A 72,089-nucleotide genomic window follows, 5' to 3' on the forward strand; every position below is an offset into this window, starting at 1 on the left:
TCTACTTCCTCCTCCCTCCTTCTATTTCTTCTTCTTTACTTTAAGTTTTGTTCCAGCTTTTCTAACTCTTTAATATCAGATTCTTTCTAGAGTTAAAATAACACATTCTTTTAATCAATAAGAAAATATATCACATTCTGAGAAAAAAAGGTGGGTGATGGGAAGACCGGAAGTCTCACTCTATCAACTGTAAATATGGGAGACATACAAAAGTAAAAATTCAACATATAATTAAGACACAGAGGAGCAAATCTTGATCCTGCCTTCCAGGTGTATAGTTGTGTTACTCAGTTCTCTAACAGACTCAAAAAAAGCAGTGATAACTGGTTCAAATATTTTTCTTTATGAAGATTTCTTGTTAAAATTTTGTAATACTACTTTTGTGCAACCACTGCACCAAAAATTTTCTCTCCAGTTGGACTTTCTGATTCTTGTTCTCTTGTGATCTCATTTCTTTTCATTGCTTTTACCTGTTACTCAGCTTTAAAATTGCTTTTTTCTTCCCTGTGTTCCACTATGAGTATCAATTTTTCTTGAGCCATTTTCAAAATATTCATTCATCTTATTTTGCTGACAATCTCTATTGATGAGCTTCGATAAAATCTACATGTGATTTAGCAAAGTACTGGCCTCCACCACCATAAGGGCCAGAGCTTCTGCCTCCAAAGTTTCCTCCTTTCATTGGTCCAAAATTTGAAGACTGATTGTTGTAATTACCAAAATCATTGTAGCTTCCACCACCTCCAAAATTGCTTCCATCATTACCGAATCCATTATAGCCATCCCCACTGCCACCGTATCCACTACCACCACGGCTGCCACCGAAGCCACCACGACCACTGAAGTTTCCCCCTCGACCAAAATTGTCATTGGCGCCAAAACCACCTCCACGACCACCACCAAATTTTCCAGAACCACTTTGACCTCTTTGGCTGGACGAAGCACTAGCCATCTCCTGCTTGGATAGGGCTTTTCTTACTTCACAGTTGTGCCCGTTCACAGTATGGTATTTCTGAATAACAATCTTGTCCACAGTCATGGTCATCAAAGGTGACAAAAGCAAAATCTCTCTTTTTCCCACTGCCTCTGTCAGACATGAGTTCAGTCACTTCAATCTTCCCATACTGCTCTGGTGGTTCCAGCAGCAGCAGCAGCAGCAGCAGCTATGGCAGGGGCAGGAGGTTCTAATTACAGCCAGGAAACAAAGCTTAGCAGGAGAGGAGAGCCAGAGAAGTGACAGGGAAGCTACAGGTGACAACAGATTTGTGAACTCAGCCAAGCACAGTGGTGGCAGGGCCTAGCTGCTACAAAGAAGACATGTTTCAGACAATACTCATGTGTATGCGCAAAAAAAAAAACTCGAGGACTGTATTTGTGACTAATTGTATAACAGGTTATTTTAGTTTCTGTTCTGTGGAAAGTGTAAAGCATTCCAACAAAGGGTTTTACTGTAGACCTCTTCTCGCCTATGCTGTTGATTGCTAAATGTAATAGTCTGATCATGACACTGAATAAATGTCTTTAAAAAAAACCCTACATGTGATTCTTACCTAATTTCATTTAAATTGCTTTACACTCAAGCTAGGGGTGTTCGCTGGTTACTGCTGCATCCCCATTATACTGTTTTCTTTTTAGCATTCCTATTTTATACATTCTCTTTTTATCTAAAACTTTGTGGCTTGGGTACACATTCCTTTAAAAATTCCCTGCCACTTCAGTCAGGAATTTTGTAAAAAAAAGAAAAAAGGATTAACCAAAACTTTAGTTGAAACTCTAAGAGTAATTGGTAGATAGATAACGAGTGTAGATGTAATTCCAGAAGCTCCCAGCTGATTTGGTGTCTGTGTTCCTGACAAATCTATGATTGTCATGACTCTGTTCTTTTTTTTGAAAATGACACCGTCTATTCTCCTTACAGCTGATTGTGCAGATTAAATTTGATGTCCTGTCTTAACTACTCATCCTTTGATTATTATCTTTGACATGTACTTGAATTGTTACTATCTGAATTTCTAAATTACTAAGAGCAACCTCAGAATATCTCCATTATACGGCACATTGCTTTTTACTATGCCAGAAATGTTTTAGTGGGTCACTAGCTAAATAATAGGCAAACAACATGGGTTCAAGATGTCAATGTAAAAGGAAGTGAAAACTGAGGGGAGCTTAGTAATGAGCATATCTAAAAGCTATAGGATGAAAGGAGCCTGAAATATAGCCAACTCTGATTGCAGAGAACTAAAGCACCTGAATGTGAGTCCTGTTCTTGGTTATTTTCCTATTCTGTGCTTCTTGACTAACCATTCAACCTCAGCTTATTGTATAAATATCATAAGCCTACTGTTTTTGTTCAGTATTTTCTTATTTTGATAGGATGACAATTTAGAAAGTAAGAATCAGGAATTTGAAATAGTGTTTATTTCCCTTGTAATCTTAATTCTACATTATTTTAAAGGAAACCTTTGTTTAGAAAATATCTTCTAGGATTTTCTGTAACAGGATGTCAAACACACCCTCGAAACTTGTGCCTGTAAACAGAGTTTAAATATTAAGAAGTTCCAAACAAAGAAACCTAAAAAACAGGCTGGGATAACCATTCTAATATCTGATAAAGTAGGACTTCAACCCAAAACTTATCAGAAGAAACAGAAAAGGAAACTACATATTCATCAAAGGGAAAACCCAGTAAGAATTCATTGGAATTCCTAACATCTGTGCCACAAACCCAAAAGAAACCAAGTTCATAAAAGAAATACTACTACAGATAAATCACATATTGACCCTTGCAATGCTGTTAGTGGTTGCCTTCAATATTCTGCTTTCACCAATAGACAGGTCATTTAGACAGAAGCTAGACAGAGAAATGCTAGAGCTAGCTGACACTATATTATAAAACAAAGAGACCTAGTAGATAATTACAAAACATTTTATCCAAATAATACACTGTCTTCTTACTACCTCATGGAACTTTCTCTAAAACTGAACAAATAATGAGACACAAAGCAAGTCTTAACAGATTCAAGAAGACTAAATACCATTCTACTTTCTGTCTGACCACTGCTGATTAAAACTAGATATCAACAACAACAAAAACAAAGCTTGAAAACTGAACAGTTTCCTACTGAAGAAACAAAAGACAAAAGAAAAAGAAAAAAATGAGTCAAGACTCAACTTAAGGAAGAAATGACTTTCTATAATTTGATGGAAGTTAATGCACACCATACACAAACTTCAGTGGCACAATTAAGGTGCTTTTGTTTCTTCCTTGACCCAGCTGTGGTTCAGTAGTTGACTGTTCAGTTTCCATGAGTTTGTAGGCTTTCTGGGGGTAGCATTGTTGTTGAATTCTAATTTTAATCCATGGTGATCCAATAAGACACAGGTAGTTACTAATATTTTTTTGTAACTGTGGAAGTTTTCTTTGTTACCAAGTATGTGGTCAATTTTCAAAAAGGTTCCATGAGCCGCAGAGAAGAAGGTATATTCTTTCCTATTTGGGTGGAATGTTCTCTAGATGTCTGTTAAGACCATTTGGTTCATTACCTCCATTAAGTCTTTCAATTCTCTGTTATATTTCTGTCTGATTGACCTGTCCATTGGTGAAAGAGGAGTGTTGAAGTCTCCAACTATTAGTGTGTGTGACTTGATGGCTGCCTTGAGTTTTAGTAATGTTTCTTTTATATAAGTGGGTGCTTTTATATTAGGGGCATAGATATTCAGGATTGAGACTTCATTCTGATGGATTTTTCCTGTTATGAGTATAAAATGTCCCTTTCCATCTCTTCTGATTGATTTCAGTTTGAAGTCAACCTTGTTGGAAATTAGTATGGCTATACCCACTTGTTTCTTAGGTCCATTTGCTTGAAAAACCTTTTCCCAACCCTTTACTCTGAGTCTTTGTCTGTCTTTGTGGTTGAGGTGTGTTTCTTGTAAACAGCAGAATGTTTAATCCTGTTTTCATATCCAATCTCTTAGCCTGTGCCTTTTTATAGGTGAATTGAGTCCATTCATATTAAGTGATATTAATGACCAGTGGCTGTTAACTTCAGTTGTCATTGTTTTTTGGTAGTAGAGATTGCGTGTCTCCCTTCTTTGAGATGTGCTGTTGAAGGGTCGTTAGATGTCTGAGTTATTGTGAGCATTGTTGGACTCCTTTGTTTGTGATTTTCCTTCTATTACTTTCTGTAAGGCTGGGTTTGTGGCTACATATTGTTTAAATTTTTTTTATCCTGGAAAATTTTGTTTTCTCCATTTATAGTGAACGAAAGCTTGGTTGGGTATAGTAGTCTGGGCTTGCATCCATGGTCTCTTAGTTTCTGCAAAACATCTATCTAGGACCTTCTGGCTTTCATGGTTTCCATAGAGAAGTCGGGTGTAAGTCTGATAGGTTTACCTTTAAAAGTTACTTGACCTTTTTCCTTTGCAGCTCTTAATATTCTTTCTTTATTCTGTATGTTTTGTGTTTTGATTATTATTATTTTTTGATCCAGTCTATTCAGTGTTCTGTATGCTTCTTGAACCTTCATAAGAATATCTTTCTTTAGATTGGGAAAGTTTTCTTCTATAATTTTATTAAATATATTTTCTGGACCATTGAGCTGTACTTCTCCTTCTTCTACCCCTATTATTCTTAGGTTTGGTCTTTTTATTGCGTCCCAGATTTCCTGACTGTTTTGTGATGAGAATTTGTTTGATTTGCTGATTTCTTTGATCAGTGCATTTATTTTCTGTATGGTATCTTCAGAATCTGAGATTCTTTCTTCTATCTCTTGTATTCTGTTGGTTATGCTTGTTACTGTAGTCTCTATTCATTTATCTAGATTTTCCATATCCAGCTGGCCCTCGGTTTGTGTTTTTTTCCTTGCCTCCATTTCAGTTTTCAAATCTTGAACTGTTTCCATTATCTGATTGTTTTTCCTTGGTTTCCTAGGATATCATTTATGAATTTACTCAATTCTTCAGACTTTTTGTTATTCTTCTCATCCATTTCTTTAAGGGAGTTTTTCACCTCCTGTTTAAGAGCCTCTATCACTTTCAAAAAGTCAAGGTTTTCTACTTCTTCTTGATTGAGGTGTTCAAATCCTCCTGTTGTAAGATTGCTAGTTTCTGGTGATTTCATGTTGCTTTTCAGATTGTTGGAGGGGAATTCTTGCATTGGCACCTGCCCATCTCTTCTTCCAAATGCTCCTCTATGGATCTTCTTTTACAGGATCAGATGTCCTTGCTTGCCAAAGAGTTCGCAGACAAAGGGCCTACCTTGCTGCAGGCAGACTATTGAAACAAAGAAACTCCTGCCTGCCAGTTGCACTCCCTACCCAGTCCCAGCGCCCGGATCTGGCTGAGCTGGAGGTGTTATGAACCCGAAGAGGGAAGAAGATGGGAGGGTTTTTCTGGATGCAAGCTGGGTGGGGTAGGAAGAGAGAGGTAGTAGCCAGGGAGGGTAGCCCGAGCCAGAAGACCAGGAAGTGTAGGGTGTTGAGGAGAGGCTGTGCTCTGTCTCCCAGGCTGCTACGGAGGGGAGGGGTCAGGAACTCACTCACCTCCCAGATGTATCTTCTGGTGCTGAGATCAGGTGTCCTTGCTTGCCAAGGAGCTCGCAGACAAAGGGCCTACCTTGTTGTAGGCAGACTATTGAAACAAAGAAACAAAGAGAAGTTCATAGCACTTTTTAAAAGCCTACATTAAAACAAACAAAAAACCTTGGAAATATCGCATTTTAGTAACTTAATAGCCTACATAAATACTCTAGAACAAAAAGAAGAAATCACATCCAAAAGGAGCAAGTAGATAGAAAGAAATAAACAAACTCAAGGCTGAAATCAATAAAAATAACCGCAACCAAAAATAATAAAAATAATCAATGAACCAAAGAAATAGCTGTTTAGAAAACCAACTAGATTAACAATTGCTATCCAAATTAATTAAAAGGTAGAGAAATAGTATGCAAATTAGCAAAAAATAGAAATGAACAGGAGTATATACCAAGAGACACTGAGGAAATCCAGGGAATCATAGGATATACATTAAAAGCTTGTATTCGACCAAATTTGAAAATCCAAAAGAAACAGACAATTTTGTTGATGCATATCACTTACCAAAATTAAATCAAAATCAGACAAGCAATTTGAATAGACATATAAGTGCTAGTGAAATAGAAGTAGTCATTAAAAGCCTCCTCATCAAAACAAAAGTCACGCCCACGTGGCTTCAGGAAAGAATACTACCAGACTTTCAATGAAGAGTTAATGCCAGTACTCATCAAGTTTTTCTACAAAATGGAAACACAAGGAACACTGCTGAAATCATTTTATGAGACCACAGTCACCCTGATATCCAAAGCACATAAATATTCAACAAAGAAGAACTAAACCACAGACTAATTTCCCTTGTGAATATAGGCACAAAAAAACTCTCAACAAAATACTTCCAAATGAAATCTGAAAACACATCCAAAAATCATTCACTGTTACCCAGTAGGCTTCATCATAAAGATTCAGAGATGGGTCAACAAATACAAGTCAGTATATGCAATGAACCATATAAACAGACTGAGAAACAAAACCACATCATCATCTTATTAGACTCAGAAAGAGCCATTGACAAAATTCAGCACTCCTTCATAATAAAATTCCTAGAAAGATTAGGGAAACAAGGGTCATACCTCAATATAAGAAAGGCAGTTTGCAGCAAGCTCACGGCCTGTATCAACTTAACTGGACAGAAATTCAAAGCATTTCAACCAAAATCAGGAGCAAGACAAAGGTTGTCTACTTTCACCATACTTACTTAATATTGAACTTGAAGCCCTCGCTAAAGTGAGCAGAAAACTGAAAATAACAAAGAGGATAAAATGGGGGAAGGGCAAAACTTTATCAACAGATTATATGATATAATACTTTAGTGACCCTAAATATTGCATTGGAAACTCTAACAGCTGACAAACACTTTCAGCAAAAGCACAATATTAACACAAAAAAACAGGAGTCTACCTATATACAAATGACAAAGAGACTGGAAGAGAAATCAGGGAAACAACACCTTCCACGTTAATCTCAAATAATATAAAATATCTTAAGGTAACTCTAATATACAAAATGGGAAAGACTTACACACACTGTACATCTAATAGAGGACTAAGTTACGAAGTATAGAAAGAACTCAAAACAACCTAGATATCCAGAAAACCATACCCAATTTTAAAAAACAAGATATAGATCTAAACAGAATTCTTTTTTTTTTTTTTTTTTTTTTTTTTTTTTTTTTTTTTTTTTTTTTTTTTTTTTTTTTTTTTTTGGTTTTTCGAGACAGGGTTTCCCTGTAGTTTCTAGAGCCTGTCCTGCATCTAGCTCTTGTAGACCAGGCTGGCCTCGAACTCAGAGATCCGCCTGCCTCTGCCTCCCAAGTGCTGGGATTAAAGGCATGCACCACCACCGCCCGGCCTAAACAGAATTCTTAAAAGAAGAAACTGAAATGGCTAAGAAACACTTAAATGTTGAACATACTTTTTAAAATTGAAAATAGTTTCTTCTCTCATACAATACATTATAAACACAGTTTCACTTCCCTCTCCTTCCACAGCTTTCTTTTTCTCCTCTCCCCTCAGTTCCCTTATATTCCTTCTCCGCAGATCCACCCCCCTTCCCAATTTCCTCTTCAGAAAAGAGCAGGTAGGTCTACATAAAATAACAACCAAACAGGACAAAACAGGATACAATAAGACTAACCAACAGTCCTCATATAGAGACTAGACAAGGCAAACCAACAGGAGGAAACAATTCCCAAGTGCAAGCAAAAGAGTCAGAGAAACAACTGTTCCCATTGTTAGGAATCCCATTAAGACACCAAGCAAACAGCCACAACACATATAGAGAGGATGAAATGTAGACCCTTGTCAGTACCATGCTTGCCAGTTCAGTCTCTGTGAGCCCATATGAGCTCTGCTTAACAGACTCAGTTGGCCATGTTACCATGTTTCCCATATTCTCTGACTCTTATAATATACCCCCCCCCAATCTTTCTAGGGGTTCTCCAGTCTCTGAGGGGTGGAATCTGGTGATCACCTCTATTTCAGACTCTCTTTCCGCATAATGTCTGGCTGTGGGTCTCTGCATCCATTCCCACCTGCCGTCAGAGGAAACCTCTCTGATGACAAGCGGACAAAGCAGTTACCTATGACTATAGTAGAATATCATTCGGAATAGTTTCATTGATTTTCTTTCTTCGTCGTGTTTGAGTCTGCCCTATGTCTCTGGGCATCCAGTATCAGGTTCCTGGATGTCCATTCAGTATAGGGCATGGACTCCTTCTTGAGGCATGGGCCTCAAATTAAATGAAATGTTAGTGGCCATTCTCACAAGTTCTCAGCCACCATTGTCCTAGCACATCTTGCAGGCAAGGGAGATTGTAAATCAAGAGTTTTGTATCCAGGTGTGTTTCTAGATGTCTCTTTCTATAGCTTGCAGAATACCTTCCTACACCAAAGAGACTAGAACACAAGAGTGAAGGCTCTCTATAGGCACCAGCTCGACCTTTCTAATGTTCAGTAAGCTTTGTGTATGTTGTCCTTGGCAATAAAGGCCCACTGTCAGTTTTTGGAGATGAACCATCTGTCCTGGTATCAGTTTGGGTTGCTTAGGGCTCTCCACAAATCCAAACCTTTAGACAAACAACTCTATCGAATATAACCCAATCCCGTCAATGGAAGCCTTGCCTGACTACAAAAGATGGCCAGTTAAGAGTCTGTATTCTCCATCACTAGCATCTTCACTGGGGTCATGCTCATAGATTTCAGAAGTTTTCACTGTAGTTAGTTTTCACACACCTCCAAATACCCGCAATTCCAGTTGTCGTTCCCTATACTCTCTCTATCAACCCCAGCACCTTATCCTTCCTGCTCCCAACCCTATGCCCCTACAGTTCTCTCCCAAAATCTAATCTATTTCTCCTTCCCAGGGAGATCCATGCATGCTCTCTAGAATCCTCTTCTTTGTTTAACCTCTGTGGGCCTGTGAATTGTAGGCTGATTATCATTTACTTAACAGCTAATATCCACATAAGTAAATACAAATCATATTTGTCTTTCTGTGTCTGGGTTAGCTCACTCAAGATGATTTTTTCCAGTTGAATTTATTTGCCTGAAATTTTCGTGCCATCTTCATAGCAACTGAGTAATATTCCATTGTATAAATGTATCATGTGTTCTTTATCCAGCATCCATAGTCATCAGGGATATGCAAATCAAAATAATTTGAAATTACATCTGACTTCCCTCATAATGGATGAGGTAAGGGGAGATGGGGAGAGAAAAGTGTGAAGGGGAGGAAGGGGAGAGCGTAGGTGAATGGGATGGTTGGGATATAGGAAGGGTGGATATGGGAGCAGGGAAGTATATATCTAATTAAGGGAGCCATTTTAGGGTTGGCAAGAGACTTGACTCTAGAGGGGTTCCCAGGTATCCAGGGAGATGCCCCCAGCTAGTTCCTTGGGCAGCTGAGGAGAGGGAGCTGGAAAAGGCCAGATCCTATAGTCATACTGATGAATATCTTGCATATCACCATAAAACCTTCTTCTGGCGATGGATGGAATTAGAAACAGAGCCACATATTGGTGCACCAGACTGAGCACCCAAGGTCCAAATGATGAGCAGAAGGAGGGAGAACATGAGCAAGGAAGTCAGGAATGTGAGGGGTGTGCCCACCCACCGAGATGGTGGGGCTGATCTAATTGGAGCTCACCAAGGCCAGTTGGACTGGAACTGAAAAAGCATGGAATAAAACCGGACTCCCTGAATATGGCAGACAATGAGAAGCCAAGGACAATGACACTGGATTTGGATCCTAATACACATACTGGCTTTGGGGGTCCTAGCCTGTTTGTATGCTCACTTTCCTAGACCTGGAAGGATGGGGGAGGAACTTGGACTTCCCACAGAGCAGGGAACTTTTACTGCTCTTCAGACAGGAGAAGGAAGGGGAGTGGAGGGGGGAGGGGAAGGTAAATGGGAGGCAGGGAGGAGGCAGAAATTTTTAATAAACTAACTAAATAAATAAATAAATAATAAATAAATAAGTAAATAAATAAATAGAAAAAAAGAAGAAAAATAATTTCATGCATATTTAAATGTATTTCATCACATCTCATTTCAAACCTTAACCCCTCCACACATTCACCATTTATTTTCTTATTTCCTCCAACTTTCTTTGCTCCAGTTTCTTAGAATTCACTCAGTGCAATCTGAACTGCCCCTTATTCACACATGAAGTTACAGTACGGTTGCCCTATCAGGGGCCATACTTTTAAACAGAATCCCCCTCCCAAAAGCTATCAACTGTTAATAGTCTCCAGAAAGCTGGAGCCCATCCCCAGAAGCCCATCCCCACTACATGCCGGAATGTTGACTGGTTTGATCTTGTGCTAACAGTCACAGTTGCTGTGGGGTCGTGCACGCAATGGCTCTATCCCAGTTAGAAGACTCCGTTCATAGTTGTCGTCCCTCACCTCTGTCTGTTACACCCCAGCCACCCTCTCTTCTAGGGTGTACCGTGAGTTTGGGCACAAAGAATGTGATATGGATGTCCTATCTGTAGTGAAGGACTCCATAGGCACCTCTTCTCTGCACTTTGACCAGTTATGAGTTTCATAACTGCGGTACACCAGACAGAGAAACTTCTCTGGTGGGTACTGTCTGAGGGCTGCACTATTAGAGACAGGAATTCAGAGAGTGGCTTGATCCTTGTTAATTTAGCAAAACCATAGTCATAGTTTCATCTCTTGGGCCCAGGGACACATTTCAACTCTGCTGAGATCACTAGTGTCTGCAGAACGTCCCACTCCAGCACAAACACGCAAGCTGCTCTGCTCTCAGTCATGCTGGATCACCTGGCATTTCACTCAGCCTTGGTTCTTATTCATTCTCAAAGTTCTATGGCCAATGCCATTCCCATGCTGTGTTTCCTCTTATCTAAGCACTCAGAATTCAATTTTCTTGTTATATTTTCTTCACACTTTAACAAACCCAGGTTGTAAAACATACACTATTTTAACATTTTTCATAGACTATATTTTATTGAGACAGAATCCACAGCCAGTAAAATGAACAGATGAATGTTTGTATTTAATGAATTTTGACAAATATGTTGCTTGAACCTGGTCTTCTGACCAAGGCATAAAACATTTCAATAGCGCAGAAAGTTTTGGGGCCTTTTCCAGAGGAAATTGAACCTCTAGGGAAAGCTATATTTTAATTTATCTTGTGAATTTTTTTGCCTGTATTTGTACTTATATCAATGGGGAATACTTTGCTGATTTTTGGCAGTCTTGCTATGTATCCCAAACTGGAATCATGGCCTTAGTGCTCAGCCACCTGAGTGCTGAAAGAGAGCATATGGAACTATGCCCAGATTGAATTAATATTTGCAAGTTCATAGAGATAGGAACTTTAATTTAGTGAATATGGAATAATTTAGTCCTAGACCTTATCAGTCAATTTTAACAGTTCCAATTCTTGAAGAGCTCTCTATTTCATTGCATTTCTTTTACGGCTTATGATTTAGAGACTCCTTTTGTAATCTATTATGATTATTTTAGAAAATGTCTTTCAGTCTACCCAGATTATAAATGGGTTATTTTCTATTGTTATTTCACTTCTTTATAGAGGAAATACATATATTAGAATATAGCTTCTCAGGCTAGAATTTGTCATTTAATTTTCTGATTGTAGTTCTTTAATAAACTAAAGATTTAATCGAATATATTCCTGCTTACTAATTTATAACATTTTATACAGTTGTCTAAAAAAAATCTTTACGTGCTATGAAATGCTATTATTTTTCTTTTAAATATATTTTAAATTTATTTCTAAAATTTAAGAATATTATTTATGCTGAATTAATTTTGTGCATTCCAGGAGATAAGGCTTGAGGCTGAGTTCTCCCATTGATATTTTCAATTTTTCTGGCATTTCTTTCTTTCTTTCTGTCTTTCTTTCTTTCTTTCTTTCTTTCTTTCTTTCTTTCTTTCTTCCTTCCTTTTTTTGAGAGAAATATAACTACATGTCTCCCTTCACTTTCGTGCCTCCAAATTCTTCCATATTCACCTCTGCATTTTTCTTCAAGTTCAGGACATCTTTATTCATTATTTGTTATTGCATAAATGTATGTATCTATGTATATGTACCATCTTATTTCTCATTTTTCTCTATACATCTGTGTATAGAATTCATATTTTTTTTTCTTGAAATATAATCTGCTCAATCAGTAGAATGTTGCTTGTACATTTGTTTGCAGGACTGACTGTTTGGAAATGAACAACCAATTGGTGTGCTCTTCCTTAGGGAAGGCCACCTCTCCTGCTCCCAGTATTATCTTAGTTGTGGGGGACTGAGGTCTTTTCCCCTTTTTACATTGGCAATGTTGTTGTCCTTTTTCAACTCGTTTTGGGCTTGAGAAGACTTTTTTCTCATTGTTGAAAAGCCTAGAGAACTATCCAAGGCAGTTCACTGCTGAGAGATACTTATGGAACTCCTTCTTTCACTGCACTGGTACACTGTCTTGATTACTTGGCCTTCATGATATCTCTTAGAATCCAGTAGGAAAGAGTCCTCTGCTGTCGTTTGAATGTGAGATGTCTATCACCCATAGGTTCGTGTATTTGAATATTTGGTCCCCAGCTGATGACAATGTTGGGAAAGTTGAGAAGTTTTAGGAGGTGGGGTCTTGATGGAAGTAGTGAGTGTCTGAGAGAGGCTGAGGTTTTAGAGCCAAGCTCTACTTCCTGATTCTCTATGAACAGTGAGTTGCAATGTAAGCAACCACTCCTTATTATTGCAACCATGCTTACCCTGTCATGATAGCCTGCATTCACTCAAGCCAAATGTTCATTTTCTTCCTTAGGATGTTTGATGAAGTATTTTGTCACAGCAAAAAGGAGATAACATTTCCTGAACCTTTTATAATTTTTAGAGATGTATCTTCCATACTACATTAGAATATTTGATGATGATGATGATGATGATGATGATTTTCTGTCATCACTGAACTGAAGAAATATTGGTGGCACTCTGTATCTCATATTTGTTGTCTGTATGTTAATTATAATTTCAAAACATATATTTGCTATGGCTAAAGCAAACTAAAAAGAATAAGTTTGACAAAGATGGGCTGTTCGTGGAATATTCTTAGCACAAAGAAACTTTGTGAAGCAAATTGAATACCATTGATAAATAAATACTTATATTCAAAGAAATTGTTTAGGAAAGAATTTTAAACTTTTTAACATACATTATAGAAGACAATCATGCAAGGCTCCATTTGAAGTTGGGACTATATAAAACAGATTTGATGACCTGTTGATAGAGTTAGAACAGGTGATGCTATTTCTCTAAGAGGCCATTCTCTCTACTGAGCACCTTATATTCTGGGCACTGCAGACCTGTAGACAGAAAGGCAGCAATTGTAATAAAAAATCCTACCTCTTGAATAATTGCCTTAGTTTTTTAAGGAACAAGAGATCCAGTTGATTGGTAGTCTGCAACTCATCGCTTATGATCTATTCAATGTTACATAATGTTTCTGCAGATTGGTAGACAGCTCTAAGCATGTTTTGAAGTTTGTAGCTTGTCATACAGTTCCCAGGGAGGTAGCAACATAGAGAGCTGTCAGAATTTTTCTTGGGAAGTTTACTTTAAAATCATACACTATTAAGTTTTGAGGTAATGCATTTATTTTTATTTTAGTGTAAAATTTTTTCAGCAACGTATCCGTATAATTGAAAATCATTTTTCCTCCGATAATGAATTCTACTTTGCCTTTCCCCTGCCCTTCAGGTCACATATTTCCTTCTAACAATCTCCACTAAGTGTTCAGTTGCACCTCACACTACATTAATGAAATAGCATGAATTTTACTAACAGATTTTTAAGCCTCTTTCCTAAGATATCTCTTATTTTTCCATAGAGGGGAAGGAACACTTTTATCTAAAAAGTGAGAATTCTCTTTGAAATCTTAACAGCCCTCCATCAAGTTCTGCTAAGACACAGACACCTCTGAAAAACACTATGAAATCTGAAGAGTTAAGAGATATACATGCCATAGCCATACTTGTAACCTTTGACTTTTAAAATTTGTAATAAGGGCATTCCTCCAGCCATAAATGTCCTTTTCTACAAAACTAGAGGAGAAAATATATTTTTCCATATGTTTAATAACATTAACCATAATTACCATCACCACCTACGTTCTCCAATTCAATTCATAACTATTTCAAGAAGGAAGCAAAGAAAAAAAGCATTTTTATTTTTGTGTGTATATGATCTATGTAATGTGTATACATACATGTGTCTGTGTGTGCAGATTTGTGAGTGTGAATGTGGGCATGTGTATCTCAGAGTGTGTGATAAGGCCAGCCTCAGGTACCAGTTCTTGCTACGCATTTCACTGGACACTGAGTGACTTTGTTGTTGACTGCTCTGTAGCCAAGTTTGGCTGGCCCACTGACATTGGAGCCACAGGACCACTGAGATGGCAGATACCTGTGACACTATCTGACTTTTAAATGAGGTCTCAGCATTTGGATTCAGGTCCTCAGGTTTGTACAGCATATGTTTTTCCCACTGAGCATTCTCCATATCACGCCATAATTTTGTCTAAAGAGTGATTCCATAATTCTATCATGCTCTCCATTTTTGATTACATCTGTTTGAAAAGAAGTTCAATGTTTACAGGCAAATTAATTCTCAGGCTATTCTTTTGATTTATACAAATACATGTCCTATAAGAGTCATTTTTTTTCTAATGGGAACAAAATAGAATTGGATTAGCAGCAATCTTTTATATTTTCTCTTGGGGAACTCTAGAAAATCACTAGAGATAGTGTAAGAGTCCCTTACCTTATTGACAGATCATTAGATCTGTCCCTTTAACTTCTGTAAAAAGCTTAGCTTGAGTGTCATGGTATAATTCTTTGTTCTGGTCTTCTTCATTCCTGATGTCTACTTCTTATAATTTAGTGATGACATACAATTCTTTTGAAATTTTTTCCTCATCAACTCTTTCATTATGAAACTTGATAATTGCAATTCAATGTACATTAGATAATACTGAATTGTGAGATTATTTTCTTAATCTAATTTGCAATAAGTATCCCCCTCCTTTTCCTCAGCTACATATTCTAATTCATCCTATGTCTTTTTGTTTGTTTGTTTTGTTCTTATGTATGTACATGTTTGGTTATGTTTATGTTTGGGCAGAACATGCATACCTGGTGTCTATGAAGGCAAGAAGAGAATATTGGATTTCCTGGAACTGAAGTTATATGGTTTGGAGTCACCAAGTTGGTTCAGGAAACCAAATCTGGGTACATAGTAAGTAAACCACAGAGCCATCTGTCCAGTACATTTAAGTATTTTTATATGCAATATTTATTCTGCCACAAATCATAGTTTTTCAGGTATTCCTGTCGTTGAATTTAGACACAATTATCTTTTCCTGGTACTTTCAATTCTTTTATCTAACTCATTAAATTTCAATGAATTGAGATTATTAGCTTTCTTCATCACTTTGTTATATCTTCTTTCCTTAGAATCAGATCATAAGATGATGACAATAGCTTCTCAGAATATCCTATAATTGTTTGGGTTCTTTTGCCTTTCTTAAAAAATCTTTAGAGCTAATTAAATGAAAGTTACTATCAGAGTACAGCATACAGGTAGAAAAATGCAAAAACCAAAAGGTGACTATAGGTACAAAGTTCAAATGTACTCCAAGTGTATCTCAACATTCACATGACGTGTTCATAATCAGTTTTAACTACCTGTTTGCTACCTTTCCTATTCCTTATCTTATATGCATTTGCTTGGACATTCCATCTTCCCTGTTTCCACCTGAGGTTCTTCCTTACCAATAAGAAACACAAAGCTACATGAGTCATTAAGGTATATCTACGGACTCCAGCTTGTAGGTTATGTTGTAATTGTCCATCTTGCCTTTTTTTTTACACTACAAAATGTACTTCAAAGGCCCCATTCAGTAATTCTTTGTGATTGGTTTTGTCCCCCATAATCTATTTAAGACTTTATCTTATTCTTTCGGTATATCGAAATACATGTAAGAGTCAGTTTTTTTTTTTCTAATAGGGACAAAATAGAATTGGATTAGCAGCCATCTTTTATAGATTTCTCTTGGGGAACTCTAGCAAATCACTAGAAATAGTGCAAGAGTCCCTTACCTTGTTGCTCTCATTAGGCAATGAGACTTTATCTTTCACTTGTTTCCCTACTCATTGACCAGCATCCCCTCTCACTTTTTTGATTCACTTCTGTCACTTTGCAAACACAGTTTGTGCTTATTGTCTATGCGGTTTGTACCTCTCCCCCAAACTCACACCTTAAGACAGGGTTGTCTGTGTGGTGATTTTAGTGGACAGGGACTTTGGGAGTTGATGACGTCATGACAATGAAGCCTGTTGGTAATTGTTTGGTGGTCAAGAGAACATGTTTGCCACTTTCTCTCCCCACTAAGATCACTAATGAATCACAACTCTTTATGAGATACTAAATCTATTGCCATCTTGACTGTGGACTCAAATTACCACTCAGGGACTCTCATTTTATTCATATAAGCTTTTCCTTTCACTGCTCTCCCATAGAGTAAAGCTTTTAGACAAAGTTGCTTGTATTCACCTATTTCCACTCCTCTTCCCTAAGTTGTATTTAAACATTCTGAGTAGCACCTCTATTCCACTACTTTTATGAATTTATTCTTATTGAAGTCTGTGATGATTTTGTTAATAAATTCTGTGAACAATAATCAGTTTCCTAATTTTTTTTCTGTCTGCCTTATTTGAAACTCAAGATTCCAGTTTTATTTTTAATATATCTTTACAGTAAATTTTAGGGAATTTTTGCCTAAATTAATATTTTTTCCACTTTATTTTTCTAACATAACTTAACCATCTGTTCTGAAATTTTAGCACAGTCACTGTCTTAAGCTGGAGTTCCTGCTCTTCGATCTGACCACTCATGCTAATGCATTCTATTTATTGATTTGGCTTTAAATTCTAACTGCTATATTGGCTTTCAGGACACAGTTTCAGTCCCAAACTCTCTCTCAATTATTATGACCACATTTATCATCAATGTCTTTGCTTTCCTGCCTAACACGTACCCAAATCTCAACCATCTAAAATTATGCTTTTTTCTTTAATTCCTTTCCTGAATTTTGCTTACTATACATTCAATTTTCTTAGGCGGAAATGTAAAGTCACCTTAGATTCAAAAACTTTGTTTAGATATTCCATATAGCCTATTAAGTAATTCTGTAATCACTATCTTTAAAATGCATACTATATCCATAGCTTATTAATTTCTAGATTTTTCAGTGAAAATACTAACAACAAAAATTTATCTTGAAATTTAAACACCAGTCTGATGACACATGCAATTTTAATTTACACGTATGCTTCCTCTTAATTGTGAAATCAAGTTAAATGGGCCTAATTGTTGCCACTTAAACTACAGTGTTAATATCATTCAAATGAAAAAAACCTCCCATGGATCCATGTTTGAATACCTGACTCCCACTTGATGGCATTCTCTAGGAAAATCATGGAACAAACGTTGGGAGCACGTGCTGTAGGATAATGCTCTTGTATACTGTAAAGATTTGTCACTTGTATTGGTATAACAAAATGCTGATTGGCCAATAGCAAGGCAGGAAGTATAGGCAGGGTGACCAGACCAAAAAAATCTGGGAAGAAGAAAGCAGAGATACAGTCACCAGCCAGATTAAAAGAGAGAAAGTTGAAAATGCCTCAGTGATAGAAGGTAACAAGCTATATGGCTAAACATAGATAAGTATTAAAGGATTAAAGATTAATTTAAGTTTTAAGAGCTAGTTAATAATAAGCCTGGGTTAATAGTTCCAACAGTTTATATTTAATATAAGCCTCTGTGTGTTTCTTTGGGACTGAATGGCCGAGGGATGGAGCAGGACAGAAGCTTCTGTCTACAAGCAAGGCCAGTTGCTAAAGCAGAAGCTAAATCCAAAATTTAAAATTTTCAGTGAGTTGAATCTGTTGTCTATGGCATATATTGAAAGGTACAATAAAATTCTTGGTTACCTGGACCATGTCATCAGAATTTTATGAGAAATATATAGATAAGGGCTTACTTTCTAAGAAAACTGCATGTCGTGGGAAATGGAGAATTATGGATCTTTGAGCTTTTGAAAGCAATTTTGTCACAAAAATAATGCATAATTCCAATGTTCTTCTAAGAAGAATTTTATAGTCTCAGATAAATTATCTGTCTGTATATTTATGGCAAAATTTGTTGTCAAGGTAGCAACTCTCCAAGACCATGTCCAGCATGCGTGACTAATCTACTTATAGTGTATTCTTTGGTATCCAGTCTATTAGTAAATAATCAATGGCCTCATGAACAAAGTTTCTGTTTCAGTTTCAGTCAATTGCCCACCAATCCACTTTTATAAAGAATGGAGATGTTACAAAGAGTGTTAAGTTCGGTTGAAAAACTCATCTTAAATAAATAATTTTTACAGGGAAAATTCTAGATAAAATTGTGGTCCAGATGCCTTGAAAACAAATCTCCAAGTATAAGTACTCCTAAATGTGCAATCAATAGAAATTATCAAAAAAATCCATTTCCACATCAAAATTGAATTTATTTGTCTCATTTAGGCAAAGAACATTTCTTTTGTATATAAGCCAAACTGGGCTTAAATACAATTATTTATTTTGATCATTTTATAATCTCCCTTGTTTTTGAACACTGCAAAGGACAATTCTCTCTTTTTAAGGTTGAAAAAGATTCTCTAATGGCATCATTTAATGGAAGCTTCACAGAATTCTCTGACCCATTACTAACATGTAGTTAAAGAAACTGGTTAACTAATGGATACAAAGAAAAGTTATTTAGCATTGATTCTGAGTATTTCTGACTGAGAAATCTGAACTTGTCTTTTTCACATTTATTATTTTCTAGTGCCAGAAACAAATAGCCATTGAGAGTTTTGTATCTTACCAACAAAGTTAACAAAATGTTCAAAAGTTTTATGATACAATACATCCACTCTTATAGTGCATTGCAATGCAATCTGAAAATTAAATTATATTTCATTTTATAAAAGACACCTTTGAACATTCTGTTTTGGCTTATTCAAAGTAATAACATTACATTGTCTATAGGACGGGCTTTACTTTCTTTGTGTGTATCTATATAGATAGATGATAGATAGATGATAGATAGATAGATAGATAGATAGATAGATAGATAGATAGATAGAGATATAAAGATAGATTATATATATAGATATAGATGTATAGATACTTTCTCTCTCTCCCTCTCTCTGTCATTCTCTCTCTCCACATATATATGAATATGTATATATATGAATATGAATATATATATGTGACTATATATAAGAGATAGATAGAGCATAGATACTATAAATAAATCATATATAATGAATATAATAAATCTCCATATATGTGGTATTTATTTGAATGACTTATATGCTGCATTCCAGTAAACATAAAGTCCAATAATCTAGTAATTGCTCAGTTCCATAATGCTTAGTGCCTCAGCTAGTCTTATGTATTTACTGAAATCCCAAAGAAGTAGACTCCAATACCACTGAAAGGATAAATATATCATCAAAGCAAGGGTAAGTTGGCAAAGAGAAAAAGTTTCCATTTTCTATGTCCTTATATAGACTTCCAGCAGAAGGTATTTCCCATATTAAAGATATGTCTTCTTGCCTCAAGATCCGAGTCAAAAATTTGTGTCTTCTTGCTCCAAAGGTCTACTAGAATTGGATTCACAGCCTTTAAACCAATTTTTGGATTGTCCTCCATTTTTAGTTCATTTCAGACATAGTCAAGTCAACAACCAATAGTAGTCATAACAACTTCCCTCATTTTGCATATCAATCAACAAATATTTGTAGTCAAGAATTACTGGGAAATAGCATAGATATTTGCATCATGGCTGTAAATACATGAACCTTTACCCTGAACTAATTAGCATCTCTGTAGGGCAAGTGTGGTAACTTGTGTTGTCTGGTAACTGAAAGAATCTTCATGTTATTAAAAGCCAGTAGTGATGTAAAGGATAAATAAAGAGCAAATATAACTATATTGTGATTGAAAAGTCATTATTTCTACAGTTACAAAATCATAGATGCTGTTAATACTGCTTTGTGCTGGGCTTACATTAACACTTGAATAAAATGCTAAATCTCAATAGAGGTTTATGTAAATGGAAAATGTCAGTAATTCCCAGTTAGGGAGCATATATTTCCTGGAGTTCTTGTCTGAACCTCAGGTAAAGAGCCAATGATTTATAAGGTTTGACACATCAATAGGAAGATATCACAGCTGATAAAGAGTTTTATTTCAGGAGTACAGCCAGTGATGTTTATTTTGGAACAGATGACTGAACAGTCCCACTCTGGTTGGTTGCCCCAGTTAGCAGAGCCAAGGAGAGAAATCAAAGTCTTTGCCACTAAGGAGTTTGCAAAGGAACACTGATGCCTCCCACCCTGACACTGCCTAATGTTATTAACTGGTATGAGTTTATACTTGGGGGAAACGGAAGACATTCAAAGCATGTGCAAAGTGTCAGCCTGAAGAAGAGACGGTGTGACTTTCACTCTCCTGTGAGTGCATAGTTTTAATACCACAGCATATATAAAGGCAGGCATTAAGGTCTGCCTGTGACTATAGATACATACTCTCAAGAGCTCTTCTAATGCTTAATTCTGCTACCAGTTTTCAAAATATAAGTATTCTTTGCAAAGTAACTTTTCAACATTTTAACTGGTTGTCATTTATTATTTTTGAAACACAAACAGGGTTACTTCTCATATATTCAACTAGAAATAGAAGTCTTTTAATTTATATTTGTATAATTATTTCAATTGTAGTGTGTGTGTGTGCACGCACATACACATGCGCACGTGCACATGCATGTGCTTTTCTAGGTCTAGGAAAGGCGAGAGCAATGTGCACTGCTGGCTCAGCCATTTCTCCCAACTGAGTACGACATTTCTAGTTATCTAACTTGGATTTATATTGACAAAGCTGTATTCACTGTCACATAACATCAGCCACACAACCCTTCCTCCTCTCCACCCCCAGATGACTATTATCATGAGAAAGTTTAACACAATTTTCCAAAGATGTCTAATTTATAATCAGGATGTAGCTCAGCCAAAGCCTTGAGGAATGTGGCTCCGTGATTTAGTGAGACAGAAATGGATGAGGAACAGCTGCGGAACAGTGAAATCCTGTAATAAAAAATGTAACTTATTACTGGTACTGAATCCAGAATCATCAGCAAACATTCATCAGGAACCTACTACAAGCTGCCGTGGTGTCTGCCATTACAGATTTGGTCACAAGGCCAGACACGTACACCGTAATGCCAGCCAGTGACCTTTAAGAGGGAGTTCAGGATCAAAGCTCCTCCACATAATTCAAAGGTTTAGTCTGAACGTCATACCAGAGAGGAAAAGTAAATAAGTTGTTCCCACGAATAATCATGAGACTATAACAAACAGGAGGTCAGTAAGGCAGGAGCGGCTGATGTGGAATGCCTTAAAAGGTGGAGTTGCAGAGTCTGTGTTCTGCAATCTTCATCACTTACACAGTTACGTCCTCTTCTGGTTATTGCTCTTTTAACTGAGGCTGAAATGAATGGCCAGTTCCAAAGCTTGTAGGACGGGTGACCTCGCCTGTGATACTCTGCCTGGCTGCTTTTGTTCTAGTTAAGAAGAGATTTGTTTTGCTGTGGAAATATCAGCCTGCAAGGCCAACAAAAGCAACAAATGGCTATCTGATTATTGACCTGATGAGGAGGTGCATTAGAACTGCAAAAATGATTTAGGCTTATAAGGACTTAATTCAACTCCAAGACAAGTGTTAGTGTATCCAGGTTAAATAGTGCCTTACGTACATGAGGAAATATCCACACAGCTCTCCCCTTCCTACACCCACAATATTTCCCTATGATCCTAAAGACTCTAGATCAACATATCACAGAGATACCTGCATATAAATGTTGATTTCAGCACTTTTCACAATACCCAAGGTATGGAACCAGCTGAAGTGTCTATCCACAGAAGGGTAGATGGAGAAAATCTGGTTTATATACACAATGGCATGCAAGACGAGAACTGCCATTTAAAAACACAGTAATGTATGCCATTGAGAGGACAATGATACAACTGAAGAAAATAATATTATGAGAATTAAATCAATTGCTGGATAATGCCATGTTTTTCTCTTTTATGAGTTCTATATTTTATGGAGAAACATAAATTAATCTGTGGATAAGTGGCATTAAGGTAGAAGTAAATATCTCTAGTGGAACAAAGGGGATTTTAATGACGTCGAGAAAAAGGGGGTTGGCAGGGTAGATGAAAGGATACACAGAAATTAGATTATATATTAGCATGAAAACATCCTATTGTAACCAAGAACACTAAAATAATACAAATGAAAATTATAAGAACAAAGTATATTTCTTATACAGTTTATCAGAGAACTATGCAAGGCCTGGAGGGACATAAGCATTTTTATAGGCAACAGCGATCTTTTTTTTTTTTTTTTTGAGTGACTTTGATCTATATGAATATTTTCTGTAGCTCCATCAAGACTTGCTTTTGATTTTTGTTTGCCTAAATAAAGAGATTTGAAATATAAGTATGATAAAAAAAATTCATGAGGAATGAGTGAGTATTCATTTCATATAAAACAGTAGAAAAGCTGATTTACCAGGATCTCTTTTTGTTTGCACCTAATCCAGATACGTTCCAGATGAGAAATCTTAGCAATTGGAGGGACAGTTGGATTTACTAGGTCTAAAAGAACCCAAGCGTCGGCATAATCATGTGACTCAGCATCATCTGAAAGGCAGCGGTTTTCCGAGAAGTCTGGGCTGGAATGATCAGACTGACAAAATCTCATCTATGTTGTGATGAATTCCACCATTTCCAAACACAGGGGCTTCTGGGCAGTTTATAGGGCACGCCACGGTATCAACAGTGATAACAATGACTCCTACCCACTCGGCTCTCCTATTCCTGAAACAGCATGCCCTTTGACTGCGAAAGGATCCCTGAAGCAGTCATTTAAAGGTGCTTGTAGAAGCGTCTCACTGGGCGGATATTTTCTTCTCATATTTCCTCCCTTAGTTGTAGCACTATTTAAACTGGCTTAAAAGCTCCACATAATGACTGTAAGAGTGTAGTTCTGAGAACATTTAAAAATGTTCATATTAACAAGAGGACTTGAGAAATACAAAGATGACATATTTTAGTAGATTACCTATGCTATCTGCTAGGAGAGAAAAAGATGCTCTATTCAGCAGTAACTGCCAAATATCCTATCCCGCATACTATTAAGACACAGAGGCTTATAGCTTCAAATAAAATGTTGGACTGGGAATGTAGCTTACTGAAAAAATTACTTTGTGAACACTATGACCATGATTTTTCAATTCCCAGTACTAAAAATAAGTTAAATGTTGAATGCCTTACATAGTATAACCTAATATATATATTATTTGAATGGAAACATATATTTAAAGAAAGTTTTCTTTTTATCTAAAATTCAATGTTTTTCCAAACAAGTGTTTTTGAGGAACACAGTGATGTACTCCATACAACATAGCTTTCTATGCCTTATCCTTAGATAAAACTGAAAGCTCGGAAAGTCAATAGTTAAACAAAAAGTTACACCTAAGGTTGGTTTCTCTAACTAATAAAACAAGAAAGGGACAACTGACTGTAAAATAAAGTAACACAGGACAATAATCTTGTTACTTAGCCAAAACACTACAGAAAAGATTAAACTTCTATCTGCACTAACAAAGTTAATACCCAAACTTCCTAATGATGTGGTTTTGCAGCAAGTGACAAGGGTCTCAGATCTTTATCTTCTGCAGTGCCGTGAAGCCCTAACTCAAGCCCAGTAGATACTAATAGGGAGTCTGGCCTTCCATCAGCAACAGCACTAGACAGGTATTTAATTTGCTCCTAAGTATGTGGTTTCAGCATGACTGAGAACACAGACTCTTATCACTGTCTAGAAATAACAAACCATCTCAAACTGGCTTCATTGGAATATATGTGAAATGAGCATATGAGCAGAAATGAGGCTCTCTTAACCGAAGGAGAATCCGATGAGGATCCCTAATATCCATCTCCACCAAAGAATAGGAGTGGAGGACCTTCTCCCACATTATCAATGGAATGTTATCAAAAACCTTTAAAACAAAACCCCAGGCCAAGGTATTCTTATCTGTAAACAGTAACAACTATTTAAAGAACCATGGTGGCATTTTATAAAGCAATTTTCTGATTAAATTGTAAGTATGTTTTTATATAATCTCATAAAATGACCAGATTTGGAATAAAGTCCTGTACATGTACACACAAAATGATATAACACTGTTTATGACAAACAAAAACTCATCAGTGTGATATGCAAATCTCCATAGAAATCTCTGAAAATCTTACCTAGACATTATGCTGTATATTATGTGCTGAATGCCTTTTTCTTTAGGATGAGTGGAAGGGTAGGGATCCTGGCTTTCATTCGTTACCAGTGACAATGTTTTGAAGACTGTAAAATAAAGCATGAATAATAATAAGAGGAAAAGGTTTCATCTATAAAGGAAGAGTTCACAAATGAGCCAGTGATATCTATAGCAAAATCTAAGATATTAATGAAACCTCAACTTACATGAATTAATGATGTTAGTAGGGTCTGAGTATACAAAGGCAATATAAGTCAACTATGTCTTTTCTACACTAGCAGCTAAGGATTAAGAAATTAACTTTATAGTTTTCTATTTATGACATAACACAACTTAAAGGACATGAACCTAGATTTGTGAAGCTACAGTAAAAACTGAAAATGATTACTGAATGCATTTTTGTCTAATTTAATCTACAGAAGCATGTACATGCTGGAAAAACCAACATGATTAACATACCAAGTTAACTGAAAATAAATTTAGTTTGAGCCTAATCAAACATTTCTGAAAATGTGCAGTATTAGACATGGTAAAAAATAATAACCTGAAAACCAAAGATTCGAGAGTAGGTGTAGTATATGAGTCAAAGATCACATACATTGTGTGATGACTGAGGATAGGCTGTAGGTGCACCAGAGAATTCAAACACAGATTTCCCTTAGAAGATCAATTTATTTTTCCACCTAAGTGGAAAAAGCAATAAAAAACAAGAATTGTTTTATAGATATATGTGAAAGCATATTAATAAAAAGTAACACACAAAATCTATTATATTAGCTCTTTAAATAAAACTGATCTATAAAATCAGTGGAATTAAATATATGTGATTGCAAAATTTCTATAAAAATAAAATTAACCAAAATAAAGGATGATACCCTTGTAGAAAAGAGAGAGGCAATATATAATAGCATTCATCTAAGAAGCCCCAGGGATTAAAGAACCACAAGCCTCATACTAACAAAAATATGAAAAGAAGTCAAAAGTCATATGTATTTAGATAATAGATTTAAATAGTATTAGTATTCAGGAAAAGTAAACAAAGGAGTTTTTTTCCAATTAATAGAGCTATGATAATTGAATATCCACAAGGGATCATAAAATAGATCTTATATCCTGCTACATACAATTAATAAAATTTAGTGTAATATTGGTAATGCATCTCAGTGGGAACCAGAGAACAGAGGTTTCTATGCCAATGTTCCCCAATAGAATCATTTGGGTTTTGTGCAGAGTGTCCTTCTACAGTATGATCCTGCCACTCTTAACCCAGGATGTTAAGTGACCATTTGAAGAGGCATGTATATGTCACTATAACCTTGTAGCTCCAAAATAAATAGGCTGCAAATATAAAGATTGTAGTACTTCTATATGTACACATATATTGAATTAGTAGGTTACTATAATGTAATAAAATTAATATACCTATAGCTTAGTCACATTTACTAAGAATTTTAAAAACAGTATATTTAGAGTAACTTATATAAATTAACTTTCTGACACCAAGACATAATATATGATACAAACCTTCTATGATATGAAAAGGTTCTTTTGACTCAAAGTTTAGGAGACCCCATTGAATAAAACTAATGTTTCATTTACAAGTGTTTATTATTTTGATATAGCTGCTTGATTAGGGGTTGGATCTTGATTATGAGTTGACTTCCTCTCTCAGTGCAAAGACCCCCATCTGGCCCAGAACTGCGCAGCTTCTCTACAGGTTCTGTGAGTTCATATGTGCCTTTGTCTTGCTGTTTTTAATGACATTCCAGAATATCATAAATTATTAACAAAAAGCACAGGTCCTAAATACATTACTATAAAAATATTGGAGAAAAGTGTACCAGACTTTGCAAAGTATGCTTTCAATATGAAAGCATTTAGCATGGTTTTATCTTCTCCTTGATGCTTTTCAAGTAGTTGCATGTTTTCTCAAGGAAACTTGGTCAACAATTACAATAATTATTTTATATGGGAAACACAACACTCAAAAGTTAGATAATCAGAAAAGGTGAGTGGGAAGAATTGTGGAGGAAAGGTGATTATAATCAAAACATACTGTACAGTTTTCAAAGAAGTAAAAAACTATGAAATTTCTTAGAAAAATATAAATTTTTAAAAATTTGAGATTTTAATATAATTACAACAGTTCTTCCTCCATTTTTTCTCTTTAAACATTTCCATATACTCTTCCTTACCTTCATTCTCCTTAAAATCCATGCTTCTTTTTTCTATTGTTATTGCATACATATATATGTGTGTATGTATGTATGTATGTGTGTATAATTGTATGTACACACACATATATATGCATGTGCACACACTTGTGTATATTTAGGTTATATTCAGTAATATATTATATATAATAGTAATAGTTATTAAATATAACCTCTTTTGCCTGTATAATGTTGTTTTTGTATGTTCTCAGGATGGATCATTTGTTACTAGATAATCAATTAATATGATTTTTTCTAGATAAGTCAATATCTTCAGCTCCCTCCTTTTCTCAATTGCCTAACTTCTTTGTGTAGGGATAGTGCTTGCTGAGTTTATTTCCATTTGCTTTGCATGTTTGTTGGTGTCCTCCTTCCTTGGCTCACCTTTGGGCAGTCATGTAGGTGTGACATTATGATTATGTTTTCTAATATTGCTAAAAGATGTCATCTCACAACAATCTCCCTGTTCTTCTGTATCTTACAATCTTTCGGTCCCCTTTTCTGCATTGTCTGTGAGTCTCATGTTCAGTAGTTGTGTTATAGATGTGTCTAGTGGGTCTGGGCTCCAAAACAAGTCTGAAGTTTCATTGACTGTGGTCTTTGGTAGGGGTCCTAATCAAAGAGAAGTTTCCTTGAAGAGGAGTGGAGACTTCACTTATTTGTGGGTATAAGGACAAATGTTACTTCACTGTTAGGGCTTATGCTGCTTTAGTATTAGTACTTGTAGATTCTCCTCCAATAACTGACTTCACTATTGCCAAGTAATTAGGTAGGATGCAAATACTGAGACTCTTTTCCCCCTATTTAGAAAGTTTTAAAATCAACTAGAGTGGTGGTTATTGATGTGGTTTTTAGACATCAAAGTTAAGTGGGAGTCTTGGTTACTGCTTTTCCCCCCAAAAGTAAAATAGTTATTTTACTGTTAATCCATTTAAAAGAAAATCATTCAAGGAGACAAGCATTGTGAACACAAAATTCTTGATAAGAACTATGTGCCTCCTTGTCATGGAATGGAATGAAATTAAGAAATAGAACATCCTTGAATATTTTTCTCATGTCAACTTTGCCTCTAACCTCATGTTACAAGAAACAACTCATGTGCTTTTGAGGTCTCTAAAAGTCTAACCTGTGGGACACAGTTGGTTTCCTTTTCTAAGTATCAGTTATAGTTACAGAATCTTCAGTACCCTTTTGTTCTTAAAACTGAACAGGTTTCCAAGGGAAACAATATAAATAGAAATTGATATTTGAAGGAAGGGTTATGAAAATATCTAAAAGTTTTCAAGAAAATGTTACTTTAACCAAATGTTAGCAAGTGGAATTTAAATGATATTTCTTAAAATGTATCATATAGACATTAGACTGATGAGCATTTTGTGTGGGTATAAGAATATGGATATAAATAAGATTTTATAAAATGGAATGACCAGGTTGTAGAGTATACTTGATACCTGCTTTAAAAATCTAACTACTGGGGTTGGGAATAAGATATAGGGGCCCAGCCTTTTACAGCATCTGATTAAAAATTTGTTCATTGGTTCTACAAAAAAAAAAACATAATGGAATATCATGGTAGGTTAAAATTAACTCTATTTTAATATTTTTTAATATTTTAAAATATTTTGCCAAATTTACTCATGCTAAGTAATTTTTAATATTATGTGATTGAATTTGGAATTTTTATAAACTGTAATCTATATATACATAAATTATTCAAAACACATACTCCCTTAAAAATTATATATTGTGTAATTCATTGATAAATAATGGAACCTTCTATTAGGAAAGTCTTTATAAAGAATGATTAAATCAATGACAACTAATTGGTTGATTTTTTTCTTATGCAGTAGTTAAGTTTGATGAATAAATAACTGAATGTTCTAAAAATTCTAATTTCTGCAGAAAACTTAGTATCAATATATGACAGCATGTGGGAGGGAGTGCAGTCTAGCTGTCATCTGTTCAGAAACAGAGCCATTCTGTTTAATTGCTTATTTTTTTATTCTGAAGAAACTAATTATTAATTTTTAGAATGAAAGCATCCTGGTAATTTTTTTGCAACAAATACTAAAGACATTTAGAAAACACATTATACCATTATTTTAATATGGGTAAAAACTTTTGGTTTGTTGTTATTGCTACTGTTGTTTTGAGACAGGATCTGTCTGTGTATGTCCCTTGCTGTCCTGTAACTCACTCTGTGAACCAGACAGGCCTTGAACTCAGAGATCTGCCTGCCTCTGCCTCCAGAATGCTGGGATTAAAGACATGCACCACTACCACCTAAGTAGTAAAAGATTTTGATGGAGATTACCCTAAGTATTGGCTTTTGATTTACATTAATTAACAGAAAAAAATATATTACTAACAGAATATGAAAATAGAAATGTAGGTTTTCTAATCTCAAATTTGTTAGCAAAATGTTTTTCAAGATAATTTGGAACTAATATTGGGGGTGATGCCATTTTTTGTCAAATAAAAATAATTCTTTAGAACTAAGGTGAAAATATTTCTGCAAATGAATATGAAAATTAATATTATATAAATAAGTTTGTTCAGTTGCTTTTCCCATCCAACATGCTATCTGTCTTAGGTTTTCTATTGCTCTGAGGAGATGCCATAACCACAGAAACTCGTTTAAAGTAAAAACATGTAATTGCTTATGGCTTACAATTAATTAGGTGTATTCTATTATCATCATGTTGTCTCATAACGTCATGGTGCTTCAGATGAAGCTGTGATTTCTACATCTTCACCTGCAGGCATCAGGATGTGTTTTCTCTCACTAAAGATGGCTTGAACATATGTAAGACCTCAAAGGCAACCTCCATAATAACACACTTCCTCCAACCAGAACACTCCTGCTCCAACAAGACAGTACCTCTTAATAATACAATGCCCTTTGGAGACCATTTTGTTTCAAACCCCACACTATCTTTGCTGTAATGATAATTGTTTGTAATGACTTTTTCAGCTTTCTCAACTGTCAGTGAGCATGGTATTCTACACTATAAGATAAGAGGTCATTGATGCTTCATAAATAATTATTTATTAATAATATTACAGTCAAAACTGATTGCAGATTATACAGTTTGAAAGGCTTTACAAGTTAAAGCAAATTATTTTCTTTGTTAATTCAGTGATTAAAGGATATTATAGTAGTTTTATATCTCACTATAGTGGAATTTTTGAGAGAGTTTTAAAAGATGATGTGGCTTGATTTTTGTTGTATACAAATAACATATTATTTGGTACCTTAAGTTTAAACTACTTAAAATATAGACATCTGAAATATAGCTTTGACATGGTTGTCTTCTTCCCCATACAGTTCATTGGACTACATACCAGAATCTACTCAAGAACTAGACAAAGAGCTTTTATATGGGACTGGTATCCAATCATTGTAATCATCAATACTTACATATGACATTGTCAGTCCTTCTGACAATGTCTGTCTGCCAAGTTTCTCATGGTCTGGTGAGACTAATGTTGGAGAGTGCCTGGGGTTTTCAGAGCTGCCATAAAGAGAACCATCCACTATAAACCTTAAAACTATAAAAATATAAGTTTCACATAAGAACAGGAAAGAAGTCTACAATTCTTTAGAAATGGTAAGGAAATTTTCTTACCCTGGGTGCTGTCTTCTTGTGGCTTATGACCAACCTCTAGCATTCCAGATATGAGTGACAAACACACATCATGAATCTATTCCTTCATGATCACATGGTATCACTCCTGTGACTACATTTTCACTTGTTTTTTTATAAGAACCCCAGTCATACTGGATATGAAGAGTCCTTCCTATTCCAGAATAGCACCATCTTGACCAATTGCATCCTAGGTACGTCCTAGAAAAAAAAAACATGTTTTGATGTGTTCATACAAAAGTTTAGGACTTCACTGATCTTTTTAGAAGGATGTTCTTGAACACATAACAGCAACCACGATGCTCTAAACCAGAAGTCTCACAAAGGACGTTTATCTATATAAAAATAGTGTAAATCAAACAAATGCTTTAGAGACATACTGTATACACTATTACAAATACATTGTCTATATTACTATTTAATTTTTAATATTTATGTCATATAATTATATGTATTATTCCAATTTGCAGAGGAGAATGAGGTTAAAGTAGTTATCTAAGATACAAAATTTAGAGTATACTTGAATTTGAGTCTATAGATCTAGGTCTTTCTAATTGCAAGGATTTCTAATTTTCAATACCAGAATGTTATAATTGGTAATATAATCAAGATTCATGTATGGGGCAAACGAAAAATTAAATGAAATACTCAAAATAATATATCTGGGATGTGTAGAGTGCAAATTAAGAAAACCAGGGTATTCATGTTGTAAACATGGTTCTCCTTCAGCTGAACTGACATATCTACTCAGTGCATATTTGGGAAATAGTAATAAGGCCATCCCGAGCCAAATGACAGTTTCATCCTTCTTCTAAGTCTAGAATTTCCCTACCAGATTATATACAGCAAAGTGTATGACTAACAATACCTTATAAAAATCATACAAAGTTCAAAGAAGTTATTAGTAGAGAGGAGGAGTTAGCAAAGAGTTTCTGTGAAAACAAATATTTTGAGCTTTGAGCGTTTAGGGAAATGGCTCATTTAGGAAAGTGCTTGCTGGGCAAGTAAGGGGAGCTGGATTTGACCCTCACCATAAATGTGAAAGGCTGTTAGAGCAGTGTGCCTATAATATAACACGGACGAGATGGACATAAAAGACCCCCCAGTAGATTCAGTGAATTCCAGGTTCAGTGAGAGAGGATCTCAGAAAAATTAGATGGAAATGAGCATGCTAATATGGATGGAGAAAAATTTCATAAGACTCTGCCTATCTTAGAGCTCCTATTGCTGTGAAGAGACATCATGGCCATGCCAAGTCTTATTAAGGAAAACATTTAATTGAAGTGGCTGCTTAAAGTTTCAGGTGTTCAGTTTATTATAATTATGTCACGGAGTATGGTGGTGCATAGACAGACATGGTACTGACTGCATCTTGATCATAAGGTGACAGGAAGTAGTCTCAATGTCACACCAAGGGAAGATTGAACAAAAAAGACCCCCAAACCTGCACCCACAGTGAGACACTTCCTCCAACAAGACTGCATCTACTCTATCAAAGCCACACTTCCTAATATTGCCATTCCATCTGGGGGCCAAAAACCTTTAAATATCAAGCTATAGAAAAGCAATAGCTGCAAAGAGATAAAGAACAAGTTTTCATTCTCTTTTCTCTCTTTCTTTTCTTCTTTCCTACAGGGTCATCCCTAAACATATGTAAGTACAGGAAATGAGAACTTGACTCAGAAGCTTGTACTTTATATAAAATTATATATAAACAAATACATATAGAAGATGACAACATGAAATTTAGAATGATGGTTGGAGAGACAGGAATATAGGAGGAGATATATAAAATTCAAATACAGTGTATGTACATAAATTTTCAAATAAAACAAGCAGATTTAAAAGTAAAGATAAGTGTTACTAGTCATAGAAAAAATGAGACAAATTGTGAAACATTTTGAAAATTCCAAGAGAGGTAATCATATCTAGGAACCACATTTTATTCACTTTGTAATTTCTTAAAAATATCCACTAATATTTAACTTTCTCTGTGGTAGTTTGATAGACACTTCGATTGTGTATAAGTACCTGCCTCTGTCCTCTACACATAAACAAGTGTGATAAATCATTAACAAAATTGTGTACAAAATGGAAATGAAGAGAAGTGAATTTTGGGGAGAAAGAAAGTGCAAAGGAGGGACTGGGAGGAATATAAGGAGAGAAAACTGTACCCAGGATGAAATAAATAAGACAAGAAATAAATTAATTTAAAAAAGAGAACAGAGTTTATTAGTGTTACTAAATAGGCTTATACTTTTAGTACAGTGTTTCTGTATGAAAATTAAAAGTGGTTTTATACGGAAAACTATTGTCATAATAAACTGAAATAAAAAATAGGTAGAGAACAATTGAGGAAGAAACTCAACAAGCCCCTTGCCTCCTTATACAGACCCACACTATGCCTACACACATGCATGCTCACACATGAAAATGTACAGACATACATGCTAGATAGCCCATTCACAGAAACATACACCACATACAAGCATTCAAAAAACTTCTTCATGCAACTGGAAAGAAGACTAGGCAGTTGAGAGTGCTTGTTGCTCTTCCAGAGGACTTGGGTTTGATTCCCAGCACCCTGGTGGCTAACCTCTGTCTATAACGCGAGTTCTAGGGAAGTCAAGAGATCTTCTGGGCTCTGCATGCATCAAGCAGGCAAATACTGAACAGGAATGAATACATACAAAATGCCCATACACATAAAAATTTTAAAACAACAGTCACAAAAAACAGTTATGTTTCGAGGATTAGGTAGCTTTTATTTAGATTGACTATGGTAGTAGACATAGACAATATGTAAGTAAATTAGTAGTTTATTTTCCATTAAAAATTTGTTTGTCTACACTTACATTAGAATTTCACAAAATGATTTGTATGTATTATTCTAGCAATATTTTCAAATTCAAATTTTGAATTATAAATGTGTTGTGAACTTGTAGGTCATCAAATAACAGGCGGCAAGCTTGACAGGTCTGTGAAACTGAGCAGCTTCTGTAAAGCAAAGGACACTGTCACTAAGACAAACAGGCGGCCTACTGACTGGGAAAAGATCTTCACCAACCCCGCAACAGACAAAGGTCTGATCTCCAAATATATAAAGAACTCAAGAAACTGGACATGAAAATTCTAATTAACCCAATTAAAAAATGGGGTACTGAGCTGAAAAGAGAATTCTTAACAGACGAAGTTCAAATGGCCGAAAGACACTTAAGGTCATGTTCAACCTCCTTAGCCATCAGGGAAATGCAAATCAAAACAACTTTGAGATACCATCTTACACCAGTCAGAATGGCTAAAATCCAAAACACCAATGATAGCCTATGCTGGAGAGGATGTGGAGTAACGGGAACACTTCCATTGCTGGTGAGAATGCAAACTTGTGCAACCACTTTGGAAATCAGTGTGGCGGTTTCTCAGGAAATTGTGAATCAATCTACCTCAGGATCCAGCAATACCACTCTTGGGAATATACCCAAGAGATGCCCAATCATACTACAAAAGTATTGTTCAACTATGTTCATAGCAGCATTATTTGTAATTGCCAGATCCTGGAAACAACCTAGATGCCCCTCAATGGAAGAATGGATAAAGAAAGTGTGGAATAAATACACATTAGAGTACTACTCAGTGGTAAAAAATAATGACATTTTGAATTTTGCATGCAAATGGATGGAAATAGAAAACACTATCATGAGTGAGATAACCCAGACCCCAAAAGAGGAATATGGTATGTACTCACTCATTAGTGGATTCTAGCCATAAACAAAGGACATTAAGCCTAGAGAAGCCAAATAACGAGGTGAACCCAAAGAAAAATGTTGGGAGCCTGGGGGTGGGGGTGCCAGTGGGCTGTGGGAAAGGGAGAGGGGGAGAGAGGAGGAAGAAGGGAAAGACTGGAGAGAGCTTGGGGGAGGGGGAGGGTGGAAATGGGGGAAAGGCGGATATAGGAGCAGGGAAGAAGTTATCTACATTAAAGGAGTCATTTTAGGGTTGCCAAAAGACATGGCTCTAGAGGGGATCCCAGGTGTCCACGGGGATGTCCCCAGCTAGGTCCTTGGGCAGCAGAGTAGAGGGTGCCTGAATTGGCCTTGCCCCACTAACATACTGATGATTATCTCGAATATCACCATAGAATCTTCGTCTGGTGATGGATGGAGATAGAAACAAAGTCCCTCATCAGAGCAACAGACTGATCTCCCAAGGTCCAATTGAAGACCAGAAGGAGCGAGAAGATGAGCAAGGAAGTCTGGATAGCGAGGGGTTGGTCCACCCACTGAGGCAGTGTGCCTGTTCTTATGAGAGCTCACCAAATCCATCTGGACCGGGACTGAATGAGCATGCGACCAAACCGGACTCTGAATGTGGCTGAAATGGGGGTCTGATTGAGAAGCCATTGATAAAGAACCTTCATCTGGCGATGTACAGAGATAGAGACAGAGACCCACATTGGAGCACTGAACTGAACTCCCAAGGCCCAGATGAAGAGCAGAAGGTGGGAGAGCATGAGCAAGGAAGTCAGGATCACGAGGGGTGCACCCACCCACTGAGATGGTGGGGCCAATCTAATGGGAGCTCACCAAGGCCAGCTGGAATGGGACTGAATGAGTATGTGATCAAATCGGACTCTTGAAGGGGCTGACAATGAGGGCGGACTGAGAAGCCAATGATAATGAAACCAGATTTGGATTCTACTGCATGTACTGGCTTTTTGGGGGCCTAATCTGTTTGGATGCACATCTTCCTAGACCTGGATGGAGGGGGGAGGGCCTTGGACTTTCCACAGGGCAGGGCGCCCTGACATCTCTTAGGACTGGAAAGGGAGGGGGACGGGGAGTAGGAGGGAAATGGGAGAATGGGAGGAGAGGTGAAATTTTTAATAAATAAATAAATAAAATAAAAAATTAAAAAAAGAATTTTCAATTCCTTGGTATAATGGGAAGAACATTGCTTCTCATGTAAATGTTGTGTCTGTAATTCGATATTACAGCATTGAATGGGCCAAAAATAAAATCAAACCAAATCACAATGAATCAATAAATGTTGTAAAATATGTGATTGTAATTATTTATATTTGAGTTTATAAAAAGTATATTTCTTAGAAGAAATAGTGAAACAGTTTTATACATATGTGTTTGATCTGAAGTAAATCTCTAAAGTAAGTTGATTTATTTTCTTTTCATGCAAAAGCACTAGGAAGGATGGCAAAAGGGGAGAAAGTAGAGAGGAATGAAGGTGGAATGAAACAGGGAGGGAGAGGGACACAGAGAAACACACGTATTTTTTTTCTGTCTCTGGCAATTTATTACAATCTATAAAAGCTATAACTATATTTTAACTTGCCTTATCAGCATTGTCATAAAATATGCTTTTAAAGTTTGCAGATTGTACAAACTGGTTATAATTTTCCCTTACGTTATATTTACTCTCCTTAATGTGCTGTGAGGTTCAGGAAACTTTCCAGAGCTTAAAAAAAAGAAGAAAAGAAAAGAAAACAGAGAATTTGAGGCAGACATATGTGCTGTTAGTGTATTAGCAACTGCATGGGAAATCTTCACTGAAAATTAAATCTTCATTTGACTGCTGAAATTGAATCACTGGCAGAGTTAAACACTATGATCAGTGAAATATGTTGCCTGCACGGGCTACGTTGGAATTGAAAAGGATTAATTTGGAAGGCTGTGAATAAAGACAGTGCAGTCTGTAAAGCTTGAAGCTTGTTATAATCCAGTACAGCAATGATGGGAATAATGAGCAACAGAGAGGAAAGAACGTCTTTACCAAAATTACTGTTCAGTGTGATTTATTTTCAATATGAGTGCAACTAGAAAAAGGGATATAAACTATGAAGGCCATTTCTATAAATATGATTATCAATTCTTTCTGTGGTCCAAAGAGGAAAGTAATTAGCACATTAAAGCATATTTGCAAAATTTGCTTTCTCCATCCATAAAGAGATTATGTAGCATAGTTCAATGACAAACAATTTTATAGTTTAGATGTGTATTTGTTTATATGTTTTCTAGAAAATATATTTTGTGGTTAAAATAGCAGCCCAACATGCTGTAAAGACAAATACCACAAATAGGAGGCTTGGTTCTTCCTGATTAAAATACACTTCCTTTCCATCTAAACCTGACCATGTTCTCTGACAATTTGCTTTAGGAAAGACACTGCTGTACACTACTTTATATTACATATGCTTTTAAAGCCAACTAAATATTTTCTCATACAAAAATTTATTCTTCTTGTCTCTGAGGTTTGTTTGTTTACAAAATACAACTATCAGGCCAATAATGTCCTTTACTGTCCCAGATTTTGTGGGAAATCAAGAGGCTAACTTTGGTAAGTACCTTGCTCCATCACAACCTTCAGAGATTTCTCAAAGTGACCTTGTCATTTAATTATGCAAGTTATTTTTTTCTATGCATTGTTTACTTCTGTTTATTTTTTTCCCTTTTTTCTCATTTTTTTATTAAAAATTTCCATCTCCTCCCCTCCTCCTCCCCCTTCCCTCCCCTCCCTTCCACCCATACCCCCACTCCACCCCTCTCCAAGACAAAGAGCCATCAGGGTTCCCTTCACTATGTTAAGTCCAAGGTCCTCCCAGCTCCCCCTAAGTCCAGGAAGGTGAGCAACCAAACTGACAAGGCTCACAGTGAGCCCGTCCATGCTGTAGAGTTCATGCTCATTGCCGTTGTCCTTGGTTTCTCAGTCCTCCTCCACCGTCAGCCACATTCAGAGAGTCCGGTTTGGTCCCCTGTTCCATCAGTCCCATTCCAACTGGACTTGGTGGTCTTCCGTTAATCTGTCCCACTGTCTCAATGGGTAAACGCACTCCTCACGGTCCTGACTTCCTTGCTCATGATCTCCTTCCTTTTGCTCCTCATCAGGACCTTGGGAGCTCAGTCTGGTGCTCCTATGTGGGGCTCTGTCATTTTCTCCATCCAATTCCAGGTGAAGGTTCTATGGTGATATGCAAGATCCTGAGTGAGGTAACCCAGGCCCAAAAAGATGAACATGGGATGTACTCACTCATAATTGGTTTCTAGCCATAAATAAAGGACATCGAGCCTATAATTTGTAAAAAAATCCTAGAGAAGCTATATAAGAAGGTGAACCCAAAGAAAAACATATAGTTACCCTCCTGGATACTGGAAGTAGACAAGATTGCCGGACAAAAAATGGGAACATGGGGGTGGGGTGGGATTGGGGGATGGGGGGAAGGGGAGAGAAAAGTGTGAAGTGGAGGATGGGAAGAGCTTGGGGGAATAGGATGGTTGGGATATAGGAAGGGTGGATATGGGAACAAGGAATTATATATCTTAGTTAAGGGAGCCATTCTAGGGTTGGCAGAGACTTGACTCTAGAGGGGTTCCCAGGTGTCCAGGAAGACGCCCCCAGCTAGGTCCTTGGGCAGCTGAGGAGAGGGTGCCAGAAATGTCCAGATCCTATTGCCATACTCATGAATATCTTGCATATGCAAGTTATTTTACTACACTTGATCAAAACAATTTGAGCTGGAATAAAAGTATTTTTAAAGTATTTTTTAAAGGCTTTCTACCTAGATTTGGTTTACCCTTTAAAAACTTGTTATATTTTTCCCTTAATAAATAAATAGATAGATAGATAGATAGATAGATAGATAGATAGATAGATAGATAGATAGATAGATAGAAAGAACTTGGAGAACCTTGACTCCATAACTCTTAACTCTTCATCGTCTTGATGTGTTTGTAGCATACCCAACAAAAAACTCTTTACCATATACACAATAGGTTCACACCAAAGTAGATGACTAAAAAAAAGTAAACAAGGGCAGGCATTTCATAAAGCTAGACCATTTAGGTGGTCATTGAGAAATACCAGTTAAATCACATAATACAATGTAATTTAATCATTTAAAAGGCTGACTGGAGATAGTAAGACAACATAGAACATTGGCAGGGATGAAGAACAATTCAGTTCTGATAAAGTCACTACCAGTTAAAGATAAAGAAAGATGGAGAACCAGATTAGATGCCATGGCTCAGGTCTGCAAATGAAACTCTACACAAGAAAACCCATGCCTTTATATATGCAGTGGAGGAAAGTCACGGGAAATAGACAGTGATTATGTGTGTATGTGTGTGAGTGTGAATAACTTTATACACTTGTATTAGTATTCTCTGTATAAGGGTGCCCAGAGGTATTATTTATGACTATATTTAAAAAACCGGGAAGCAGACATTTGTGTTCCCCTATTTATGCTTTTAAAAAAATGACAGAGAAGAATTTGATTCCAGGATTTATGCAAGGAAAATTATCAACTAACTAGAAATTATCATAGTTAAAGAAAATAAAAAGTAAGTTTCAAAAAATAATGGTGCTATGTCAAAGAACAGAATAACACGCTTGAGTAGATTTCGACTTGGCTGCACTTAAGAATGTGTATACTTAAACAGGGATATCAATGAAGTTTTAATTAATTAGGGAATATTAATTAGAAGAGATAGGTAAACATGTTAATATAAATAACCATAAAGAAGTGAGCACTTCTTTAAATTTTATTGTTTCTTGGCCTTCTGCTAAATGTAGAAAGTTTATAATGAATATCAAAGGGATGATGGAATTAGAAAACCATTAATTAAAACCAAGAGTATGTGAAAGTATAACTAATCACAAAAAATGTCTGTAAAATTTCCAATAAGTAAGCAAGTAAATAAAAATAAGATAATAGTAAGTTTATCATGGAATACAGTAGTGGACACCACCAGATCAAATAATGAACAATAGTGCAGCAATAAACATCTTGTATTCCCAGAAAATTGCCCTTGACAGGAACACCCAGATAGACAAGTAGTATTCCTGCAAAGAAATTGCATTATCACTGTTTAATAATGAGGAAACATAGGAGTTGAATTGTCTTACATATAAGCTTGTGTGAGATGTTAATCTGTAGCTAGTAAAACTTCCTACTCAGGAAAATGGCCGGTCTCTCTTGTGACTTTACAGCTATGTCAAGTACATTCTATAATATTCAAATATTTCAAAAATAATTAATATCACAAAGGTTGCATATTTAATATAATTTAGTACTAGAAAGCTCAAGAGTGAGAATAAACAGCAGTGCAATCTCCTAACTCTCTTTGCCAAATCAAATCATGGGGAAAGAACGATAAAATTTGTTAAAAACATTTGCTTACTAAAGTAGAACCTAAAACAACTATAACGTCTACATATTGATGTGGGTTTTTTTTTTTATCAAATGTCAAGTCCTATTACATTAATTTTATTAATTTAATTTAATAATTTAAAAGGTTTTGCCAAACAAATGAATAATTCTTGAATGAAATCACATGTACCTTTTCTGCTTGATCTACCCAACTTGGAGGCATAAATATGTCCTAACAAATACAAGTCTTTATCAAGGAGGAAATGAGCCCATTCTTTTTTTTCCAGAAGTCAGAGTTTTATTATTCACCTTAGCACTATTCCCTTTAAGGCAGCCTTTTCAGTGTCCTGAGATTAGTGGGAGACACTGGGTACTTTGAAAGAAGGTCATGGAAAACCAAGAGTCAGGAGCAGTGTCTTCGGTGCTGAGTAATTGTTGAAAATGACAACTGTTTCTCTGGGTTTTTAGTGCTGTTCTGTGATAGAAAAAAGAAGTACTTACTCCTGAATTGTTCTGGCAACCACACGACTACCTTACCTTAGCATTAGGCTGCATGCTTCTGGGAAGGAACTATTGTGATGTTTCTTGATGTTGCCTGGAAGCACAGGCTAACACTAATGGATATATGATCTTGACACTTCTAATATAAAGTAACAGAAAAAATAAAATAAAATTTCTAAAATTAAAAAGCAGCAACCTTCTTCACCCTACCTTTTTTGTCTCACAGACAAACACCCAAGGCAGTCTTTCTCTGGAAACCCATCAGTCACATGGCCAGGGAATCAGAAAGACAGATTTTCACTCTCCTTTCCATATCCAATTACAGTTCTCCCATCTTTTCCCCAGCTTTGATGCAGAACTTTCTTTTGACTTGCCCCTTTATCAGAGAATTAAGCAGATCTTTTCCCACAGCCTTCATTCCTCACCTCATCCCCTAGACTCAGTCACCAACACCTTATCCAATCTCTCCCTGGACACCCTCTGGCCAAGGCAGCCACTGAATCAGGCAGGGGATCTTCATTCTCCTGTGTTTTGATTCCAATTCCCGTCTCTTCTGCTTTGCAGACTGCCAACAAGGTCCTGTCTCCTCTCTCTTCCTACATTCCTCTTGGACTCCACAGATCCTCATGGCAAACCCAGATTTCCTCTCTTCCATGGACTTTCTCAGTCTCCTGTCCATCTGGTTCATCCCCATTCCTGTATATCATCTACAAATAACTAAAAATGAGATCTACCCAGGATCCCTAGTGATCATGACTGTCAAGGACTCAGGAGTACTTTCTGGCAAGCAATCCACAGCAACCACAGAATCCTAAATTTCAGAGGGAGAAACAAAAATCAGGGACCTATAAACCTACAAAACAAGGACAAGGCCAGGTAAAAACACATAGAATCATATTTATCAAAACTGGATGTGTAGATGGAAACCTAAAACACAACCAATAATAGCCAGGTTAATGTCTCTACTAGAGCCAGCAAGCCTTTATTGTATAAGCCCTGGGAAGTGCAAAATATCTGAATCATAATTAAAGGACTTCAACAATAACTATATGAACTTGCTCAAAAACCTTAAAAAAGATATGAATAAATCATTAATTAAATCTATGGAAATGCAAGGAATGGAACAAAATCAAGAAAACTGTATAAAGCATGAGAGTAGAAATAGAATCAATAAGGAAAATACAATCTGAGGGAAAACTGAAAATGAAAAGTTTAGGGGCTTAAAATGAATCTCAAAGACAAGCCTCACCATCAGAATATAAGTGATGAAATACAAAATCTCAAGCACTGAAGACAAGCTGGAAGAAATGGACACCTTGGTCAAAGAAAATGTTTTATCTAAAAATATCTGGACACAAAACACCCAGGAAATCTGAGACACCATGAAAAGAACAAATCTACAAATTCCAAGAATAAAGGTGTGAGAAGAAACCCAGGCCCAAGAAACCAAGACACAGAAAAGTTTACAACAAAATCATAAAAGAAAGTTTCCCTAACCTAAAGAAAGAGGTGCCTATCAAGGTATAGGAAGCAGATAGAACACCAATTAGACTGGTCCAGAAAAGGAAGTCCCCTGAAATAAACAAATCACTATATATACATAACAAAGAAAAAATATTAAAGGGGGCAAAAGGAGAATCTCACGTGACTGAGAACTAAAGAAATGTTTGACATCTAACAAATCTAAACAGAGAGTGCTGGAGTTTAAAGGCATCATAAGGCAAATGAACCAAAAAGGTATGGACAAACATTTCAAGTAAACACAAAAGAGTATGCATACTTCTCAACACCTCGGGGAATTTTCTCCAAATTTGGCAACATACTCAGACACAAAACAAGCCTCAGCAGATATACAAAAATTGAAATAACACCCTATTTCCTATCTGACCACCCCAGATTAAAGCTGGATATCAACAGTAGAGACAACAGAAAACTGCAAACTCATGGAAACTGAGCAGTTCCCTAATGGGGAAAAAAGGATCAAGACAGAAATAAAAGACTTTCTAGAATTGAATGAAAATGAATACATAATTTACTCAAGCTTATAAAACACAATGAAGGAGCTTCGAAAAGGTAAGTGCATAATACAGTACACATATTGAACAGATCTCATATTAGTAACTTAGTGGCACATCTGAAAGCTCAAGGAAAAAAAGAAGTAATAACACCCAAAAGGAGAAGAGGGCAAGAAATCATTAAATTCATGACTGAAATAAATAAAATAGAAATAAATAAACAAACAATATAAAGAATCAATGAAATAAAAAGTTGGTTCCTTGAAAAAAAAAACAGTAATATTGATAAATCCTTAGTCACCTTAACTAAAATGTGAAGAGATAGTATCTAAATTTAAAAAAAGAAATTAGAGACAAAAAAGGGAAGGTAACAAATCCCACTAAGAAATCTAGAATTTCATAAGGACTTACTTTAAAAGCCTAAATTAAAGCAAATTGAAAAATCCAAATGAAAAGGATAATTACTTATGAGATGGGTTACCTATCAAAAAGTTAAATCAAGATCAGATAACCAATTTAAACAGATGTTATCAACCATAGTGAAACAGAAGCAGTAACTAAAATTCCCCCAACTGATAGAAGCCCAGGGCCAGATGGAATTAGAGCAGAATTCTACCAGATTTTAAAGAAAAATTAATGCCAATTTTCTTCAAATTATTCCACAAAATAGAAACACAATTAACATACCCAATTCTTTATAATGTCACAGGTACCCTGGCACCTAAACCACATAAAGACCCCTCCCAAGAAAGAAGTTGCTAATCAATGTTCTCTATGAGCATAGATGCAAAAATACTCAATAAAATACTTGCAAACTGAATCCAAGAACATATCTAAAAGATCATTCACCATGAGCAAGTAGGCTTCATCTCAGAGATGTAGGTATGGTTCAGAAAATCAATAAATGGTATCCCCTATATCCATAATTCTACCTTCCTAATAATAAGGATGCAGAACAAAGTCCAACCACATATAGACAATAGATTTTTAAATGAAAAATTCAGAAATAAGCCAGGTGGTAGTGGTGCACGCCTTTAAACCCAGCACTTGGGAGGAAGAGGAAGGCAGTTCTCTGTGAGTTCAAGGCCAGCCTGGTCTACAACAGCTAGTTCCAGGATAAGCTCCGAAGCTACACAGAGAAACCCTGTCTTGAGAAAAACCAAAAACACCCCTTTATGACAAAGGTCATGGAGAGATTAGGGATACAAGGATCATATCTATATATAATAAAAGCAATATACAGCAAGCCAACAGCTAACATCAAATTAAATGGAGAGAAACTCAAAGCCATTCCACTAAAATCAGGAACAAGACAAGGCTGTCCACTCTCTCCATATCTCTTCAACAAACTGCTTGAAGTTCTTGTAATAGCAATAAGACAACATAAGGATATCAAGGGGATTCGAATAGGAATGGAAGAAGTCAAACATTTGTTATTTGCAGGTGATATGATAGTGTACACAAAAACTCTGCCAGAGAATTTCTACAGCTGATAAATACCTTAAGTGATGTGGCAGGCAGGATACAAGGTCAACTCAAAAAAATCAGAAGCCCTCCTATACACAAAGGATAAAGAAGCTGAGAGGAAAATCAGAGAAACCTCACCTTTTACAATAGTCACAAATAGCATAAAGTATCTAGGGTAACACTAACCAAGGAAGTGAAAGATCTATTTGACAAGAGAAGAAAATAATTGAAGAGGATACCAGAAACTGAAAGATCTCCCACGCTCTTGGATTGGTAGGATAAACATAGTAAAACTGGCAATCCTACCAAAGGCAATCTATAGATTCAATGCAATCCCCATCAAAATCCCAACAAAATTCTTCACAGACCTTGAGAAAACAATAATCAACTTTATATGGAAAAACAAAAAACCCAGGATATACAAAACAATCCTATACAATAAAGGAAATTCTGGAGGCATTACTCTCCCTGACTTAAAACTCTATTACAGAATTTCAGTAATGAAAACAGCTTGGTATTGGCATAAAAACAGAGACTTTGACCAATGGAATTGAATTGAAGACCTGGATATTAATTCACAGACCTATCAACACCTGAGTTTTGACAAAGAAACTAAAATTATACAATGGAAGAAAGAAAGCATCTTAAATGGTGCTGATATAACTGGATGTCAACCTGTAGAAGAATGAAAATAGATCCATATCTATCACCATGCACAAATCTCAAGTCCAAATGGATTAAAGACCTCAATATATATCCAAATAAACTGAACCTGATAGAAGAGAAAGTGGGAAGTAGCCTGCAATGCATGGGCACAAGAGAACACTTCCTAAATATAACCCCAGTAGCACAGACAATAAAGGAAACAAGGAATAAATGGGACCTCCTGAAACTGAGAAGCTTCTGTAAAGCAAAGGACATTGTCATTAAGACAAAAAGGCAAACTACTGAATGGGAGAAGGTTTTCACCAACCCCACATCAGACAAAGGACTGATCTCTAAAATATATAAAGAACTCAAAAAACTAGACATTAAAATTCTAAATAACCCAATTAAAAAATAGGGTACCGAACTGAACAGATAATTCTCAACAGAAAAATTTCAAATGGCCAAAAGATACTTAAGGAAATGTTCAACTTCCTTAGCTATCAGGGAAATGCAAATCAAACAACTTTACACCTGTCAGAATGGCTAAAATCCAAAACACCAATGATAGCCTGTGCTGGAGAGGATGTGGAGTAAAGGGAACACTCATCCATTGCTGGTGGGAATGCAAAATTGTACAATCGTTTTGGAAATCAGTGTGGCAGTTTCTCAGAAAATTGGGAGTCAACCTACTTCAGGATCCAGCAATACCACACTTGGGAATATACCCAAAAGATACCCAGTCATACTACAAAAGCATTTGTTCAACTCTGTTCATAGCAGCACTATTGGTAATAGCCAGAACCTGGAAACAACCTAGATGCCTCTCAATGGAAGAATGGATAAAGAAAATGTGGCACATCTAGACATTAGAGTACTATTCAGTGGTAAAAATCAATGACATCGTGAATTTTGCATGCAAATGGATGGAAGTAGAAAACACTATACGGAGTGAGATAACCCAAACCCAAAAAGATGAATATGGTATGTACTCTCTCATCATTGGATTCTAGCCATAAACAAAGGACATTGAGCCTATAGTTCATGATCTTAGAGAAGCTAAGTAAATAAGGTGAACCCAAAGGAAAACATATATAAATCCTCCTGGAACCTGGAAACTGACAAAATCTCCAGGCAAAAGTTGGGAGCATGGAGGTAGATGGGGTGGAGGGAAGGAGAGAGGGTGGAGAGGGGAGAAGAGGAGGATTGGGGAGAGCTTAGGGTAGTGGGATGGTTGAGATGGAGGAAGGACATATATGGGAGCAGGGAAGGAGATATCTTAATTGAGGGAGCCATTCTGGGGTTGGCACGAGGCTTGGCTCTGGAGGGGTTCCCAGGAGTCCACAGGGATGACGCCAGCTAGGACTCTGGGCTGTGGAGGAGAGGGTGCCTGAACTGGTTTTGTGTCGTAGTCGGACTGATGACTATCTTGAATATCACCATAGAACCTTGGTGGGTCTGGATGGTGTTAGAGACAGAGACCCACATCGGAGCACTAGACTGTGCTCCCAAGATCCAGTTGAAGAGCAGAACAAGGGAGAATATGAGCAAGGAAGTCAGGACTATGAGGGGTTGGTCCACCCACTGAGACAGTGTGCCTGAGCTAATGGGACCTCAGCAACCTCAGCTGGACTGGGATTGAAGGTACATGGAATCAAACTAGACCCTCTGAATGTGGCTGACAATTGGGAAAGAATGAGGGTCAATAATAATTGCACTGGGATTTGTCTCTACTGAATGTACTGGCTTTTGGGGATCCTATTCTATTGGATGCACACCTTCCTAAGCCTGGATGGAGAGGGAAGGGCCTTGACTTCCCACAGCGCAGACTACTTTGCCTTCTCTTAGGACTGGAGGGTAAGGGGAGGAGGGTGAGTGGGGGAGCTGGAGGGAAATGGGAGAAAAGGAGGAAGTGGAAACTTTGACTTGTATTATTTATAAAGTAATAATAATAAAAAAGAAATATTAATAAAAGATAATTCAAGGTTAATAAAGCATTATGTAATCAAAAAAAGAAAAACAAAAAATCTAGAAATACATACCAGAAAAAGAAAACATCAAAAAATGATGATAGTAAAACTGAATAGTTAGATATAGAAGAAAACACTTAGATACTTATCATCCTGCACTAAATTAAACTTAAAGTGGATCAACAACCTCAACATAAAGTCTGATCTGTGAAGGTGATACATGAGAAAGTAGGAAATAGTATTGAACTCAATGGCACAAGGGAAGACTTTATAAACAGAACACCATTAGCACAGGAACTAATGAGACCTAATGAAACTTAAAAACTTCTGTATGACCATGGACTCCATCATTTGAATGAAGCTACAGCTTACAGAATGTGAAATTATTTTTATCAAATCCACATCCAAAGGAGGACTAATACTCAAATTATATAACAAAGTAAATTAACTGGACATCAAGAATCAGGTAACGTAATTTAAAAAATGGGGTGCATATCTAAACAGAGAACTATAAAGAGGGGAAACTGAAGTGCCCTTGAAGCACTTAAAAAAAAAAAAAACAAAAAAACCACTTAAAAATGTTTAACATCTTTAGTCACCAGGAAATTGTTCTGTAAAACTACTTTGAGATTTCATCTTATGCCAATCAGAATGGCCAAGATCAATAAAACAAATGACATCTCATGCTGGTGAGGGTGAGGAATAAGTTGTCTATATAGAGTCCTCAGCTCTATAGACTAGTATTTATAGTATTGTACTATACTCTGCTCTCTGCATTCTATCAAGGGAAAAAGGTGAACACAATCCATCTATAGACTTTTAAATGTACAATAGTGACCACCTGCAAGATATGCCAATGCAATAGTGCAAAAATTTATGGGAATAACCAACCAATATCTGATTTGAGTTGAGGCATATCAAATTTCCAATGCCACTTGTGTGTCCAAGAACCTGAGAATAGATAGTCCAGGAATCTAGGGGAAAATCAAACAAACACTTCTGTAATTGTAAAGCAGTAGTTCCCAACTTTCCTAATGATGCAACCACTTAATACAGCTCCTCATATTGTAGGGACGATCAGTTATGACATTATTTTATTGCTACTTCATAACTGCTATTTTGCTATTGTTGTGAATTGTGGTGTAAATATATGATATGCAGGATATCTGATATGCGACCCTCAAAGGGCTTGTGACCCACAGGTTATGAATGGCTATGCTAAAATAATGTAGCAAGAAATGACTTCTAATTACTGTAATATTGCCTGTTTCACCAAACACTATGATTCTCACATTACTACACTTGAGTTTTATGAAATTCATTATTGGGCTTTTTTATATACTTCTGTGAATTTTTGAGTAATATATTTTCAGATTCTAAATTAGTTTTAACCTTAGGGAAATCTATATGTTCCAGCTTACAAATAATTATTCCCACTGGTATATATATATAATGCTTCATATAGATGTAATAATAGACATCACCCACTAACATGTTATTTTAAATTTTATGTATTCTATTTTCAATTAACTTTATAATTTAAGTTGTATCATATTAGTTGGAAGATAGGTGTGTGTGTTTTGTTTTTTAACATTATTAGACTAAAAATATTTAGGCAAATTACTTTCTATTAGACAGACATGCATTTCATTTAATTTACATCTAACACAAAAGAAAAGAATTAGCAGAATGAAGGTATACCTATGGAATAGGCAGAAATAATTTTGAATGTTGCATCTGTAAGGTGGAAATGTTCTATGTATAATCAGCTTTAACTCCAAACAAGAGGACAACATAATCAAAAATTATCACAGGATCTTTTTAAAAAAGCATTTCTTAAAAGAACATATAGAGATATGGTAATTTTAAAACAAAAATTCAACATACAGAAATGCACCCACTCTCAAACTGTTTAAAAACACTATTGTCAAATATAAAAATATACATCTTAACTATCCTAAAACTTATACAAATCACCTATGCAGAGTTTGTGGGAATATAAATAAATACAACAATGATAGAGATATAGGACAGAGGTTCCTTAAAACATCAAAATGGGACTACTATAGGATCTAGACATTTCACTTCTAAGTACACATGCAGGAGATGCAATCTTAGAAACACAATTGCATGTCAAATTTTATTTGACACACCATGTTCATTAAAGCACTGTAATCAAGGTGTAGAATTAATCCAAATGTCCGTGAGTGGGTACATGGGTAGAGAAAGTATAATATGAGTGTGCAATGGGATACTCTTGAGTCTTTAAGAAGAAGTAAACCCTGGGTGGGCAGGGAGCCTTGTACCAAATAATTTAAATCAGACACAAAATGATAAATACATTGTATAGAATCTGAAAGGGTTAGACGTACAGAGGCAGAGGCAGAACAGTACTTACCAGAGGTCAACAAATTGACTGCACTCTGGGATCTAGTAATCAAAAGAGCAAAATAAGCTAGGAACAATAAACTGCTACATGGTCACTATAGTTCTACTTAAAATTACTAAATGGATAATATTTAAATATTGTTGCTACCAAAATAAGCATGTAAAAATTAGATAAATCATTAACTTGATTTAGCCGTTTCACAGTGTCCATGTGTATGTCAAAACAACCATCATGTTATGCAGCTTTCTTACATCCTGTGGTGGTTTGAATGGGAATATCCCCTATAGGCTCATATATCTGAACGCTTGTTCTCCAGTTAGTGGACCTGCTTGGAAAAGATTAGGAGGTGTGGCCTTGTTGGAGGAAGTGTGTCACTGAGGATGACATTTGTGGTTTCAAATGACTACCTCATTCCCAATTAGCTCTCTCTTTATCCCCCTTGTATTTGTGCTTCAGGCATAAACTCTCTGTTACTTCTCAAGCACCATGCCTGTCTGCTTCAATACTCCCTGCTGGAACCATGAGCTTCCAAATTAAATGCTATCTTTTATAGGTTCCTTGACCATGTTGTTTGTCATGGTACTAGAAATATAATTAAAATATGTGTTATTTGCTAACTAAAAATAAGTACATAAGGATAATAACTGAATAAAAATTTACAACGTGATAGGTATATTTACTCAGCTACAGAAGATTGTAAAATTCTTATCCAGTTTTTGTTATTCTGCTTTTCAAACCAACAGATACCCATTGTTAACTAAGTACTGAGGGTAAAGCCTGCAAAAACAGCTCAGTTAGTTATGAAAATGATTATCATTTAATGAATGGATAATAGTGATGTCAGAAGAGCACTGTGGGAACTCAGGAATAAAATCCTTAACCCAGTGATGAGAGAGAAAACTTCAGAGAAGGAGTACCTAAGCGTCTCAGTTAGCCTGCCTAGGGTACACACGATGTAATGCCTCTCTCGCTTTTCACTAAGAATTTAAGAGAACTGCCCACACAAATCTGCAATTTATATTTTTCATAAACCCTAAGTCGGACTTGTGTCCCTATTGCTGTAGTAATCTGTGTCCTTTAGGCCTCCAAAGAATCTGTCATCAAAAAATCAGTCAATCTTTTGCTCAGTGGAATTCATAGTTGAATGCTCTGCTTTTCTTAAAGATTTCTCTTACCACTAGAAAGACTACTGGAAGAGTTTTTTTTTTTTCTCTATTTGCGGCATGTTACTTTCTTGGTACTCTTTTAAAGATGTCTTATTCTGTTTAGTCCAGAAGATCTGCAGCTTCTTAAAACTTGCACTAAATGTTATTGCTGAAATTTTAGGCAGTGATACATACTTTTCTAGGTAGTTCCATACACATACATGGCTCCCATTCAAATATGGGCATACATTTTTATGTCTAGTTCAGATTTCTTATCTAAGCTAAAGCTTGAACTAAGAACCTTATATAATGTTTGAGATTTTCAAAGACAACTCAAACCTAATGTTTCCAAAAATAAACTTTCAATCTTCCTTCAAAGTCTGGTACATTTCCAGAAGTGACTCTGCTATCCATTGTTCAGCAGAAACATAAAATTTATCCTGAAAACACCCCTCTTCTTCATGTACTATATCCAATAATTCATCATCTTCTACCTAGTTTACTTCTTAAATCTTGCTCAAACCCATCAGTGGCTCTGTATCAACACCACTTAGTTCATGCTGGCCTTTCTGGCCTGTACCTCTAATGATAACATGTTTTAGGATGTTTTGAGAGACTCTGGTGGCTAAAGATATGAATTATTTACTGTCACTCAAATATACACCAAAGCACCTCTAATGGAAGTCTGACAATCAGGTTCTCTCTGCTCTTCTTATAGCTACTTTCTACATATTTTCTATACCTCTGTCACCAATAGATTTGAGTTTTTCTAGTCAGTTCTACAGATCTGTCACTTCCCTATCTGCTGTAGGATTTTATCATGGTCTTCTACCTGAATATGACACCACAAATTTTCCAAAAGAAGATCTAAAGACTGTTATGTGGTCAGGAATAGCTGTTGCTGAAGCAAAGCAGAAAATCATAAACTCACATAAAAGATTATGTCATACAGTTTTTAAAATTTTTATATGGCATATATTTTATATGGAATATATTTTTATATGGCATATATTTTGTAGTATTTTGTCACTTAATTGGAAGAGTCTGAAGGCTGAGTTTTCCAGACAGAAACAAGGTGTCACAATGGCAAAATATGAGCTCAGTTGATAAGAATTAAACACACTGTATATTTCTTGATTAAAGAATTGACTACATAGTACTTTCACACTTTTTGTTTTTCTATTTGAATAAAGTTTCTCCCCTCCTAGAGATTTGAAAAAGACATTGTGTCTCTGTATTCAGACAGGTTTTATCTAGAATTAAGAAACGTTTTTTCATAACTCTCATATATTTAGGTCCTCAATAATCTAGTTTTGAGGAGGGAGAAGCGAATACTTTCATGTTTTTTTTCATATAAGAAATTCCTGTTTGGGGTGAGCAAGATAGAAATGATGGGATGGTCAGTGTTGACATCTAAAATGCAGATGACACACTGTGGTGGCCAATTTTAGTTGACAACATGATTACATTTGGAATCAATGAAAATCTAAATTGCTGTTCATATCTGTAATGAGTTTTCTTGATAGGATTGTTTGAGGTTAGAAGACAACTCTGAGCCATATCTTCTAGTGGCAACCTGTATAAAAGGCCATGGAAGAAGGAAGCTTTTGCGTTTTGCCAGCTTGTCCTCACTCTCATTGGTGTGATCCTCTGTCCTGCTGCTGAGGCATTCATTTGCTGGTGGTAGCCTACTTCTGCAGGATTCCAGTGTAGACTAAAGACCAGCTGAGACAGACTGCAGAGTCTCATGAATTTGAGATGATTTCCATTTAAACATAATGAAAGGAGATGCAGTAAATTTGCCCAGGTTCTATCAATTAAAAGGGATGAATCTAAAGTCATGACGCTGATACCTCATTTCTATAACTTTGGGTAAAATTCAATGGCTTTATTTTACAATATTTATTTTTATTTTATTGACACTTCTGATTGGAGACTATACTATGCTCCGTTCAGAAGATCTGTGAGTTTTGAACAGGAAATATATGTGGTTCCTGCAGATTCACAAATTGTTAGTTTTTATACCAAGCAGATATCCAGGACTTATTCTTTTTCATAAAAACAGTTATTTCTGTACTGTTTTTTTTTTGTGTGTGTGTGTGTGTGTGCAGAGTTAAATACACCATTCTTCCTCTCACAAGTCACCAAGGAGAATACCTGATACAGGCACTCATGAGAGAGTATATTCAGATGCTGAAATAAATACCATGAGAATTTATTTTGACATTTTCTAAGGTTGGAGAGTCTTAATTACTTTACTTATTCATGAGTTTTCTGTTACTTCATCATCAAAGACTTTCTCATACTTCAAAGACTTTTATCTGTCTCAAACCAAGAAATTTTTGAAGAATATTTGGTTTATTATTCATCTATACATGACAATCAGAAATTTCAAGTAGCATAAATTAGTATTTTTGATTTATTCTTTGACATTTTATATGTTTATATAATACATTTATTCCACTTCTCTGCCTCCATAATTTACTTCTCTTCACAATAATTCCTCCTTGTTCATATCTTATTTTATTTGGTGTCCCACTAAGTTTAACCAGGGCCACCCACATGGGTAAAGGGCAGATCTATCCACTGAAGCATAGAACTCCAGCAGCTAAGGACAGAAACTCCTCCTCTCCCAGAAGCCAACAACTACTAATAGCTCTGTGGGAAAAGTATGGCTTTATGAGCCCCTTCTCCATCCATGGATGGATTTTGATGCTGTCACTTTTGTGTAGGGCCTATGCAGGTAACTACATCTGTTTTGAGTTCATGAATGGCAAGGTCATTTAATGCTCAGAATATGGGCTTTTAATGCCTTCTTTCCCAGTGCCAAGCAAACTCTTAGATTCTTTTCATTCATTCTTCTGCATTTTGTGGAGACACGAAAGTGATAATACGGGTGTTCTGTTGAAAGCTAGGCACTTCAAAGTCACTTTTTTTGGAATCATGACTGCTAATGTATCTCTGCATTAGTCATCATTCGAGGAAAAAAAGACAGGCTTGGGGCAGCACTAATCCATGGGTATAAGCATAAATACTTATGCTTATAAAGGAGACAGTTTAATATATTCAATTATCCATTTAGCAAGAAATATTTTTTTTTAAAATGTAGGTTCATTCCTAGGGTCTATGGCCAATCATGAGCCTTTAACCCGGTCCATAGTACCAAACATTGTGGCCTTCAGATTCAATCAGAACATAGTTGATTACTCCATGTATCACACAATTATCTTACCAGTGGGTACATCTTAATAGCCTCAGAATAAAGACTATAAGATTCAGAGTTCAATAAGTTCATCCATGACTTTTCCTTGGTAGAAACACACATTAAAAACTTTTAACAAGTTGATCACTAGTCAGTCTGGAGGAAACTTTAGACAGTCCTAGCATGATTTCTCTGTGTAATATACTCATAGACTGTATGGTATCTTCAGAAATAGGGTCTTACACTTAATTCTCATGGGAAAAAAAGCAATAACAGTAGTTTATGTTGTTTTGGAAGCTCTGGAGTCTTCTGGACGAACAACTCATAGAGAGATATCCCATACCTGAAAGTGGAATGTATCTTTAATTACCCATGGCTTCTGATATCAGCATTATTCACTTAGGAAATGTACCTCATTCAAAGTTTTTTTATTATTATAGTTCTTAAACAGCTTATAATGTTTCTAATTGGCTTCCTCACACATCCTCAGGTTTGATTAACCCTCCTCCACCTCTTCACTTACTCCCATTCCTCTTTAGCACAGGACTCCCAGGGTACCTCCCCTCTGCTTTCATATCACTTAGAGTTATCCTACTCACCCTTTTTTTAATGCCCATCTGGCCACCCCCATCCTCTCTAATGGTTTAAAGCTTCCCTGCCTACTGGCACTCCAATTTAAACACAAAATGAAAACTTCAAAACAATGTGCCACACATGTGAAGACCGTAAGTGAAACCATTTTGTGTTAGAATAATATAATGTGTGTCCTTCCATATACACACTGGAGAGGGCTGGCCCTGTCCCTTACCTCAGGAAGTGGGAGAGCTGGCACTGCTCCCCCACCCTGCCTAAGGGGCTGTAGAAGTTTTAGGATGGAGGGTTGAAGATGTGTGCACCAGAGGTCTGGACTGACCAGCTTGGCTACCATTCAGGCAAACATTCACTGCTTCAAGCTGGCACTCCTAAACATCACACCATCTGTGTCCCGCTGGAGCCAATGAAGGGACTGGTCCTGTGGAACCTTAGCCGCAGGATTCAGGGCAACAGCAGGATATCTGAGAGTTTTGGTAAGGGTCCAGTATTGATGGTGTACCTGAAGCCAGAGCCTTTGAACCTGACCAAGGACATATTACACAATGAATGTTTGCAAGTGAAGTTGTTTGGACAAAAGAGTAGATTGCATAAGACACAGAAGCTCCCAGTGCCACTAAGATAAACAAAGAGGGAATAAAGATAAGGAGCTAAGTGGTTTTTCTGTTGTTGCCGTTGTTATTTATTGATTGCTTGGTATTTATGTTTTTGTCTGTTTTTTAATTAATATATTTATTTTTATTATTTTATTTATATTGTTCCTTTTTAAATTTTCATTGGGCAAGGTGAAGGATGGATATGAGGACACTGACAAATGAGTTGAACTTGGGTACATGTTATGAAATTCCCAAAGAATCAATAAAAATGTATGTTTCGAAAAGAAAGCATGTAATGTGAAATGGGTGTTTGCCACTATTCAGCTTCAATAAGAGGAAGCTAGACTTTAGTAACAACTGTGACAAACAGGCCACCCAGCAGGTCAGATTCAGCCAAACCCAATACAGACCTGGATACTCTGATGAACTAGCCCAAAGTAGTGTTGATGTGCTAGTGAACCAGTCTGAAACTATGATCCCTGATGACACAAAGCCACTGCCCAATGAAATGATACAAATTTTGAACCTGGAAAATGATCTCTAAATGACACTGGGAGACAAGGTTTGGGCTTCTCTAGTGTCCATGGTGATTATCATCCAGTAGAGGATTTGAGACTCTGTGTGCAGCCCTGGCTTCAGTGACTGTTGGACTTTCAGCACTGTTGCTGGGCTCACTCTTGCCTCCCAGTCAGGGTTCTCAAGGACCTAATTTAGTGTCATGTTCCCAATATTCCACAGTTGAAGGACTTCATGGTGGACATGGGTCTAGAGTGCAAGCTGCCAAAGCATTCTCACTAGAGAAGATTCTCCACCAGCGTCCTTCCAAAGCCAAAGCATCCTCACTAGAGAAGATTCCCCACCAGTGTCCTATCAAAGTCAAAGTATCCTCACTAGAGAAGATTCCCCACCAGTGCCCTATCAAAGCCCAAGCATCCTCACTAGAGATTTCCCACCAGTGTCCTACCAAAGCCAAAGCATCCTCACTAGAGAGGATTCCCCACTAGCATCTTATCAAAGCACTTCCCAATCAATCAACTAGAACTACTTCATGAGATGTCTTTTTAACTTTTATATTAGCACAACATTTTAGAGAATGCTTGTAGGAATTAGCCAAGCATATCTAAAAGACAAATGTTGCATGGACAACCCAATTGCCTAGTGCCTCACAGTCCAGAGCCAAGTGCTCTACACACATGAAAGAGAACATGTAACATTGGACTTTGTGGGTTTGAGTTACCTCAGTAATCATAATATTTTTTAGCTGTACCCATTTTTCTACAAAATTTGTTATTGGAATTTTATTTATAGCTGAATAAAATCCCATTGCTTATGTGTGCCATATTTTCCTTATCATTTGAGATTTATGCGAGCTGCACTTAACAGATAAGTGAGGATGTTGAACCCATTTTAAAGTGTTTACTGCTCATTTCTATTTCTTATGTTGAAAATTATCTCCATTCTCCCATTGTTCACTTTTAAATTGGGTTATTTGCTTTCATAACATTCTAGATTTTTAATTATTTGCGTATTATAATCACAAGTTGCCGGATGTATGTTTTGTGGCCTGCCCCTTCCTTAGGTTAATGGCTTTCTTTGCTGGATAGAAGCCTTACAGTTTCTCTCTAGCAGTATCAGACCTTCAGTTCCAACATTGATGTTGTTAATGTCTTGATCCACAAAGATGTTACTTTTATAGAATGGAAGACAATTTTCCCTTAAAATAAATATATCATAATTATTGGGAGATGGGAGAATGAATTAAAGTTGACTAGCCATTGATCAGTTATATTAATCTTAATTCAATGTCTTTATTTTGTCTTTTCTATTGTGATGGATAATGTAAAGAATGATGACTAATTCTTCCAGTTTTGAAAGCAGAAAAATAGGAGACTGAGGACAGGAAGAATGCAGAAGAAGAAAAGGGAGACATGAATGGAAGGATCTGGGGAAGGCGAACACTGAGGTCTACGTCCCTGGGTGGTGAATATGCCAGATACTAAGCCTTGCAGGTCAAATTCATAATGACACGTGTCTTCAGTCAAAATTCTCCTACCTGTTGACCAAATGTCACTTCTGACTGAACTATCAAAATGTAATTTAAAACTGGCATAATTTCCCCCACATCTTCTTTGAACAAACTATTCAACTTGATATTTAATTTAATTTGAAGTCACATTTGCTTTTTTGTTTCTTCCATTCTCATTAATTTGTTAATGGGTGTACAAGTTGGTCGAGGGCTCAGGAGAGCAGTGTCAGCTTGTTAAGATGTGTGTATGAGTCGGACGGTGGTGATGCATGCCTTTAGTAGTCCCAGCACTCGGCAGGCAGAGGCAGGCAGATCTTTGTGGATTCAAGGCCAACCTACTCTGCAAGAGCTAGTTCCAGGACAGGCAATAAATACACAGAAACTCTGTCTCAATAAATGTGTGTGTGTGTGTGTGTGTGTGTGTGTGTGTGTGTGTGTGTGTGTGAGTGTGTGTGTGTGTTTATATAGTGGAAAATATTTATCAATACAGTTGAATTTCAGTAAGTAAGATACTGTTGGGTCATATTTAGGAATCTTGTTAGCCAAGCCTTGAGCCTATCTTTAAAATGATAGAGCTCAGCAATAAAAGGGATGCTCCTTGTCAACCTTTTAAGATTACTAGAGATGATGACCTCACTTTTTTTCATAGATCTTTCCCCTAGAGTGCAATTTTAATATCAATTTCTCTTGGCTACTCTGCTACGAAAAGCTCCCAGTTATCTATACCTATTCCATTACCTTCTTTCGTTGAACACACTTTGACTCCGAAGGAGAGGTAGAGTTAACCAAACTATTGGATCAAGGAATTTCATACTTGGTAGAATTAAACATCCTTTATGGTTCTGTATCTACATTGTGTTTGAATAACATTTGAACTGATGATAATTTCTTTAATCTGAATGCTCTTACAAGTTTTGGGAGAGCCATTTGTTCTAATACTTTAAGTGATAAGTGGCTCATTTATATGGTTAAAATGCTTATTTATTCTATAGTGGTCTCATTTTCATCTTTAACAATTGAATTTACTCTGTTTAAAATTCTATGATGCTTTTAAATGAAAATGATATATGATTATCTCATTTCTTCTCCAAAGGCTGCTTAGGAAGCTGAGAAGTTGATGGAAAACATTACGAGGAGGGAACAGAACAAAGAATGTTTGTGGCAGACTCAATCCAGTGTGCTGATTTTAGGTTTTCAAGTCTACATAGTTAAGCAAATTCTCAATGGCATTTTTATTAGTCTGTTTGTGGTAGTAAGTTATTAAAGCAGCCCTTCAGTGATCTTAGTTAACTAGCTCTAGCTGCATCTACAAAACTGAGTATTAACATTTCGGTCACATTAAACCCTCATTTCAGAACTTTCCTTGTCCTAATTTTGTGTGTGTGTGTGTGTGTGTGTGTGTGTGTGTGTGTGCATGTGTGTATGTGTGCATACATGTGCACGTGCGTGCATGCTTATTCATGCTTCTGTCCTGAATTCACAGAGCTTTTCTTTGCAGTAAAGACTGATATTAGTCCTGCTTTCTCTCTTCTAAGAACTTTCTCTTCTGAACCATTAGTGTTGTCCTTTACAGTTATTTGTTTTTATTTCATATGATTCCCCAAAGCATCTTTAGTAAGGTAGACTTTTTCCCAATCCTCTAGGAATGCATTTATACATGAATTAAAATTTTTGGATTAAAAAGTCTGCCATTATTTTTGATCTTCTTGTTGTGTCGTCATATGGAAGGATAGTAATTCTGCTATGAGAATAACTATAAAAAAAGGATAACTTTTATGTGTTTCTTTTAAGTAATTACATGGAAAATTCTACTCAGGAGAAATATAAAAATGAATATAAAACTAATTAGGTTAGGCATGTATTGGTGTTAAAAATAAGCTTCTTTTTTCCTGCAAAGTGAATGGAATTTGATACAGGGATATAGGATATAGGGGTGGCCTACCCTGTTGTTTTGCCTCATGGGTCTGTCTAAGGCTGTAAAAAGAGCAGAGACTCAGGACATGTTCCTACCAGCTTATTACCCACTAAAGAGAAGACAATAGACAGCCTAGCATTCAGAAGGCCACCTGCCACTGCTGGACACAGTCAACTCACTGAATTGAGAGTTATTTGTACTAGTCACCTGCTCGATTTTTCTTTCCTCCAAAACCAGTTAAGTGAATTGAGTGCAAAGAATGGGAGTAAAAAGAAAAAAAAAAACCATACATTTTTCTACATTTGCTAGAAGCTCACATTTTTCCTGGAGAATTTGTATTAGTAAAGCAGACTTCAGTTTTCATTTGGCTATAAACCCTTGTTTCTCTGCTCCACTCACTGCCCATTGCCCCAGATGGACAGATGGAAAATGGCATCCAGAACCCTTGATCCTACCAAATTGCCCTTACATTTTATGCTGTCAGGCTTTTGCTAATTCTGTATTCTCAGCTGGTGTGACTGTCAGTCCTACCATCCGTCAAAGCTGCCTTCAGCCATGAACTCCTCTCAACTCTTCCTCTCTTAAAGTGCAAGAATCCTTCTAGAGTTTTGGTGGCATTTAAATACCATTTCATTATGTGAATTTCTGATGAATTTCACTCTCAGGTGTTTTAGGTCAGCAGAAGAATTTCTGAGAAACTAGTGAGAGTTTCCAGCAACTTCAAATCTCCACCACACCCTCTACCGCTGCCAGCACTGAAATAAAGACAAAAATCATTAATTATCTCAATATATGAGTTGCCATGACTGTGATATATATATATATAAAAGAATACATTGTTTCATGTTATTTCTATTGATATTCAGTCCTTGTAAGCAATTCTCATTATCCCTTTCAACCAAGGAATAAAATTACTCCACACCTCTTTTAAAACATGTACAGTGCCTCCATACATTTATAGTAGCTCAGAAAATCAAGGCTACTTCAAAGTAATATACTTATGCAAATATATTGATATTTTGATGTTTGGGGAACTTGGCTAGAAAAAAACACACAATAATTAAAAATCCACCATTTTACCTTACAGTCCCATGTTTCTTATCTAGTCTCACTTAAATGAGACACCTGAGATAATAAAGTTCCACAGATGCACACTTCTTTGTGATCATGTTACAGCATGAGCACATGTGAGTACAATCTTTCCTCTCACAGCTGGCTAGCAAAGGGATCAATGGTGCATTAGCAGCATCTTCCAGGGTACAGCCTCAATAACCTAAGGAATTAAAGAATTCCTTAATTCTCTATATCTTTAATTGTTTTAATTAGCCTTACCCCCAACCCGCACCTGAACTCTCTTTAACTGCTAGTAACCTCCATTCTACCATCAAACTTCTGGCACCAACTCTTGAATTCAAAACATTAGTGAGAGCATACAATACTTATATTTCTGTAGCTAACTAAGCATAATCTCAACTTCCATCCCTGTTATCACAAATAATAAGGTTTTATTCATTTTAATGACTGAATAGTACTCTAGTGTACATGGCCTGTTTTTTGTTATCAATTCATTATCAGTTGATTGAAACTTACATTGCTTCCATTTCGTGACTATTGTAAAGAATCCTCCAGGTGTGTACTTATTACACTGATTTCATGTTCTTTTAATTAATGTCCAGTGGGGCTTTTGCAAAAAGGCAAATTGGTATCCAAGTCTCAAGACAAAATTTTGCCCTGGGTTACTGCAAAGGTCAAAAAGAAAGTGAAGTGTCTTACTTCCAAGATACAATGGCGGAAAAGATATAGGGTAATAATTTCAGTTATAAACGTAAGGTGCTATTGTCTGAATCCATAATGTCTCACACAGACATGTGCTTCAATACTCAGTCTTCACTTCAAGACGTTACTCTAAAGAATGTGGAGTCTTTCTGTGAGAGGCTGAATGAGCTCCTGAATATTGGTTCCGTCTCATGCACCCTCATTCTGGTGTCCTGTCCCATGAGCAGCTGCCACTGCAAGTTTCCATGTAGAAAGTGAGCTACTCAATCGTGCCTTCCTTACTGTGGCAGCAGTGACCTTTGAAACCATGAGTATATCTAAATTTTCCTCCCTTGAGTTGTTTCTCTCAGGCACTTTGCTTTCAAACACACCAAAGGAACCAACGGAAGGAATTGGTGCCTGAAGGAACATGACAATGGACAAGTGCGCAATGAGGTGCTGCTTTTGTGTTTCTACATCTAAAGATATGGAGAAGGGCCTGGAGCCAATAATGGACAACAGAGTAAAACATCAGGAAGTCATATCCTGGCATTTCAGTGCCAGCAAGGGACCAGAAACGCAGTGGTGCCCTTTCATGATTGTGTCTACAGTTGACCTCAACTTTCAGAATTTAGAGTCTGTGGTTTCACATATGCCTCTCTAGTTTCTGTAAGCTCTGCTTTTGTGTAGTGAGAGGCGGGCAGGCCTGCTTTTCATCCTGCCTGGATCCCACACTGCTAGCTTTACACCTGAAATAACAACACACAAATTGTATTCATTTAAACACTGCCTGGCCCATTAGCTCTAGCCTCTTACTGGCTAACTCTCACATCTTGATTAACCCATTTGTAATAATCTGTGTAGCACTCAAGGTGGTGTCTTACCGGGAAAGATTCAGCATGTCTGACCTGGTGGCTGGCTTCATGGCGAATGACCCAGAGAGGAGAGGCATGGCGATTACCTCACTTCCCTCTTCCTCCCAGCATTCTGTTCTGTCTACTCCACCCACCTAAGGGCTGGCCTATCAAATGGCCAAGGAAGTTTCTTTATTAACCAATGAAATCAACATAAAAAATAAGACCCTCCCACATCACTCTTGGCCAATTAGAACCCTTTCCCATACAAGGAAAGCAATTGAAGGAAACATAATTTCCAGTGCTACCAAATTTGTAAAGGAAGAACAATACCATCATTTCAGGAGTCATATGCAAAGAGGATTACAGATGAGAATTTGTGTAGGCATGAGAAGGCATCTAGAATGAGTTGATAGCAAACAAAAGACTTACAAGAAGTTCTGCATCATTATGTGCATCCTTCCAAACCTACACACATGGGGATTAAAGTTAGTCTCCCAAAATACGGCTGTCAACTTCCCATTTTGTTTTTAAGTCAGAGATCATGTCAGTAGATTCCTCTAATGGGAATAAAACAAGTTCAAATATACTCTCAAATTCATTTGTAATGGAGTCCACTGAAAATCTATTTTCTAAATTTTAGAATTCTTTTGTTTTGTTTTAAGTTTTTGTCTGTTGCAATTTTTAAGGTTATTAACAGATAAGTCTTAGATTACCAGAAAACATGAAAAAAAAGTATATTTCTAATCCCCCTGATTTATCTTTCCTTCATGTCAACTTCCCTTCAAGTATGAAATATTTGTAACTTGTAACACCTGAAGAACTCCTAGTGCTACATAATTACTAACATGTCACATGGCATGCAATACACCTCAGTCTAGGTGTTATTTGCTCTGCAGATTTGGATAAATACATAACAATAACAAAATCAAAACACTGTGTACCTACAACACAAAGAAATTTGAGCTCCCTAAAAATCCCCTGGCCCCTTTTCATCTTTCTCTCTCTTAAAAACTGGCAACTGCTCATATTGTATTGAGTCCATAGATTTGCTTTTGGAAATCATTTATTGTTTGGAAAACCTGTTCAATGTTGAATACATGTTTTGCAACTTACTAGAAGAGATGTGCTTCAAATGAAGAGCTGTAAAATTACTAAAAAGATTAAAATAGTACTCAAATTGCAAAAGTCAACTATAATTTTGGTTAGTTTTTTTTTTCAATAAAAATGAATCCTTTTTATGGTGATTGATTTCATCTTGAAATAATATTAATGAAGATAAATCTATTGTGGATGCACTTTAAAGACTATATTGATGATGAATGAGTTAGTATTAAAAAGTAGTCAATATTTTGAGATAATTACTATTTCTTTTTCATTTTCCTAGAGATGATTGATTTAGAATATTAGAATATAACTTTTTTAAAAAAATCAATACGTTAAAAATAACATTACTTTGTTCCTAACAGAATTACTTTATTTATAAGATTTTTCATTAACATTTTTAGAAATTTTAATGATGCAGTAGTTTTAATTTTAATACCAGATATTTGAAAACTATGACAATATATTACTGTCTAAAGTGTTTGAGAAAACTTAGAATCATGTAAGTTATAAAAATAAGGAAAATATATTCAATTGTATGTAGTTGTAAATTAGTTACTATGATGGTAAGACTTTCAAGTGTTTTTAAGTGATTGAAATAGTTGGAATTTGATATTTCCCCAATTGTTCAGGTGTTAAACAATTAGTATCCAATGTGAAACCCTTGAGAGGCGGTACAAACATAACTAGTTAGAGCCTCATGTGAGGAAGTTAGGTCATTGGAAAAGGTTCTGTGAAAAGAGTTCTGATGCTTTGATCCCACTTCCTTTTTCTACATAGGTCAGTTTACCCTCCTTAGTCAACCTGTGGTTCCCTGCTTCCAGGACCTTATTGACACTGACCTAGTTAGGACTCCTAATCAGCATACATACTATAGTTGAGAACTCCTACACTTAAGTTATCCTTCTGCCTCGGCTTCCTGTGTATCTGGGACTACAGGCGAGCACCACCAAGCTCTTCTCTGTGGTCCAGCTGTACCTATCTCCCAGGTACAACTTTGCCCATCTCTGTGGTCCAATTGCTGTAACTTGACTGCCTTGCATTGTTTCATGTTTTCTGCAAGGATGTACTGCCTTATCAATTGCAAAAACGCAATTGATCTGTAAAACCATGGAATGGGACATTCAAGGTAGTGAGCTAAAAGGAAGCTTTCCTCTTTCTAGGTTTGTAATCTCAAGTTAAGATATGAAGGAAGTCAAAGACGACTAACACAGTGACATAGAATTTCATGTATGAACAACATTAACACTCCTTAATTAATACTACAGTGAGTAGAGGAGTCTGTGAATTCTATTTTTGTTGAAAATGATTTATAATTTACATTTATGTGGATTATTGGAAAGATATCCAAAGAAGTACAAGTTGAACATCATAGGTGAAAATTGCTATCACTAATCATCACATTAAGTGTTATTTTTTCCCATAATAGTAATCATCATATGCCACTCTTGGATTCAATTTACATTTTTAGATAATGTAAAAATATTTAAAATGAGTTATTTATGTCTTAAAACAGAATAGTTTCTATTTGTCACATATGCATATTTACTATATATTTTTACATACACAGATGGTTCTTTAAGTATATTCCTTTTTTACTGAAGCATAGCAGCTTGTTATAACAATTTAGTTATTGTTAAGGCCTTGAGGAGTGCATGTGCTCCCCCATCCTACCACAAGCTCCCACACTTTTTACTGAGCTTTTACTTTTTTTCCTTGGAGTTTTTTTTTTTTGGCATCTACAATATTTAAGATTGTCTGTTCTGGGTTTATAGCATATCACCAAGCACCCCTTCTCATCTCAGTTTCTATGAATCCACCTGTTAACCTTCTTAAGGATAGATATGTTGTTCACTTTACAATCTCTAGTGTACTTTATACAAAAGAGACACTTAATATAAAAATTACTGAAATATCATACAGGAAGGTTGGAAACAGTAGATATAAAAGATACTTCTGACATGCAAAGAATTAAAAGTCAATTTCATATTTTAGAAAAGCAATGTTTTTAGGACAATTTCTACTAATAAAAATAATTATTATTTTCTAAGTGAACAGAATGTTTTTAACTGTTATATATCTTAACTTTATCTTTTCTTGTAAATTAGCTTTTAATTGCTTGAGTTTAAGAAAATAGTTTTTGCTTAATTTTATTTTATTCTATCAGAATTTCAAACATTATGTTTAAAAACAATGATTTTACTTTTCTATTTAAAATATTTTAATACAATATATTTTGGTCATAAAGTCATATTCTTTATCCTCCAAATCTGTGGGGGGCCCAGCTCCCTATCTGCCCAACTTTTTGCTCTCTTTCTCTCTCTCTCTCTCTCTCTCTGTCTCTATCTCTCTCTGTCTCTATCTCTCTCTGTCTCTCTCTCTCTCTCTTTCTCTCTCTCTCTTTCTCTCTCTCTCTTTCTCTCTCTCTCTTTCTCTCTCTCTCTTTCTCTATCCTTAAGGAAAAAATAAAACAACACTTCCAAAAGCCCAATATAAAAAGTACCAAAGCAAAGCAAAAAAGAATATGCACAATCAAAATAAATAAATAAACAAAAATAAAGTCTATTTTTTTTTTCTCATGGTTTATTTTTTTTTTATATTTAAAAATTTCCATCTCCTTCCCTCCTCCTCCCCCCTCCCTCCCCTCCTTCTCCCCTTTCTCTCCCCTCCTTCTCCCCCTTCCCTCCCCTCCCCTCCACCCATACCTCCCCTCCCTCCCTCTCAAGGCCAAGGAGCCATCAGGGTTCCCCACTCTATGCTAAGACCAAGGTCCTCCCAACTCCCCCCAGGTCCAGGAAGGTGATCGACCAAGCTGAGAAGGCTCCCACAGAGCCCGTCCATGAAGAAGAATCAGAGCCCAGAGCCATTTTCCTTTGCTTCTCAGTCAGCCCCCGCTGTTGGCCACACTCAGAGAGACGGGTTTGGTCGCATGATCCATCAGTCCCATTCCAACTGGAGTTGGTGATCTCCCATTAGTTCTGTCCCACCGTCTCCATGAGTGAACGCACCCCTCTCGTTCCTGACTTTCTCCCTCATGTTCTCGCTCCTTCTGCTCCTCATCGGGACCTTGGGAGCTCAGTCCAGTGCTCCAATGTGGGGCTCAGTCACCTTCCCCATCTGTCGCCAGCTGGAGGTTCCCTCACGGTCCTGACTTTCTTTCTCATGTTCTCTCTCCTTCTGCTCCTCATCAGGACCTTGGGAGCTCAGTCCGGTGCTCCAAGGTGGGGCTCTGTCATTTTCTTCATCTATCGTCAGGTGGAGGTTCTATGGTGATATGCAAGAAATTCATCAGTATGGCTATAGGAACTGTCCTTTTCAGGCTCCCTCTCCTCAGCTGCCCAAGGAACTAACTGGGGGCGTCTCCCTGGAAACCTGGGAACCCCTCTAGGGTCAAGTCTCTTGACAACCCTCAGGTAGCTCCTTAAATTCAGATATATGCTTCACTGCTCTCATATCCACCCTTCCTATATCCCAAGCACCCTATTCCTCCGAGCTCCCCCCGCTCTCCCCTTCACACTTTTCTCTCCCCATCTTCCCTTGGCCCAGTCTTGCCCAACCCTCAAGTTCCCAATTTTGCCTGGCGATCGTGTCTACTTCCAATATCCAGGAGGATTACTATATCTTTTTTGGGAGTTCACCTTCTTATTATCTTCTCAAGGATCCCAAACTTATAGGCTCGATGTCCTATAATCATGGCTAGAAACCGAATATGAGTGAGTACATCCCATGTTCCTCTTTATGGGTCTGGGTTACCTCACTCAGAATAGTGTTTTCTATTTCCATCCATTTGCCTGCAAAATTCAAGATGTCATTGTTTTTTACCGCTGAGTAGTATTCTAGCATGTATATATTCCACAGTTTCTTCATCCATTCTTCCACTGAAGGGCATCTAGGCTGTCTCCAGGATCTGGCTATTACAAATAATGCTGCTATGAACATAGATGAGCATATGCTTTTGTTGTATGATTGGGCATCTCTTGGGTAGATTCCCAATAGTGGAATTGCTGGGTCCTGGGGTAGGTTGATCCCGAATTTCCTGAGAAACCGCCACACTGCTTTCCAAAGTGGTTGCACAAGTTTGCATTCCCACCAGCAATGGATGAGTGTGCCCCTTACCCCACAACCTCTCCAGCAAAGGTTATTATTGGTGTTTTGGATTTTAGCCAATCTGACAGGTGTGAGATGATATCTCAAAGTTGTTTTGATTTGTATTTCCCTGATAGCTAGGGAGGTTGAGCATGACCTTAAGTGTCTTTTGGCCATTCGAACTTCTTCTGTTGAGAATTCTCTGTTCAGTTCATCGCCCCATTTTTTAATTGGGTTAATTGGCATTTTACCGTCTAGTCTCTTGAGTTCCTTATATATTTTAGAGATCAGACCTTTGTCAGTTGCAGGGTTGGTGAAGATCTTTTCCCAGTCAGTAGGCTGCCTTTGTGTCTTAGTGACAATGTCCTTTGCTTTACAGAAGCTGCTCAACTTCAGGAGGTCCCATTTATTCAATGTTGCCCTTAAAGTCTGTGCAGCTGGGGTTATGCATAGGAAACGGTTCCCTGTGCCCATTTGTTGTAGAGTACTTCCCACTTTCTCCTCTATCAATCTCAATGTGTTCAAATTAATATTGAGGTCTTTAATCCATTTGGACTTGAGTTTTGTGCATGGTGATAGATATGGATCTACTTTCATTCTTCTACAGGTTGACATCCAGTTATGCCAGCACCATTTGTTGAAGATGCCCTCTTTTTTCCATTGTGTACTTTTGGCTCCTTTATCAAAAATCAGGTGTTCATAGGTTTGTGGTTTAAGATCCGGGTCTTCTATACGATTCCATTGGTCAACTTCTCTGTTCTTATGCCAATACCAAGCCGTTTTCAATACTGTAGCTCTGTAATAGAGTTTGAAGTCAGGGATGGTAATGCCTCCAGAAGTACCTTTATTGTATAAGATTTTTTTGGCTATCCTGGGTTTCTTGTTTTTCCATATAAAGTTGATTATTGTCTTCTCAATCTCTGTGAAGAATTTTAATGGGACCTTGATTGGGATTGCATTGAATCTATAGATTGCTTTTGGTAGAATTGCCATTTTTACTATGTTGATCCTCCCAATCCACGAGCAGGGGAGATCCTTCCATTTTCTGGTATCCTCTTCAATTTCTTTCTTCAAAGACTTAAAGTTCTTGTCATATAAATCCTTCACTTCCTTGGTTAGCGATACTCCCAGATATCTTATGCTATTTGTGGCTATTGTGAAAGGTGATACTTCTCTGATTTCCCTCTCTGCTTCCTTATCCTTTGTGTATAGGAGGGCGACTGATTTTTTGGAGTTGATCTTGTATCCTGCCACGTTACTGAAGGAGTTTATCAGCTGTAGGAGTTCTTTGGTGGAGTTTTTGGGGTCGCTTATGTATACTATCATATCATCTGCAAATAATGAAAGTTTAACTTCTTCCTTTCCAAATTGGATCCCCTTGATTCCCTTATGTTGTCTTATTGCTATTGCTAGAACTTCAAGCACTATATTGAAGAGATAAGGAGAGAGTGGACAGCCTTGTCGTGTTCCTGAATTTAGTGGGATAGCCTTGAGTTTCTCTCCGTTTAATTTGATGTTAGCTGTCGGTTTGCTGTAAATAGCTTTTATTATATTTAGGAATGACCCTTGTATCCCTAATCTCTCCAAGACCTTTATCATAAAAGGGTGCTGAATTTTGTCAAATGCTTTTTCAGCATCTAATGAGATGACCATATGGTTTTTTTCCTTCAGTTTGTTTATATGATGGATTACATTAATAGATTTTCGTATGTTGAACCAGCCCTGCATCTCTGGGATGAAGCCTACTTGATCGTAATGGATAATTTTTCTAATGTGTTCTTGGATTCGGTTTGCCAGTATTTTATTGAGAATTTTTGCGTCCATGTTCATGAGTGAGATTGGCCTGTAATTCTCAAACTGAGGGCAGAAATCAACAAAATAGAAACACAGAAAACAATCCAAAGAATCAATGAAACAAGAAGCTGGTTCTTGGAGAAAATCAACAAGATTGACAAACCCTTAGCCAATCTAATCAAACGGCAGAGGGAGAACACGCAAATTAACAAGATCAGAAATGAAAAGGGGGACATAACCACAGACACAGAGGAAATTCAGAAAATCATTAGATCTTACTACAAAAGCCTGTATGCCACAAAATTGGAAAATGTAAAAGAAATGGACAGTTTTTTAGATAAATACCATATACCAAAGTTAAACCAGGACCAGGTAAATGCTCTAAATCGTCCTGTTAGTCGCGAAGAATTAGAAACTGTTATCAGAAACCTCCCTACCAAAAAGAGCCCAGGACCAGATGGTTTCAATGCGGAATTCTACCAGAACTTCCAAGAAGACCTAATACCTATACTCCTTAAGGTATTTCATAATATAGAAACACAAGAGTCACTGCCAAATTCCTTCTATGAAGCTACAGTTACCCTGATACCTAAACCACATAAAGTCTATTTTGTGTTGACCAAATAAGCCCGGGCATGGGGCCCATGACTGTGGTTGAAATAGATAGTGACACCCCATTGGAGAAAAGTAATTTTCCCTTTCCCAGCAGGTATTAATTACAAATCACTTCTTAGGGTTAATAATTTGTGCCCATTTCTCATTCTCAGTACTAAGTTTATGTTTGGTTTAAACCTGGGTAAGTCTTTTGTATGCTGTCACAGTCTGAATTTAGAGTATGATAAAAAAAAAAGCCACCCTGATATTCATGTGAATGTATATTTACTTGTATATTAAAGAATGGTCAAAATTATTATGAAAATGGTTGGGTAGTGATTATTAGGTTTTTACAAATATTTGAGATTATAATGTACTTTTTCTTTAATAATTTATTTAGAGAACTTCATGCACATTTTGAAACCTGCATCTACATCATTTTAGTCCCTCTCATTCTCTTCCAGCTCCTGATGTTGTTTTTCTCCCAAATTTGCGATCCCTTTTTAATTATTATTGTTTTTCATATATACATACATGTATGTAATTATGCATGCATATATATTAAAAGATAAGTTATTGACAACCAATATAATAATTCCTTTACCACTTTGAAAATTTTATTAATGAATGTCAGTGTTGTGTCCTGTCTCAGGAAAGCAAGCAGTGGTGAACTCCCATGTGGTAGGATCCATGAATGTGGTATCACTTGTTGACCATGAAAAGATGATTTTCAGAGAGAAGAATCCCTTGAAATTCTTTTGACATATGAATGATTTTGTAGTGCTGACAAGTTGTATTTTGCTTATTTATTTATTATTATTGTTATTAATAGTAGTGAGCGTGTGTGTGCACATCTGTGTGCTTGTGTGTAGGCAAGTGTGTGTGTGTGTGTGTGTGTGTGTGTGTGTGTGTGTGCACATGTATTTGCATCGTGGTACACCTGTGCAGATCAGGAGGCAATTCTCCAGAGTCATTTCTCTCCTTTTACTCAAGGTTCTTGGGCTTAGGTCATCAGGCTGGTAAAGCAAGTGCCATTTATTCATTGAGTCATCTTGCAGACCCTAAATACTTGCAGATTGCATGACAAAACGTGTTATACATTTAATTGGGATAGACAGCCTTGAAGCAAAAACTTACAAATATATTAGAAGCCATAATGGAAAATATTTAATTGATGCAAAATATGTACTGGCCAGAGAAATTTCAGGTGGCTTGTCTTTTGTATTATTAGCTTTAGATTTAAACCATAAGAACAAAAAGGAACATTGACAACAATAAACAAATAACCAAAACATGAGAATAACTTGAAGTTGGTGTAGGAGGTTCTTCTTTCTAAGTGTCACTTTCATTGGTTGAATAAAGAAACTGCCTTGGCCTAGTTGATAGGGCAGATCTCAGGTAGGCAGGGAAGACAGAACAGAATTCTGGGTAGAAGGACAGGCAGGCAGATGCCATGAATCTCTGGCCTGAGACAGACGTAGGTTAGAATCTTGCCAGTAAGCCACAGTCACGTGGGGATACACAGATTTAATAGAAATGGGTTAATCAAGATGTGAGAGTTAGCCAATAAGAGGATAGAGCTAATGGGTCAGGCAGTAATTTAATTAATACAGTTTCTGTGTGGTTATTTTGAGGGTTAAGCTAGCCAGGCGGGACATGGCCCGCTAGCTCCTCTTACAAAATGAAGTGAATTTCAATGGAAGAATACACACACACATTCATTATACATATAACATATGCATATATATATATGCACATAAAATTGATTCTGTTATTTAGAAGCTTTTGAGAATACTTACACATGCTAAACCATGAAAACACCTGAAGAATCATTTTATTTTACTTTTGTTTCTGTTTCTTGAGACTAAGCTGAACTCTATAGTCTCAGGTTGCTTTGAAATTGTAACAATCCTTCTGACTCAGTTTATCAAGTTCTAGAATTATAGGCATTAACTGCCAAGTATTTATCAAAAAGATATTTCTTAAACTTTGCAATAAATATTATTTTCTATGACTTTAAACTTTAACAACAAAATATTCCTGTAATTCAAAAAAGAGTCACCTGGGTATATTTAAAGAATCACCAAGATGTATTTGATACTTATGACATCAATATAGCCCTATAACACATAAGTAACAGTCATTGAGCAATATGAGTAGCAAACTATTCATAAAAGCAATTCACAACATTGTTCTGACTCGAAAGGAAACAATTTATTTTATAATTGACATTAATGGGTTATAAAAGCAGAAAATTCAAGTTATATGGACAAAGTGAAATACTTTTTTCTCATATTTTCTATGCCAGACATCCAAGAGTTCATAAACTCTTAACACTTGGTTCAGTCTGCTTCACTCTGTTCATGTAGGAAGTTTGCCATTGAGACACAGCCTCGAGAGAGCAAGCAAAGTGTTTTTAAAGTGGCATTAATATCACACATGATTTTCATAAAGATGAAGAAAGCTTCATGGGGGGGACATGCAGTATCCACATTAACACCACACTAATTAATTTTATTTATTAGCAGTAATTAGACTTGAATTCTTAATGAAAGAAGGCTTCTAGTGATTTGATTTACATTTCTGTTGAATTTATTAACTTCCTCAAATTAAAATCTTTAGGGTAAAAAAAAAATCTCATCTTTATGTAGATTTCATCATCTTAGAGCAGTTTACCAAGTCCATCCACGTGGAATATTCAATCACCCTTGGAGAGAAATTTTGAGTTACAGAACTGACTAAAGCCATACTTTATTTCCAGTTTTAAATAGAAATCAAGTCTGCAGAAGACTGCATTACACACCACTTTCCAGGGACTGGTTTCAACTTTAATTTTCCATCCAAAAGATAAGTATCATTTTCATGTTCCTTTAAATAAGAAAAAATTGTACTGTGCTCTTGTAATGGCTTGCAGATGGATAGACAAATTAATCAATTGATTGGTAGCTGATAGAGTTATAGTTATAAACATAGAGATGACAAGGAGATATGTTTATGAACACCATTGGGGTCTGATCATTTGCTAATATGTGGTATCTCTGTGCTTCCACTTGAATGTCATTAATCATTAAATAAAAATGATATTTCATAACCTTGAAAATTTGAGCATAATTTTAAAAATCCACATAAACTGAAAGATGTGTTGGCCTGTCAGAAAGGTTAGCTTTTACCTAAAAAATGACCTTGAGGCAATTCCTGAACTTTAAATAATTCATAGAGTGTCTTGATCATTCTGCCCTGGCTTTCTTCCACAGGCAAAGAGATGTGAACATGTGTTTGTTGCTGCTAATCTATACAGCATAATTTTTCAAGGCTTATCCATAAAGGACTATGAAGTCAAAATAGGTATGAGACTGTTTGACCTGCTGGTCATCATTTTCCAGAACTTGTCTCGGAACAAAGAAATAACTTTCTAAGCAAATGATTCATTGTTGAAAAAGATCTAATATTTCTCCAATTAAAATGTAATGTATGTTCATTATAAAACAAAAAAATTTGAAGTATACAAAATGCTTGAGGTATTATATCATCAGTTATAGGTAAGTATGTAACTCAAGAGTAATAATTATAATTGTGTTTTTATAGAAATATCCATGTATATGAGTTTATATTTTTATATATACAGAAATACCATAAAAAATTTTGATCACTACAATTTCTGTTCAACATTAGATAATGAAATAATTGGATAGCCTCATGTAATGTATTAGTCATTAAATTTATTAACTATTCTTCTAGATTAATGAATATTAATAATAAATCCATTCTTGTAGATCACATTCAATATAAGAGTAATAAATGTCCTATTCATTTTAATCTAATGGTTTAACTCTGACTCATGCTTGGAATGTGCATATGATGACATAG

At 36.3% G+C, this 72,089-nt stretch overlaps 1 pseudogene; it reads right to left on the reverse strand.

Moving 5' to 3' along the window:
- Positions 1 to 580: 580 nt before the first annotated feature.
- On the reverse strand, positions 581 to 30,441 carry LOC119807443 (annotated as a pseudogene).
- Positions 30,442 to 72,089: the final 41,648 nt, after the last annotated feature.

The sequence above is a fragment of the Arvicola amphibius genome, chromosome 2 (assembly GCF_903992535.2).
Source record: "Arvicola amphibius chromosome 2, mArvAmp1.2, whole genome shotgun sequence".
Classification (NCBI taxonomy): domain Eukaryota; kingdom Metazoa; phylum Chordata; class Mammalia; order Rodentia; family Cricetidae; genus Arvicola; species Arvicola amphibius.